The 72089-nt window shown below is 37.4% G+C and overlaps 1 long non-coding RNA gene across 2 annotated transcripts; it reads right to left on the bottom strand.

Moving 5' to 3' along the window:
* Positions 1-22014: 22014 nt before the first annotated feature.
* On the bottom strand, positions 22015-63025 carry LOC132115666 (uncharacterized). 2 transcript variants are annotated; one of them, XR_009425529.1, is made up of 3 exons: positions 62912-63025; positions 41434-41534; positions 22015-22341 (listed from the first exon to the last, which is right to left on the bottom strand). It is a non-coding gene; the product is annotated as an uncharacterized LOC132115666 (long non-coding RNA). The 2 variants fall into 2 exon arrangements; XR_009425530.1 differs by having other exon boundaries at positions 62905-63019.
* Between the last annotated feature and the right edge of the window lie 9064 nt (positions 63026-72089).

The raw sequence follows: 72089 nt of genomic DNA, 5'->3' as shown, positions 1-72089 counted from the left end.
TTGGTTGCTGTCCATGAGGTTGTTCTGTGCAAGAAACCTAGAGAGTTGGTTTAACACACCTTGCTCAAGTGTCTTTGCAATGAACGGAAGAAGGGATACCGTTCTGTAGTTTTCTACAATTGCTGGATATAGTGAGGGTTTCTTAAACAATGGAGTTATCTGAGTGTGCTTGAATGCTGTGGGAAATGTACCAGAGTAAAGAGAGGTGTTGATAACGTAAGTGAGCGCGGGTAAACCTAAAGAATAAATGGCCTGAAGGAGGTGATTGGGGATAGGATCATGTCAACAGGAAGTAGGATGATTGGAAAGGATAAGTTTAGAAACGTCTACCACTGAAGATGGAGAGAAGGAGAAGAGAGAATGAGCATTTATGGTTATTAAGTTTTTTATATTTTTATAAAGTTTATAAAGTTTTATAAAAGTTAAAATAAAAGTTTTGGTTTACCTAATATTTGTGTTTACTGTGTATATTTATTAAGTATATATAAATACAAACACATGCATGCATATATTTAAGAAAAATATATTTATATACTAAATATATTTATGTATAATATAAATGCATATACATGTAAATATTTTCAATATATAGTACGTAATGTGTGTGCATTAATATAATAAATTATATTAATTATAATAAATTAACATAATAAATATACACAGTACATACACATATATTACATGAACAAAAACTTTTATTTTGGATGCGATTGATCACAATTAATCGTTTGACAGCACTACTATACTAACATCACATTTTAATTCAGAGCTATCAAATTTAACATTTATTAGACTTTAAAAATAACAACTTCTTATTTAAGTAAACTTAAAGCAATCTTAACATAAACCCATTATAATAAATGTCATATTTGCCTGTGCCCTTCATCAAGTATGCCATATACAAAAACTGAATAAAGTTTTGGAACACTAAACTCTAAATTAAATTTAGATGAATCCTAAAAGCTACAAAAGTAATTCATTTCCTTTATTTTCTTTTGTTCTTTGGTTAACAGACATTAACAGCAGCTGGTTTATTGGGCAACTATTCCTTTAAGAGCTGCCACTGCTAAACATGCTGTGTATCTGACATGCATGCTTGTAGTTTAATTTGCACTTTAATATAAAAAGAAACAGGCTATATAGTGCACACCACATATGTTTGCGCGCAAATTAAGAGCATGCGATACAAGCACAGTATAACAGCAGACAGGACAGGAAGTTTTTACTGATAAATGGCCTGACAACATCTCATCTGACCGCAGTTCACTGATGTTCTACTGAAGCTCCTCGTCACCTGTACCATTTCTGCGCTCCTTTCACTAGCGCCTGTCACTGAGGCGAAGTGGAGTGTGTTTCTGAAAGGTCTTCTGTTTGATGTGGTTGTAAAGAATTTTGCTATGAAATAAAATAAATTATTGTCAAAAAAAAAAGAGAGAGAGAAGCTGCGGTTGTGAGTGAGTTGGCCAACTCTAGCTCCGCCCCTACATTAGCGTTAAATATTTTTAACACCATTAGACTGGAAAAATTAAATGCCTGCGTTAGTTTGCTAAATTTGACAGCTTTAGATTTTTTATATTGTTTGTCTTTTTAAAATGTTATTAAAATGTAAAAATGTAAACTTGCTCTAAAACAATGTTAGCTTACATGAATGTACAGTATTCACACAAAATTACTTACATACACATAATATTCTCTTCACCATCACACAAAATAATCCGAGCTATATCTGCAGTCATTTTATTGTTCTATACTCTTTCTGTTGTAATTTGTTTTGTATCTATTTTTATATTTCTTAAGACATTTTAGAAAAATGAAGTTTGATAAGATATAAAAGATCAACCTTTGCACAATAGCATTTTCTTCTTAATTATCAAAGGTTAGCTGAGAATTGTGCCATCATCTTTTTTCTCTTCCCTTAGTTCTCTTTCTTTTTCTCTGAATGGCATTCTAGAAAACCTCTGTTTTCATTGGAGAGCTTTACGGCGAAGACGAGCCGCCACGTGTGTGACAGTACAAGAGAGCTCCCATAATGCCCCCTTCAGCTGAAGATCACTGAAAAAGGATTAACTAATTCAATTAACAAACCAAAGTACTTTATAACTGTTAATTATGTGCCTCCCCTAACTGCTGTAAGGCCACCAGTTTTCTTTGTGTGGAGAAAAGCTCATCTGTCCTAATTGACCTCTGGGGAGCTTTCAGGGGGAGCAAACATCTTACACAATCCCACCGCTTGTATAAACAAACTGACAATTCACTTTGGTGTGGAGTGACACCCTGTGTAACTGTGACACAAACTCAAATGACCCTGAATGTGCCCCCAGAGAATAGACCTCCCCATCTCTCTGTCGCTCTTTTAAGATGAAGAGTAGAGTTAAGAGCACAACAGACACTTTGGGTTTGTTGCACTTTTTGCTAATTGGGAATGATGTTCATTCCGAATGCATGAAAATTCACTCTAATTCTAGATGCTTCCTGTTAAACATCAATAGAGAGAGGATTGTTTCACTGTATTTTTTTATTTATTCATTTTATTTGTATTTATTTATTTATTTTGCATCAGCTTGTCTTGTGCATCCATTTGTACTTGAATATGTTGTATTTAAACACATTTGAAACATGCACAGCCTCCCAAAAATATATAGACACAAGGAATATTCTGGGTTCAAAAGTAAAGCTTAGACAACAGCATTAATGTCATAACATGGATTACTGCCACCACCACCAACAACAACAACATAATTATTATTATGATTATTATTATTCGCAGTTAAATTTGTAAATTATTTGTGCTGTAAAGTTGCTCTGGTCATTTTAGGGTTGTAGGGATTACGTTGTAAAGCCAAAAAAAAAGTTACAGAATAAATTTGCTGTAAAAAATAATTTCACTCAGAAATTGCTAGTAAATTTTGCAAAAAAGTAAAAAGAAATGTCACTTAACAGACTAAATTAAATGTGAAATTGAGAAACTAAAATAGTATTTTATTGTAAAACTTATTCCAATAATTGGTGTTTTATATACAACTTCCAAAAAGTCATGTTTACAGTGTAAAAAAACAAAACAAACTTTACACAGAAGATGTTAATAGGGGTTTCCACATTCAAATCATGTTAATGTGAACTGTTTACGTCTTGTAACTATACTATTGAAACAAGAGTATTTTAATGTTTATGTTCACTTCCATTGTTGTGCATCCTAGATGTTACCTAGATTTCTGCTTTGTTTTAAAGAAAAGTACAAGATAAAATACATTTTTGTGGTAATAAAATCGCAAGTGGTCACAATTTGGTGTCAAGTAAGATTGAAACTGCTATTGAACTTGCAATGTTTCTTTTAAACACTTTAAAATAAATGACAATTTGACGTTCAGATAAGCAGACTTTTTAAGCAAAGATTGCATAAAAATAATTAAGTCTTAAATGAACAAACATTAATGTAACATTAGCGTATTGTGTTCATAATTAATGTAGTGAATTAACACCTGTGGTTTCTCAGCTAGGATGCCTACATGAACCAGAGAAGAACTGACTTCATGCATCCACTAAAAATTACAAATCTAAATCAACAAGTCAATGCAAAAATTGCTCAGAAAAGTAAAGTTCTTGAAGCAGATTCCACTTGGTTTGGTATCTAATGAAACGACATTCAGACAGTTTTAAGTGTGACTTAAATGTCTAAAACGCCTCTTTAAGTTTCATGGGTAACTAACTGACTCTTTCAGTCAACGCAGTCTCGAGCATGATAATTGTCGTCTACATAAAAGACTGAGTAAGTAGTGTGTTTTCCGCACACAATAGGGGGAGGGTGTGTCTAATTTGAGGGTTGACCATATCCTGCACCCATCTCCGTCCCGTGACCTGCATCTCAAACCCATTACAAATCGTTCATCTTCTAGAGACGTCTGGGGTCTGGTTGTCCAGCCGTGTCGAAGTCCCTTCTCTCCTTTTCCAAGCCGTCGGTTAACCTGCTTCGTCCCGGATCTCCGCCCGTTATGACCTCCTCCACGGCCCATCCATCAGCTGGCAATTACAACATCTGTCGAGGATGGCTCGGCTGAGGTTTTCCTTCACACAACGCCGCTGCCCGGATCCCCCTCGATTATGTCCGTGACTGAAAAGGGTGGACACACACACATTGGTTTTTGTGAAGCCAAAAGCAGCAGCCCCACAAAACAGACAGGCATGTTGACAGCAAACACAAACATGGCTAAACAAATGGTTCACGCCTACCTCTTTAGATTTCCATTCCAATGCACTTGGCCACTCTGAGAAAGTTCTCGATGTTCAATGAGCAGAGAGGACCCTACCAGCTGCCATCGGCCCTCTTTGCTACAAAGAAGAGCTTTCAGTGAGGAACAATAAGAAGCTCACCCCTTTTATCCTCTTAAGTTCTGCTCCTGGCTTATATTGACTCAAAAGGCAGATCAATCCCTGACAAACATCTTAAAAAGGCCATTGGCCTTATTTGATTAACGACTTGTGCCGAGGTGCTTTGAAACATGCACTTTGCATCTTAATATCTCAACGCACATCATATCCTTAGAGTGGAATATTTCGACGTCACAATTTCAAAAGTGGCCCGGGCTCATCTTTTAGATAATCTGACAAATTTAATATGTTTCTGTGGTTTCAGGTGGTTATATTCGCAGATAATGACTCGCGGTCGTCTTTTCAATCTCGTGGTGGGATGACAGTGTGGGACCGTGCCTCCCTTTCTCTTGGCCCTTTAAGAAGAGCGGCTGATAGATGGCATGACATCACGGGCAAAGCCGGGAACACAATGCAAAGGTCAGGCTGCCCATTGATCTAGGGGCCCCTGATAGAAAACCTGCACATTATGGGCTCTCTCCTCACACACTGCGCCATAGAAACAACCCACAAACCCGGCCTTGTTGTCTCCCTATTCAGTGGCGGCAATCAGCGGATTTACACTTTGATGTGTGGCAGAGAAATAAAACCCTTTGGAGTAGTGACCTTTATCGACGAATGGATTAAAATCCATAGCTGTCTTTCTCTCCTCTTACACTATTACATATCACGGGTACAGTCGGCCCCGCTTTTCCCTTAATAGTGACTGTTTTCCTTTCAGAGCCTTTCTTTCTTTCATACTTTTTCCTTCTGGCTTTTGTGTGGCGCAGCTAAAGTGAAGCATTAGTATTTTTTTCCCCACTTTCTTTAAGAGACTATGACAATGCACTCTACCCAGCAACAGAGCGCCGGCGTCAGTCATTCCCTGAAGTCTGAGAGATTAAACTAAGATGCCAGGAACACAAAGTCACGATCCTCTGTGAAATAACAACGCGATCTTATTAGTATGTGTACATATACCTGGATCTAGCATTGAATATGCAAATAAAAACTGATTATATACACGTGTACAACTTTATGGATCCTTTTAGGTTCAAGGGTATTGACTCATAGATTGTTGTATTTCTTATAAATCAGACTAACTAAACGTAATGTGGTTAGATTTCACAAATTTTCATGCATTTAGATTTCATATTTGATGATAAACTATTAAACTTAAGAAAGAGTTCTAATTAATACATTTTATTAATTTATAAATACATTTACCATTAGACATGTATTTCTGGGACAAACTTACTGTTAAATTCAATAATTGATGTATCTGAAATTTGAACCCGGTCACCTATGCCTTCAGAGAGATTCCGGCAATTTCAGATCTATTCAGTCATCAGAGGATTGTTGTAAAAGGGTATATGCTCTTATTTTGCTTTTCATTTTCAGATTCATTATCTGTCATACATATATATACTTTACATATGAATACATACACATACTAAATATAAATAATAACACTCTGGAAATCAGCAGAAAAGAGCAATGTACAAAAAGAGCATTGGAAGAACAGTTCCCACCATGCTTGAAGACGCTTTAATGAAAAGACGTTTTGGTGTGGTTTAACCGCGTTTATCTCTGTTGAAGAAAACATAAGTACCTAACTTTCCTTATTGTAGCTTTGAAGCCTTGTGGGAGTCTGAGGTAAAAAAAAAAGGCTTGTGGAGAAAATAGCACAAATAAGTCAGTTATCTCTGTGGAGAACCGGCTATGATCGGCGAGTCTTTCTTTATCTTTCTCTTTGCATAGCACTTTGGCTAGATGCCGCGGTTATTAAGACCCTCTCCGGTACTTCCGCTGCTTTCATTGTTCTCACATGTAACTTTGCAGCCTGAATCCAGACCTCTTTGGGTCACTATTTGTGCCCTGTTCTTTCAGTTTATGCTTGTGTTTCTATAATAAATAAAGGTACATATATAAACAAATTAAATAGAAAATTTGTGGAAGCACAAAAGCACACCTCCTTTGAGGTAGTAGCACAGTAAGTCAGACGTAACTGATGGCTCCCAAGCACTTAATTCAGCCAATACCAGGAAAGAGTCGACCTGAGAATACAAGGACTGCCCGCAGAGCTCAGGCCATCCGAATTAAAGAGCATTACTAGTGCAATTTAGCCATTTCCTCTCTGAACACGGAACGAGAGAGAAAACGTCCTCTGAAAATGTACTCCGCAAAAGCATTTGGAACTAATGTCCATTAAAGCAAATGTCTCAAAAGTCCTTGCTATTAAATGCTGCAAGCTCTATGTGTTGATTATATGAAGTGCTTGAAAACAGCCACCTATATATATAGATATATATATATAATTTTTTTTTTTTTTTTTCACTATCCAGCATTCAGAGCAATTTCAACTCTTTTATCATTTGTATTTATGTATTTTTAGATCTTCGGTATGATAAAATGTCCTGTAGAAGAAACATTGTCTGTTATCAAGTTGCAAAACCATGGCAAATATTGGTTACTAAGAACAGCATAATAGCTACTCTTATTATTTATACAGTATATAGTAATACAAGAATATCCATATAATGTAGTAGGCAGATTCTGGTTGTGTAGAATATCACTTTGCAACAAAGCAATGCAGTGCAAGTAGAACTTCCAGTTGACCTCCATATACATGCAACACAAGAAGGTAACAAAAGCATGCATAATGCTTACTTTTATATACTAGTATAATATAATATACTACATAATATTTCATAAATAAGCTAGTATCCCATTTCCAAACATAGCTATAGTTTCCTCTGTGACATTAGCTTTAAAACAATGGGAACAACATTGTGTCCCCAAGCTTCCAGGAGTTTGCGATGTGAAGTAAGGAGACATGTTTCGTCTGATGAGCATAAGAGCTACACGCTCTATTCAGACAAATGGAAAGGCAAAAACATGATGTTACGCTCAGGAAAAAGCCAGGGAAGAAAACACAGCCACATGAAATATTAATCAGATATTTACTCACAGACATGTCATCTCAAAACAGTCTTAGGGGCACTGGGAGAATGCCTACATGTGATTGACGTATGCCTGGAAATGTACGTGTGTGTGTGTGTGTGTGTGTGTGTGTGTGTGTGTGTGTGTCCGTATAGTTTATGCATGTGATTGTACGGGACGGAGGGTGGGGGGAGGGATATGTTTGGAGGCATGGGGTAAAATTAGGACCAGGCCAAGACCTGCTTTCTGGCTAAATATTCCAGCTGGCAGAAAGGTGAGCATGTCTTCCCTGGAGAAACAGCTTTTCTCTGGGGGACACTACATGGCTAGGCCCTTTGTTTGGCAAACGCTGACATGCTTTAGATTTGAGACTATGGGCAAGTGAGTTTTTTGGTTTCTTGTTATGTTTCTGTCAATAACTAAATAATTGATTTGATCCTTTAGTGCTTGTTATTTTCACTTACACTTTGGCTTTGTTCACACTGCACATAAATCCGATTTGTTTTTCGATTGAGATCTTTAGGACTGAATGTTCTCACTGTAATTTTTTAAGAGATTAAATCAGATCCATTTCTTCATTTAACACTGGATCTATCTAAGTAATGATCTAAACATCAACACAATTCCAACATTTACGAAAAAGAAAATAATTCCACGTCATTATGTTTTAATAATTTTTGTTTTGCATCTTGCATTTGAATAATGCTTTGAAGAAGTTCCCTTATTTGATGAATTGACTAACATCATAAAGCATACTTGATTAGCATACAAGTTTGTCGGTATACGCAACAGTACACTTTAAACATATTTAAAAGACTATAGAAGTAATTATTAAATTGCATGTAAAGATGTACTTTTAGAGTCAATAAAGCACTAAAAGCTAATTGCATTTAATAAAAAATGTAAACTATAATACATTCTCATGCAATTAACATGCAATTAAATGTCTGAAAACATTTCATTCAGTTTGCACTTGAGTATATTATTTGAAAGTATATTATATGATACAATTATTGAGGAGAAGTTTTTCCATACAACTGATACTAGTGGTCAATGTGGAATGGGAGGAAGGAAAATTTCGGAATTTCTTTGTCTTTTCATGCCTATCTTGAAAGCACAAGAGAGAACATTTTACATATTAATGCATATACTGGGTCCAAAAATGCTTACTTGTACACACATAGTTCACTATTTGAGACTTTGCACACATTTTATGGCCCATGTTTGATTGGGTTTGTATTGTTGTATGGCTTTTGCTTTTCAGACCAGAACAATGAAAAATAGATTTGAGTTGTATATGCCAAAAAAAACTGATCCAAACAAAACCATAGACATGGACAGAAGCAGAGCAGCCAAATGAATGAATTGATAATATATCTTTCTTCTGTCCCATTTATATTCCCTTTCCGTGCAACCACGCACTTATGTCTGTAGAACTTTTCTTTCTTTCGCTGTATCCTTCTTCTGCTCTAAATTTCAGCCTCTCTTACCTAATTCTGCAGCATATTTCTTTGCCACAGGAGGTGGTTATGACAAATTAGAAGTCTACAAATGTTCTGATAGTGTAAAGACTCCAGCTGTCACCGGGGAGATGGTGATCAGGTTTCCAAGCCGCATGGTCTCCTGGCGCCACGAAGAGTTCCATATGGTCATCCAAATGCTGTGCCTAAATACACACGTACACAGACATACACACACACACGCACGCACGCATGCACATTCACATAAACACACACAGACACATGCGCTTCCCTCCTCGCTGCAGAAAATTTACTAAATCAATTCATTTCGCTTCTCACTAATACCTCTTTATGTAAACTCAGTTTTATGAGTGAGGAAATTAGCTTTGATCTTTCAGGATGTAATAAATCAAGAAGAGGTTAATGAGCTAATTTAGGCTGTTTGTTAATATGATTTTATCACAGGTAGAATAGTGTGGCCTTATTGCTTTAATGAAACTATTGTAATATCACTAAAAAGAAAAACTTTTTTTAACATAGTTCATAATAACTCTATAATAGTATAGAATGCTGAGCTCGGCCAATCAGAATCAGTATCGTTATATAACATTATAGTGTTTACGAATATATATATAGTGGGTGTTCTGGTGCAATATGGCTGCCATCGTGTCATGGTGGTTAAAGAGATTAACCCCCTTTTGAGTACCCTGAAAAGTGATATGTAAATGTAACAAATTATATATTTAATAATAATAATTTGTATAATAATAATATAATAATTTGTATTCTTATATTTTCTGTTTTCTTTGTAATTGTAAAGTCTTTACATTTGAACTTTTTTGCCTTTTTTTTCAATTTAACCATTTAAATTATATATTGCTTTACTAGCAATTTCTGAATGAAAAATGGTTTCTACTCCATTTTTTTTTTCTTCAGTGTACTATGTATTCGCTACACATCTTGAAGCTGTACATAGGCATGGCAGCAGTCCAGCCTTGCCGTTAGTCTGTCTCATCCGCTGTCATTGTGTCCCTCATTTTGGCTGTTTTGCATGTAAAAAGGCACAGCTACTGTAATTGCTTGCATCGCTGCAATAATGGAAGGTCGTGTGTAATTACGGCTCCGTTGTAGCCCTGAGCCACGTCTGGCCCATGCCGGCCTGTTAGAAGGGATTAGCAGACATCAGCGTACAGACAGACACACAGTCACACGACCCCCTGTGCATCCGGACAACAACCTCCCGCTTTTCCAGAGAGAAAATGCTGAAACTAAATGGAGATGGGGAGGAAAGAGGGTACAGGCTGTAGATTTAATAGCCAACACTGAAGGGGGCCATATTCAGTCTGTCAAGGAAATTAAAAATTTTTTCGAGTCAAAGGTATTAAGAACAGTTTTTAAAGAATATTGGATTTCAGCACACCATGCAAATGGCTTGTTTGAGTGCAGTTTGCTTTCCTGTGTTGGAGCTGTTGCTTATTAAAACATATCGAAAGGTCATCCTTTATTTGGTAACACTTTAGTATAAGGACCAATTCTCACTATTTACTAGTTGCTTGCATGCCTACGATTAACATATTATTTGTTTATTAGTACTTAGCACGAGCACTTAATCTGCATGACCATATTCTTTACCCTCAATCCTACACAATATCTAAAATTAACAACTGTATTTAATAAGCAGCAAATTAGGAGTTTCTTGAGACAAAATTCATAGTTAATGGCTTGTTAGCAGCAAAAGTGTGACCCTTTATTTTAATAAGTCAACAAAGCCATTAACTGAGATTTCTGACTTCCGATTTATAGCTAGGTTGAACATCAAAAATCTTGGTTCATTTCCTGGAAAAGACTTTACATTTTATGTATATCAACTAAATGTTAATTAATGCTGCCATCACATGCTTTTGGAATTGCAGGAGGAAAAACATATTTATTATATTTATTTTATTTTCTGATCCCCCCAAATACAGCCAATTTGTTAGTGCTTGTTGTTTTGCTTTTAACATTTTCAGATATGGTAGTATAGCAGCAATATACTGATATTTTAGCACATGCTTTTGCAGTTATTTAGCAGTCATAGTACTTTTTTCCCACTCATTTAAATTCATATTCAGTTTCTAGTTATCTCTGTTCAGGTGTTTTTGCATTCACAACCAGTACTTTGTACAATGTTTGAGTTGAAAAATATACACAGTTGATCGATTGAATAACGATTGAATAATTATCCGATGTCCTGCTATATAAACCATAAAAGTATTAATTATTTAGTAATTTGCATTACTTGTATAGTGGTTTTGCTGATTTCTCAAACTACACTGATTAATTTGGTAGTTAGTACACTGTAAAAAAAAAAAAAAAAAAAAAAAAACTAAAACTTTTGACTAAAATTTGACTAAAACTGACAACTTTCACTCAGAAATTGCTAGTAAAAATGAAGCCTATGCCATTTCAGCCCACTGTAGAGTTGCCATTGAAATACATACTGTAAATTCTGAAATTCTGAAGTTGAGTTGTCATCTAGTAATTACTGCAGTTATGACAAAGCATTTGAAAAGTGTATCTTTGCTATTGTTTAAATATTGTATGTATTTAATTAAATAATATATTTATTTGTAAAGCTGAAGAAAAAATGATTTAAAGGGAAATGCAGAAAGCAAGGATCTGGACATGCTAGCATTTTAGCATGCTAAATCATAGTTCATATAGCTGCACTTTGCGATGTCGGGGTGTTATAGGGTTGAGCTCTAGAGGTCTATAATTAAACAGCACTCGCTGCTGATGTCATTACCCCAGCGTGGAGGTGGAGAGTGGCCATGCCAAGGCACCTGTTGTTGTGAAGAGAGGCATCTGATATCATTACCCACCCTGCCGGATTGCCACATTCTCCCGCTGCGGTGAGAACTGTACCAAACCCAAATCCCAAAGCATGAGCTCCAACACTTCCCTGCCAGGGGAACACATGGTAATACGGGTGGCTTTTATTTTGGAAAACGCTAGCATTAATATATTTATTTACATTGAGAACATTCTGCAGGATGAGCTCACTTTTGGCACAGGAAGTAAGCTCGACTGGACCATAACGGTTCATGGTAGGACGTAAAGTAGCCAAAGATTAGCCTATTTACAAGGACAGTCATAGTGTTGTGCTAATCTGTCCTGTGGTGTTAAGAAGCAGTTAACTAAAGTAGCACTGCCTTCACTACATTTATGAGTAGTGTGACAGTAGTTCAGCTCAAACACTTTTTTTATTATTGATTGATTAGTTAATTCATTAATTAATTTTACTTTGATCTCGTATTGTTTATTGCAGAGTTGAACCCTAAATACATAGTTTGAAGTCCCATTTATGTTTCTTTCATTTAATACCACAAAAAAGTGATCTTAATAGTATTAAATATGCACTTCAAGAGTACTTAAAAATCTTACAAGTATATTTTTTAAAAACTGTAACATAATAATATTAATAAAATAATGAAATAAAAGGCCACTTAAAGATACTTTCATTATTGTTTCTTAAGACTCAAATACACTTTAAAGCACACTTTGTAACATCAAATTAAATGTTTACTACAAAGTACATTTTAAACCATAATGCTTTTGTTTCATATATATATATATATATATATATATATATATATATATATATATAATGTGTGTGTCTGTGTCTGTGTTTGTGTGTGTGTGTGTTAGTGTTGTCAAATGATGATTCACGGGTAATCGCATCCAAAATATCAGTTTTTGTTTCCATAATATTTTTGTGTATAATGTGTATATCAAGTATATACAAATGCAAACTCATATATTTAAGATTAAATATGTTATGTATATATATATATTAAATATATTTATATAAAATATAATGATATAGGAATATAAATATCAAAAAGCATATACCTGTAAATTTTTCCAATATATACTGTATGTGTGTGTATTTATATATATATATATATATATATATATATATATATATACATACTAAATATACGCAGTACACACACATATTATATAAACAGAAACTTTTATTTTGGATGCGATTAATTGTGATTAAACATTTGAAAGCTCTAATTATACTGTATATATATATATATATTACAAGTACTTGATTATAATTTTAACCGTAGTATGTTATTTGATGAAAAAAAGTTAATAAGTGTATATTTGCATTTTTACAAATGTGTAATTACTGGGGGTTGCGAACCTACTGATTTCTGCTAGTCAGTTTTCTTATAAAAAAAAAAAAATACTAGAGTTACTTGAATACTCCTGGTTCATGGTACTGTAAATGAGTAGACATAAAATAGTTTTATCAATAAATGTTTATTAATTAATTCAATTCAATTCAAGTTTATTTGTATAGCGCTTTTTACAATACAAATCATTACAAAGCAACTTTACAGAAAATTACATTTCTACAATATTTAGTAGTAGCTTAGAAGTGGTGACTGTCAGTTTGTGTGCATATGACAGGATTTTTCAGAAAAAATAATACAAGACGTAGTCAGCCAGACGATGAACATTATTAACAGCAATTATTAATCACATTATGCAATCACACTTGTTGTAATATTTGTTAGTTCTGTTTGTTGTTCAATTCATTAAAAGCCTAATGCAACAATTAGCCTACATAACATACGTTAACTGTCAAAACTTTATGATTATGACATATTAAAATTTTCATGTAACAGCCAGTATTTGTATCTGTAACAGTCAGAAAATTATTAGTATCTGTTTTCAGAAAAAACCAGGTGGAACTTCGTACAGTTCCTCGATAAGACAGTTATGAATACACCCCCCCCACCCCCGTAGTTACAAGATGCACGTTTTCACTACGCAGAATTCTCTTATCAAGTTTTTTTGAACTTACTAAACAAATGTGCATGTAACAAGCAAAGTAGGCCTAGTAGAAAATGTATCTGCAACTAAGTTGATTATTAGCCTACTCTTAAAGGTCCCATGACATGAAAATTTCACTTTATGAGGTTTTTTTAATATTAATATGAGTTTCCCAAGCCTGTCTATGGTCCCCCAGTGGCTAGAAATTTCGATAGGTGTAAGCCAAGCCCTGTGTGTCCTGCTCTGCCTTTGAGAAAATAAGAGCTCAGATGGGCTGATCTGGAATCTTCCCCTTATGTCATCATATGGGGAAAGGTTACCTCCCCTTTCTCTGCTTTGCATCCCCAAACATTTACATTTAGTTCAGTCGCAATGTCAGCCCAAGCATTACAAACAGACTTTTACGATATGGATTCGACAGCACCGCCACAAACAGTGAGTAACAGTATTCATTAATGCCTGATCTGTGATCAGTGATTTCTGATGTGTAGCTAATCATTCAAGTTCACACAGACTTTCTTTCTAAATCGTTTAATACTGTTTATGCATCAGTGAATCAAGCCAGTGACTAAACGATCAACTTCACATTGTTTCTCTTAGTAGCATAGCATGAAACAAATCTGTTATTTAAATTGTGATTAAACTACAGAGAGCGATTAAAGAAGCTTCCTTTATTTTGTTCGGACCTGTCAATCACACATCGTGCGTATATCTGCACACTTGCCCAAACTGCCGTTATAATGAATGATGTTGTTATGCTGCACAACGAAGCTCTTACTGTATACATGTCAATATTGTGTTTGGTGTTAGTTGTGGTGAAAGCATTTTCTGAGAGAAAACACATTGCAATGACGAGATCACTGCATTCACACGATAAACAGACTTTGTCTACTCAGTGATCATCACTGCAGCCTTTTGTCTACTCGATCATCACTGCAGCCTTTCATGTGATGGGAAAAGATCTAAAAAATAATTATATAATCAACACTTCCACGATTCGTTAATCTCGACAGCTGTAATAGTAAAAAAAAATAAAAAAATTAAAAAACATAAAAAAACTTGTAAAAGTATTTGATAAGGGTTACAGATACAGGTAATATGCATTTCAAATTCAAAGATGTCAGCCAATCATAACAGTTGGCGTTTACTCTGAGTCTCACAGCAGACACGCCCCTTCAAACAGAGCATTCAAGCCAGGGGGCTAAAATCAGGATATAAAAATGCCTTTTATTTCTAAATTTTAAATGTAAAAATCATACTAACAATATAAGTACACCTCAGGAAACATTAAAAAAGCATTAAAAAAAGAAAATAATCCATGTCATGGGACCTTTAAGAGAGAGAGCTGCTTTGGTTTTTTGAGAGACTGAGGCGCAGAGCCTGTCCTCCAACAAAAAACGACCATATAGGTCGTTTGTGCAAGCACCTTATTACAACCTAGATTTACGTTTTAAAGTTAAGCGCCCTCTAGCGGGCGTAAAAATAATGACAGTATCGCGTTGCGTCTGTCGTCATGAAATGACATATCACGTCATTACCAATCAAAACGCACGTTTATTTAAATGAAATGCGTGGGCTTTTTACACCGATCTCACAGTATTTCCTACATAGTTTCCTAGGTGGCTTATTCGTTCGAATGACCACACCTAACCCCACCCCTAAACCTAACCCTCACAGAAATCATGCTAAATTATGATTTATTGAGCATATATATTTTCGTGCATGTCCGTTCCCTGGGATCGAACCCATGATAGCATGATTACATATCAAGGTATAACGCAATAATCTACCAACTGAGCTACACGAAACACAAACCAAAGGGCAAATAAAAGAGTACAAAACATTAATATGAAAATGACCTTTTGCCGCAAATGTAGTATACGCTCTGATGGGTCGTATTTCAGGGATTTGAACAAACGACCTATACGAGCGTATTGGTTGGAGGACAGGTTGTTAAATCATTGCCTTTTAAATATATATAATAGACTGTGTATTATGTACTATTATATGTGATATTACTCTTGCCAAGCTCTGATTTATGAGAGATGCACGGAGAAGCAACAGCATTGTTTGATTTGCCCTCTTTTTGTTCATAAAGTTTACATTCATTCGCTTCACACACTCATTATTGTGTGACTTTAGAGGTATGTGTATAATATTGTGCCGATCGCTTGGCTCAACTGTTATTGTGTATTTGAGTGTGCCAACCTCAGCCAAATATTCAGGCAGAATTATTCCTTACCCGTTATTCGTTTTTGAAACCATTATCCGTGCCATTCCAAATAAGGTATTCGACTTTGGGCACACCCCTAATTGATAAATTACATATTTTAATTTTACATGTAACACACAGAAAGTGACGGAAAGTAACAGCTACATGCAATATTGTAATCCTACAATTTGCGTTGTTCTCGCAAACATTATGGTTAATGCACGCTGGAGTAGTCGATAGTTTTCGACAGCGCTGACTAGTGGTTAAAGTAGGTGATCACTCGACTACTTGATTAGTCTACGTAACCCCTGGTAATTAAACATATATTTAAATGCATGACAGTCAAGTTTCAACATAAATTACATTAAATAATATTATGTATATATATATTTTTTTTTTTGCCATATTTCAAAGACAATGAAAGTCATGCCTATGTTCTATATAAGTTGGTCAAAAAAGCACTATGAAGTTTAAATAATGTAATACATTTTTATTTAATAGTAAATAATATGCATCTAACTCTTTGAAAACATTATATTCGATTTGCACTTAGCTATTTTTTTATATAGTATATTGCAAATATATTCAAAAATGTAGCTGATTATTTTTGAAATAACATACTGTATTGCCATTATGTCACTACCCTACCTATGATATGTTTTAACAGAGCAAAGCAATATGGGAGTTCATCTCAATATTGATAGTTCAATAAGAGTAAAAGTGCTTCCCTCCTGTTTTATAACATCCTCTTTCCAACTTTATTGTAGTCAATGTCAGCAATTACACGCATTGATTGCGGCGAATCAAGTCAGAATTGTTTCAGAGTTTGCTTCAGTCTCATGACCATGCATGATAAACTCACTCCTACCACATCATAAAACAATCCAAAGATGACAGCTTGTCTATTTCCTCCTCATTTAATCAGCAATATGCAAATATGAGGCTAAGAATGGGGCTAATATGATTTTTAAGATGCAATATTCTCCCAGGGTACACCCCTCTGATAAGACAATCTTTTTGATAGTATTAATTCTATAAAATTCATTTCCAAACATCTGTGAGGAAAAAACATCTCACTGTGCCGTTCATTTGATACCTGTTTCTTTTTTCATGACTGTCTGGAAAATCATTAAATAAGTGTCATAGCTTAAAGTTGGTTCCAATTACTGAAGTTGCTATTGTGTCTCTCTTGCTCTAATCGGTCTCGAGGGATGGCTCTCTAATGAGTATGTTGTCTTCTTAGCGGCTAAATCACTTCGACTATTATATCTGTCAGAAAGAACAGCTCTATCTCTCATGGAGACCCCCCACCCCCACCCGAACTCGACTCTTACTGGGTCAATCTGCCAACCCCATCCCACGCGAAGTATTAAAGATTAATATTTCTCCCTCAGCATAAACAAAACTGCTCCACCTCATTTAGTAGGGAAATGCTCGCACTAATATCACAATAATTGCACAAAATAAACTTGGGAGCTTTTAAACTCACATAAGATAAATACACTTTGCATTTCAATAAACCGATTTGGAGTCAACGTTTGTTGCTATAGTGATATAAAAACTTCCTACCTCTGGTAGGATTTGAAGGGCAACACTTTATTCCTGTAATTAATTTACAACTATATTACAACTTAAGGGGACACACACTGAACTATCTATCAGTCTTTAGAGTATTGTTAGACTGTCTGCTTAATATCTAACAGCACAGCATTTTTATGGTTAAAAAACAGACTGTCTTAAACTTTGGAAGAACGTCAACTTGAGTGAGTCACAAACTGGACAAAGAGTGAAGCGCTGTACCAAGCCTTTAAAATGGGGACATATTGTTTTCTGTGAGTGAGTGAACCCTAAACATACCAGTTATGACTCAGGAGACTGTTCAAAATTGCTACAGAGCACCACGTATGCCCATATTTTTTAATTACATTACATTATATTTGTCACAGATTTTATTTTATTTTTTTCAAACAACTAACTTTAAACTTATCTACGCCAATTTGTTTGGTCTTGAACTGAACTTTTGCCAGATTATATATTAAATTCACTATTTTGGACTGCCATCTTGAACTGAATGCAGTGGTGCAGTTGTCCTAGACATGATGTGGCACATTAATGCACTTCTCATCCAGTTTTGGCTGCTTATTTTCAATTAACATTAAAGTGGAAGTAAAGCAGTTGGCCACAGAAGCAATATAAGCATTTCTTTTTTAATTAATTTTACTTTTGGAGCACATGCTTGCTTTGTAATGGAGGAAGACAAACTTTACTTAGAACAGTTGAGCACACAATAAGTATTATTGCTTATACATTTGACCCAATACAGTAGCTAATACCGTTATGGGTGGAAGAAGTCATAAACCCGTTGGTTTGGGGTGAAGAGCGAGTCAGAAACAATACGGAATTATATGGATACTCATCAAAAGAGCCATTCTGACATCATTTTGTGTGCATCTGCCCAAGAGGACATGAAAGAGAACTCAATTTGATGATTGTGTGCTGTCAGAGTTCGCTTTTTTGTGTGCGTATGTGCACAAAAATATTTTACTGAGAGCGAGTACCATCTTCTTCTTCAATGGCTTAAAACACTTTAAACTGTTTAAACTGACAAAACTTAAAACACTTGAGAATGATAAACTTTCTTGACGAAGCAGCACTGCCAAATCATTCAGATATGTGATTAGACTCAGCATTCTGTTAATATGTTACGTACCACTACTGGTGAACAAACCATTGTAATCCAAATATTTCTGAAAGATCTGACATAACAATATGATGCAACATGAATAATATTGTTTGAAGCGTTGTTTGTTTACATCACATTGTGCCTTGCATTATGAAAACAATGTTTGGGATACCAGGATCAAAACTAAGGCTACGTTTAAATGTTAAAGATTTAGTCAAAAACGGAAAAGATTTTCCCTTGCATTTTAAAATAATTCACATATACACAACAACATTTTGTAAATGTTTCACATTTACAAAAATGCCGTATTACAAATGCCAGGCCAGTAGTGTGCGTGGTCACGTTGTTAGTAAACAGTACCTGTAGGGAAGTGACAATTATATGATGTATATGGTCTCCACTGTTGGTTGCAATATTTGTAAAGTAAATTCACACTTTGCTGAAGAAGAATTAGCAAATGCGCAACAGCAGTACCATGTACTTCACCATTGTTTTGTATGTTTGTTCGCACCTACCTTCAAAAGTACTTTCGCATGTCTACATACCTAACACATACTATCACGCATGCGCATGATGTCACCGTTTTCAAAGATTCCTGTATTGGGTATTTACACAAAAACGATAATGGTGGCGTTTTCAAAAACTTACATTTTGAAATCTGTTGTCAAAAATATGCGTTTTTCAGTCCTCAAAACGCTGTTGTCATGTAAATGAACAGGCAAAACGCATAAAAAGTTTTCAGTTTTTCGCTGAAACTTTGTGGTGTAATTGGATCCTTAATGATGTAGACAGTTTAATGTTGGATATTCATCCTAATTATTATCCATAAATATTTTTTTTCTTTAAAATTGTTAGATTAATTGTCATATATATTACTACATCCACTTTAAATCGAACCTAACAGTCTGGCAATACTCTAAAAAGAGTTGACAGATTTGGAGTTATTGTTTTTATTTTTTTGCGTTAGACTCTGATCCATCCAGTCGGATAATCTAAAAAATTTTGATGTTTTAAACCCGTTTTTTGGAACGCATTTCTATTTCATTTGTCACACAGGTCCTAGCAACAAGGCACACATTTCTGTGTGAGTTTGTTGTGATTGGAATGACTGTAAAGGTAATCGTTTTCTGGTAATTAATGATCATCTGACCTTCAGTGGCCAGATTTTCTCTGTGAATATTTACAAAGACGTAAAGTTTATGATGTTTTTCCATCCATTTTAGATATTAAAAAGTGTGTAGTGTATTCCAGCCTTTAGTTGTTCATTGGCATTAATGTCTCCAAATAGAACCTTTAACGTTGACCTGTAGTGACAAAGTAACTTATAGTTAGTAGAATGTCTAAAGCAGACTATCAAAATAAAGTGTAACCATTTGAAGTCTTGTTCTGAGATGTTTCTTTATGCCGAGTGGTCAGTCCAGGCCTCCACTGGGGAAGTTTTGGCCACAACATGTTACTGCCTGACAGACTTGAAAAATTGGCGTAAGTGCTGTAGCTGTAATGGAACCAGTGCATTCTCCTGAGACCTCAAGGACAGAGGGGAAATAATATCATAATCTGCTTTCAACCACTCCCCTGACCCAGAGGTAGAGGATTGCTCCCATGACTCTACTGTACACACTTCTACATCTGGACAACATTTTGAGGTCCGCTGGCCTCCAGTGGTGGTGCATCAGCGTTCGAGCACGGGTGAAAACCAGGGCGGCATGCACCATAGTGGGAGCGCTCCATCACTCTGGCCCCTGGCTTTGACAGGCCTCATCCTGGAACACAGGCTGAGGCATGCTGGGAAGGTATTCTGTATCAGCTTAATGGAATACTCACCCACATCACCTGTCTGACTGCATTCTCCTGACAGACAAATACACACTCATTCACACAAACACACATTTGCACATTCACTCACAGCCAGGTCAAGGAGCCCAACGCACAGTAGGTGTGACAAGCATCAACAGAAACCCTCTTCACACACCTCACAAAAACACACTCACTCAAAAAAGAGAGAAATATATTACTTTCAGACTAAAGGTGATATATGTCTTTTTTTTTCAGTTTCAATATGATAAGCTCATTCAACAGCATTTGTAGCATGTTGATTAGCACAACAAATTATTTGTTTACTTGAAAAAAAAGTACAATTAACAGAAATAGAGGATACATTGGGAATATATATATATATAATTTGAATATTTAAAAGAAGAACAGAAAAGCTTGGAATTGTTTAAAAGAACTTATATTATTATTATTTATTATTTTTATTTTATTTTTTCTGTTCAAACAATTGAGCTGTAAAATTGTTCTAATCGTTTTATGGTCATTTTGGTTGCGGCATTAAATTGTTGTGGCTGTATGTAAGTTATAACATTGATATAACTTTACATAGAAAAGATTTGTAAGCTATTTTTTTCCACATTAAAGTCATGTTAATGTGCATATTGTTTGTCTTGTTGCTATACGATTGAAACAGTAAGTGTTTAATGTTTACAGATTGGCCCCATTCAGTTTCAATTTAAGTGCCTCAATGCAATCCAAATTATCCATATTATTATTATTATTATTATTGCTGTTATAATCCTGGGTTATTCATTTAAAATACATTCCTATATTCCTGTTTGTAAGCATGACAATCACTATCTCATCCATATAATAAGTAATCCAATACAGTTTATTCTGCCAAACAGTGTAATTTCAGTATTATTTATATGATCAAATTATATTTTAAATAAGCTATGTTAATTTTATTTTAATTTTAGTTTGTTTTAGCAAATTTGTTATGTGATTCTTTCATATTTATTTATTTATTTATTTATTTTTTAATAATTTTAGTATGTCTACTGTAACTTAGTTTATTTCAGTTAGTTGCCAATGTGACTTTTCATATTAATTCATTTTTTCATTCTTATTCATTCATTCATCTTTATCTCAATTAACAAAATAAATTTTTATTAATTATAAAAGTGACTCAACTAATGGCATGAGTTGGGGTGGGACTGTCTATTTCACCAACCTATGACAGACTGGGGGGGGGGTTCAAGAAACTTGTTTAAAAACAGTCATTGGCTACATCCAAAATCACATACTTCCCTGCTTTACGTAGTAGACGAAAAACAGTATGTGAAAATATGACATAATCCACAAACGCATAAAACAGTAAAGGTGAAAAGTACCTGGTTGATTTACTACTTTTGGTGAGATTTTAAAGTGTGCATCTGAGGCTATAGGTCACATGACAATGCCAACAGATTGCATATGTTTTTAATGATCGCAAAGTAGTTTTCATTCAAAAGATGTAACTACTCAGTTACTGTGCGATTTCGATGGCAATAATTATTTTTGTAATACTGCTCAATAATACTAATAGCACATAGCTATTATCATAGCATTGGTCGCCCACTTTATATTGAGTACTGCTCTGCATTTTGAATATACTAACTCTGAAATGTGTCAAATTACAGAAGTAACACAGTTTGCAAATTTGAGCTTATGTAAGCCAATATCATTATTCCATTTCAAAAATATCCTCAGAAGTTGCAACTCAAGACATTCATCGTGCAGCAGACCGAACGCATTCACAACGTCGTCAGTCTCTGCCGCACACCCAAAGGTTGCGTCTTTTTCCTCATCATTTACCCCTAATGCAGCCGGAGCGGTGGAAGGGTTCGGTGTCATGTGGTCAGGATCGGTGGGCAGGGAAGCGTGTGGCCGGTAATCAGCATCATGCATTAGTGTCATCTCTAATAACCCATTTACTCGATGCGGCAGAAAGACCTGCCCAGGAGATTTTACTACATCCCAAAGGTCTCCTCTAATGGGCACCTGGGAGCCGGAATCCAGGAAAAGGTATTGTTTTTGTTCGCTGACAACTCAACCTGCAAAAAGCAAAAAAAAAAAAAAATGTTGGTTCTTAGCACACGCACGCAGCAGTCATCCGAACATGGGTTTCTCTGGTATTGCGTCAGATCGGTCACTGTGAAAAATAGACATAGGTCAAGTATTGATTTAATTTGGAGTGCTTCCCTGAGGGAACGGCTTGCTTTATTATTGCTATGTAATAAAGTCATTTTGTACATGGGTTTGACAGGCATACTGCAACACTGATGGGTATCATGCTAAGTCGATGAGGGCTTCATAATGGATTATCAACATGTCATTGATCAGATGTGAAAACCGTCACCCTGCTCTAACTAGAAGTGCAAGTGTATGCATGAAATCCATGTGTAGTATTTTGCCGCTCGCTCACATAGACAAAGCTGCATTAGTGGAAAGTTATATTGAAGTAACCTTTACATGAGCATTGATATTTCATGTGCGCTGCATTACCTCCACATGTAACCTGCTTGTTAACGCAGTCCAACCAAAACCTCTTCCATCAGGCAATGTCTATTAACCTGAGCACAGTATCAGTCAAACACACTCTAAAAAGGACAAAAAGAAGTATCCATCTAAACATAACCTTTCTAGCATTGATATTTATGATAGAAGTCATTAGATCTGGGCTGAGGATTTGTTGAGCAAGGGCTGTAAGTTCAATGCTGAAGATGAGTTGTTTCTCAGAGCTTTTGTCCTTCTGCTACAAGGAACATGAGCAGATCACATAAGCAGTGGCATGTCTTTGTGAAGTTCTTTTTTTTTGAATTGTGGGATATTCATGAAGGGTTTCAAATGTTGAAGTTGGAGACAAAAATAACAACATGCAATAATAATGCGTACTTCATACTAAGTCAATGGGCATTGTTTAAAAATATATAAATGGTGTTTTGTTTGTTTCACTAGTTTTATGACAGTGATCTTGGACATTATCAGTGCGACTGGATCATCATACAAAAGTAAATGTTTTTGGTTACTGATGCCATTGTAGAAATAATATTAACTGCTATATTTTTCATCACTTGTCAATTTAATCAGCAACCAGACTTGTATGATCATATACAGTGTTGGGGAAAGTTACTTTTAAAAGTAATGCCTTACAATATTGCGTTACTCCCTAAAAAAGTAACTAAATACGTTACTTAGTTACTTTTTATGGAAAGTAATGTGTTACATTACTTTTGCGTTACTTTCACATTACTTTTTAAATATGAGCAGGGCTTGATTGTTTTTAATATAATAAGTTCTATTTATAGCAAATGTAAAAGCCCTTTCACACCAAAAAGTGTAATGAATAAACCTCAGGCTGAAGGAAAAGTAAATTCACGTCTGTACAGTAGAACACAGGAGAAGAAGGTTCAACACTCTTCAGCAATAAAAAAAAAAAACAATGAAGCACAATTGTTAGTTTATCTAAAGTCATTTTTTTAATTATTAGTATGGTTGAACTGGATCATTAAAGGTCAGCAGCAAAGACACTGTTAATAAAATGGGAATAGATAAATTTGTGTTATTTAATATATTTAGTTATAGCAGGTTTGCCTCATATTCTGAGTTTGCATTTCACTGTTTTGATTAATTTTGATGAATACTAAATCTGTTTTGTTTTTTTGTGAGTGGGATGAATTAATGCACATTCACATTTAGTCTAGAACTACAGTAACATCATGTTCACACAGCGCACACAACGCCTCCATACTTCCGATTTCTCCCAATATGGGAACAGGAGGCTTGTCAGTCAAAAAATGGGAATACAAAGTAACTGGCGTTACTTTTTTGAAAAAGTAACTCAGATATTTTCTTGTAAATTAAAAAGTAATGCGCTACTTTACTAGTTACTTGAAAAAAGTAATCTGATTATGTAACACGCGTTACTTGTAATGCATTACCCCCAACACTGATCATATAGGTAAAAGTTACAGAAAAGTACATGTGGTTGGTCAATTCATCCGAACCTGTTAATCCACACACTCAAGTATATTTGGTGTAGAAACTGTTTTCACACAGAAATTGCAAGCAAACATTATGTAACATTTCATTAAACATAAGTAAAAAGTAACATTTAATTAATCATGAAATTTTAAGGTGAATGAGGCGAACTCTTCTGTGTAACACCTTTTATTTTAATAAGACTGGAGTCTTCAATTTTTTTTTTATATTTTTTTAAATATATATTTACTGCATGCATAGTAGGCATTACACATTTAATGAAGAAACAAAATTATGATTGCAATTTCAAATATATATATATTGCAAGGGTCAGAAGGGTCACTCAGATCCTCAGGACCTTGCAGAAAAAATTCCTCACTAAAATCCTGAAACCAAGCATTAAGCAAACTAAAATGACCAATAAAGAAAGAAAGAAAGAAAGAAAGAAAGAAAGAAAGAAAGAAATGTTAAATGAAGATACAGTTTTCAACAGGTTAAATAATGATTCATAATGTCCCTTGAAATAACTGCCTATGCATGTGCATGATAAGAATATTCTTTTCCTTCTGAGTTTTTCTCTCTGCTGTCTAAAGGTCCAGAGGTCTCCATGAGGTCTTGCTCCTGTCAGTGGTAGGTGTGGAGTGCAGAGATTACTCCAGTACAGTGGACTGTAGTGGTCGTCTGCACTGCTGTGCTCTTACCTTCAGGACATTCTATAAGTAACTTCACATAAGTGGAGGTTAAGAGGACTCTCAGAGCATGTGTCATCCCCCATCCCATTTATAACAAGCCATTTGAAGACCAATTGAACAAAGTGTATAGCACAGAGGCAGTGCCGGCCCGAAGGGTTGTGGGGCCCTAGGCGAGATAAAAAAAATTGAGCCCACTGGTGTAAAAACAGTGAGAAGAGAGCACATAAAATACAATTTCAATATTTAAGTGTATACATTTTTATTACCTGTAAAAAAACTCAACATGTAATACATGTGTAAAAATAATTAATCAGATTTAAATTTGGAAAGAGGAGGAGACCTTTTTTTTAGCATGAATTAGTGGGATGGATAATTAATTGATTATTAAATGAAACATGCTGAATGTGGCCTAATTTTCTCTTTTCTTTTCTCTCTCATGGGCATCATCACATTTATTAAATCAAGTATTAATACTACACTAACAAATAATGTATTATGTTTAGCGAAACATACCTTTACTTTGAGCCTGCTTTTCTTCATCTGCTTTTCTCTTGTTTCTTTTTTCGGCTCCGGCAAGATATTGTTTGGATGCCATTTAATTTCAAATTAAAATAGCATCAATGTGCATTGCATGAATTAGAAATACGTCGATCAAAAATAGCAACCAGACTTATCGTTATATAACTTTAGACTTATTTAAGACACTTTCTCGAGTATATATCGAAAAGGAACTTACAGAGATATGTGGCTAGTGGAATATGTGGAATCTGTAGGAATACGTTACGACATTCTAGTTCACCCAATAGCCAATAGCGGGAGGTGGTATGCTAAATAGAGTGTTGTGCTGCTGTGTATGTTTCTAATCTTTTTTCCGCTTTATTTAGACAGTTTATTATTATTATTATTATTATTATTATTATTATTATTATTATTATTATCGTTTTCAGCTAGTTGTCATGTATGAATTATTCAGAGATATTCTTTTAATAAATTATGTTTTGTATTTTGCTCACCGTCATTGTGAATTGTATCGTGTTTAATGGGGTCTGTGCATTACACAGACTTAAACCTTGATACATGACCATTCAAATTTAATGTGGACATTTGAAAAATAAAGCAATTAAAAATGCGTGACAAATTTGGTGGGGCCCTCAAATCAAAGAGGGGCCCCAGGCCACCGCCTGTTGGCACTGCACCGAGGACATCAAGCATTTTATGGTATAAACAGTATTTTGATAGTCCACTTTAGACATGCTAATTTGCAAGTACTTGTCAGCTTATTCTACCAACCCTAACCTAACAGTCTACTAATACTAAAGTTAATTGACATTTAACAGCAATTTAGTGAGAGTTCCCTTTCAGTTGGTCACGCCGACCGACGAATTGGGATCTCACCTGAGAGCCCTATCATCTTTGAGCATAAACTAAACGAGCCAATGCATATTGGCATATGAAAAATCCATCCAGCTGCTGCTCGTCATGACACAAGCATAAGTAGGCAGCATGTACAATGCATATTCAGCTTTGTGCTTCGGAGCCAAGCATTTCTATTGTTCTGCTCTGCCTATCGTCCGAAGAGTATTCTGGACATGTCTACGAGTGCTCTGGGAAGAGTCTTCTTCAACTCATGTTGGTGTGACGGCGCTGGAGCTGTGATTAGCCAGTGGGCTTCAGCACCAAAAGAGCTAATTTCACTGAGGTAGCATACATGGGTGCGTCTTTGTAAAGACGACGTTGCATTTTTCTAAAGATGCTATTTCACCCTTGCATTTCTGGATATAGTCATTACCTGGCACCGGATGACAATCACAATCATTGCCTCACATGTTTGGGCATTAAGCACACTGAAGCTGGTTTTGTTGGTGAATCATGCTCTCACTGCAGGATTTTGACCATCTTGGCATTGTGGACGAGACTCCATTACCTCAGGAGAGGTTGAGTCCCTTTATCTATACTCCGATCTAGCTCTTCTTATGTTCTGCAGATTAAATCTTGGTGTGTCCCCATTCTTATAAAACGCCACAAACTGTGGAGCTTCCGGGTGAATGTGCCGGTCCTTCTCATGGGGGACTGGCTGTTTCATTTGGTGCTCCTCCGGATGAACAGATGTTAATTTCGGAGGGTGAGGTGGACTCTGGGCATGATGACTAGGCATGAAGGTGACTAGGTCATAGACAGCACCTTTTTCTGCCTGAAACCGATCTGGTGCCTCCTCCTCCCTCACTACCCTAAATGGCGGGGTTGCCAGGTGGAGCACACGGATGCGATACAATTGTGTCCAAGAAGCACTTCCACCTGGAGGTGTAACCCCGCTTCATCCAAGGCCTGTAAGTTCTCATCCATTCTTATGGCCAAGGCTTACAGAACCATTGGACAGGCTGTCTCCACCCTGCACACCATGGCACTCTTGCAGGTATACCTGGCCAAGGCACAAGCAAAAGAGTTGCACAAGGGTAGTTCTGACCGATGGATGATGCAGGAGCCATGCACAGCACACTCCATTGGTCAGACAATGCCCATCTCATGACAGACAAATATAGTTTTCTTGACTCCTCTATCTCCCAGGCCAGCCTATTCAGCGATGCAGTCGAGAGCTTTGCCCAACAGTTCTCTGCTGCCCAGAAGCAGATGGAGCCTATCAATCACATCCTGCCCTGGCAGCCCGTTGCTGCTTTCACCTCGCCTCTGGCTGCAGCTGCTCCACCTGCTGGTCACCTAGGGTGCCCCCCACTGCTTTCTTCATCCCTGTTCTGCCTCAGCAGTAGCGACCGACGAGTCCACAGTGGGGAGCTAGTAGCAAGGGTGCGGTGCTGCCCATTGAGGTCACAGAGATAGAATCGACCACCACTCCCTCCCCCGGAGGAAGGCTGGGTGAGAATCTTTTTTTTTTCTGCTCTGCAGCTGGCCTTTATATGAGGCCGCTTCAGCATTGGCTTCACGGGTGAGTCAAGAGATGGGCGTGGCAATGTGGCACTCACCGAGTTACTCTGGTCTGGTCTGTTCATGCCTCCACTATGGGCTAGGGTGCCATGTACAATGGGCATGCTGTTTCGGGGTTGTGGACAGGCACCCATTTGTATTGGACAACACTGCAACCATTACATACATCAACCACCAGGGTGGTCTACGCTCCCATCATATGTTGCAACTTGCTCGCCATCTTCTCCTATGGAGTCAGAAGCATCTGAGGTTGCTTCACGCCATTTACATTCCAGGCATGCTCAATTGTGTAGCCAATGAGCTTTCATGACAGCAAGTGCTTCCGGGAGAATGGAGACTCAATCCACGGGCGATCCAGCTAATATGGAGACATTTCAGAGCCACACAGATAGACCTGTTTGCATCTCCAGACACATCCCATTGCCAGCTGTTCTATTCCCTGACCGGGTGAATGCTCTGCATGGATGCACTGGCGCACAGCTGGGCTGGGGTCTACGCAAGTATGTGTTTCCCCCAGTGAGCCTACACAGACGTTGTGCAAAGTCAGGGAGGACAAGGAACAGGTCCCACTAGTTGCATCTTACTGGCCCAACCGGACCTGGTTCCCGGAACTGATGCTCCTTGCGACAGCCCCTCCCTGGCGCAGTCCTCTGAGGAAAGATCTACTTTTTCAGTGAAAGGGCACCCTCTGGCACCCACAACCAAATCTGTGGTACCTCCACATGTGGTCCCTAGAATGGACATGGAGGTCCTAAGTGATCTACCCCAGTTGGTAGTAGACACCATCATTTCGGCAACAGCACCCTCTATGAGGCGTGCCTATACCATGAAGTGGAACCTGTTTGTTGAATGGTGCTTTTCTCACCGGGAAGACCCCCGGAAATGCCTGATCAGAGCTGTGCTCTCCTTTCTCCCGGAGGGGTTGGAGCGAATGCTGTCTCCCTCCACCCTAAAAGTATATGTTACAGCAATTGCCTCACATCATGATCCTGTAGACAGTGACTCTTTTGGGAAAGCATGACCTGATTATAAGGTTCCTTACAGCATTGCAGAGGGCACCTTTTGAGCTGTTGCAGTCTGCACAGCTGAGAACTGTTTATAAAGACAGTGCTCTTAACTGCACTGACTTCCATCAAAAGGTTAAGGGAACTGCACACATTTTAGGTAAACACATTATACCATTATATGTGCCCAATGTTCCTATTATGCCTGTCAGGGATCAGGTGGTGAACCTGCAAGCAATGCCATTGGGGGAGGCAGACTCAGCCCTAGCTTTGGTCAATCCCAATCACACTTCAGACATATATGTGGACCGTACACAGAGATTTAGGACTGCAGAGCAGCACTTCATCTGTTACAGAGGCCTGCAGAAGGGAAAGGCTGTCTCCAAGCAGAGGTTGACCCACTGGATAGTGGATGCCATCATCTTGCCATATCAAAACCAAGATGCTCCTTACCCCCTCAGGTTGAGAGCACACTCAACAAGGAGTGTTTCTTCTTCCTGGGCGTTGGTGCAAAGTGCCTCGCTGACAGATATATGTATAGTTGAGGGCTGGGTGATACCAAACATGTTTGCTAGGTTTGTGCTGAGCCAATGTCCTCTCATGTCAAGTCAAGTCAAGTCACCTTTATTTATATAGCGCTTTAAACAAAATACATTGCGGCAAAGCACCTGAACAACATTCATTAGGAAAACAGTGTGTCAATAATGCAAAATGATAGTTAAAGGCAGTTCATCATTGAATTCAGTGATGTCATCTCTGTTCAGTTAAATAGAGTCTGTGCATTTATTTGCAATCAAGTCAACGATATCTCTGTAGATGAAGTGACCCCAACTAAGCAAGCCAGAGGCGACAGCGGCAAGGAACCGAAACTCCATCAGTGACAGAATGGAGAAAAAAACCTTGGGAGAAACCAGGCTCAGTTGGGGGGCCAGTTCTCCTCTGACCAGACGAAACCAGTAGTTCAATTCCAGGCTGCAGCAAAGTCAGATTGTGCAGAAGAATCATCTGTTTCCTGTGGTCTTGTCCTGGTGGTCCTCTGAGACAAGGTCTTTACAGGGGATCTGTATCTGGGGCTCTAGTTGTCCTGGTCTCTGCTCATGTACTGTACCATCCCTGCTGGTGTTGCCTCACTCCTAACTGGGCCCAGAGAAATTCCATATGTTGTATTGCCCTTAATGCCCAGTCTATATGTGTAATCTCCACATGATACCTCCCTGCGGGCAGGATTCTGCAGCAAACCTTGAAAGCGGACATTTTCCCAGTGTTATACAATAAGTCTTACTGTATGGGTCCAGTTGAACAACAGTAATAGACTCTCTCCATATAAGCCCTGTCCTATCTAAAGTGCAGATTGTCTAGTTATTGTTCTATAGTTAGTATAATGTTTTAAGTGGACTATCAAAATAAAGTAGGAATATCTACATAGTAATAAGCAAAATGTTGTGCAGGACAAGTTAAACAATTACATTTAGAAGTATATTAAATATAATATTAAATGAAAGGTAATGACTTGCATTGTTATTTACACTACATGTAAATTCTTTTTTTTCTGTTTCATTTGGGGAAATGACATGAGGCAAATAAACATTGATCGATATAGAGGTACATTTTGAATTTTATGAGCCATTTATATAGTGATGACATCATTTCAGAAATCTGGTAATTTAGATTTAAGTACATTAAAGTGGCATCATTTGAATAATGTCACATTTTCATTTATGTTTCACACAGCAGCACGGAACTTGACACAATATTTATGATTTAGTTCCATCATCAGGCTGATGTGATCAAAATGAATGCTGTAAATGCATATTGAGTATGATTGCGTTTTCAATAGTATAACACATTATAGTTGTTTGAATTATTTATGACACTAGAAAGTGTTTCTTTAAAAAGTTATTTTCTCCAGAATTAGCTCACCGAGTGAAATAAAGCTATATATCACATTGCCAATGCAGACATGATGAACCATATCAATAGCGTGCAGTTTTGCCTATGAATATATGATTCTGGAGCGTGACACTTGCTTTGTCCCTTCATTTTTTGGGAAATGAATCCAAGCCGTCATTCTTTATGGCATCTCAGAGAATCTCGTCATAGAGATCTGTGCACCGACTGATTTTTGGGAAATGTATGTATGTCTAATTTATCATCCTCTGCCACAGGCGTTCCATTCCCAGACCGGGAGAATTTCAAAAGCCGTTGAACAAAAAGAGGACTACGAGAACTTTGTCCACTCAGTCAATCAGAAGGAAACCCCACTGTGTCTAAATGCAGGGATGTTGTTTTCTCTGAAGCTTTCAAACAAGTGTCTTTCCCTTTACCCATGTAAATAAACTCTCACTGTTTGCTTGTGTCATTACTGGAGTTGAAATTTTGCCTGTGGCCTTGATCAGTGTGGGACACAAAGTGAACTTCAAAGCGAGGGGGCAAAACAGAGATAGAGTGTGCAGCTGCTCAGTGTGTGTGTGTGTGTGTGTGTGTGTGTGTGATGTGGGGGTGTGGAGGTCTGTTTGAGGAACAGACAGCGCTCAGCTGCCCAGCTTAATAAAGCTACAGGCTACAGGGGGGGGGGGGATCGGGGGGGGGGGGGTGTTAAAACCAAGAGACATACGCAGACACACTATATCAAAGCCATAGACACTCGCTAATAAAAAGCAATGTTACCCATCCTGCTCATATTTATCTCGTTCTCTGCAGCCTCCGTGTAATTCTAACACTCATCATGTATCACATCACTTTCACCTAACTTTAGCCCCACGAGTGCACCGCAAACTCATAAAAACAAGTATCTCTGGGGTATCCTTGACCAACCCCTTATTGGGGTTATGGGATAGCATTTCAAGAAAAAAAAGGACTTTCTGTAATACCACCTTTAACCTCTAGAGTGCGTTTGAGAGCACTGTATTGATACGAGTGTCTAAAGTTACTTCACACATATTCCCATATATCCCAAATAAGTCTTTATGATTTTCTTATGGTTTAAGTCTTTATGTTTTTAAGAATTAAAATAAATATTTATGTGTGTGTGTGTGTGTGCATGTGTGTTTGTGTATATATATATATATATATATATATATATATATATATATATATATATATATATATATATATATGTATGTATATATATATATATATATATATATATGTATGTATATATATATATATATATATATATATATATATATATATATGTATATATATATATATATATATATATATATATATATATATATATGTATATATATATATATATATATATATATATATATATATATATATATATATATATATATATATATATGATTTATATAAATTAATCCATAATATAAATCTTAACACATAGTATGTTTTATATTATATTATATTATATTATATTATATTATATTATATTATATTATATTATATTATATTATATTATATTATATTATATTATATTATATTAATAAAAAGAATTTCCATTTATTCATTTCCATTCATTAATTCATTCAAATAATAATTAAATGAAAATCTACTGAACAAAAAAAATACAGAAACCCAAAAACAGAAAGGACTTGATTGATTGGCTTGTTCATTCATGTGTTCATTTCAGTTTTCTTTACACCATACAACAATTATAAAAGTAACAGCCCACCTCTCCTCAGTATGTTTCACAATTAGAACAAACTGTGTGTCTTCCATGACCAAGGAAGATAAAAATAAATAAATAAAAAAACTAATCTCAAGCATCTTCATTTCTCCTAACCTGAATTTCTATATCATAATAGCTCTTTTAACAAGGTACACAAAACAAATTAATAGCATGTTCTGTGGAAAAACTGAATCATTTCTCAATGTAGCGTTCCAGCGCACAGAGCACAGTGGAAATCAGCGATGTGGGAGAGGAAGATGTATTGCAGGATAATGCTCTGAGTTAGATTGATCTGGCAAAGGGCATTACGTGTCTGTTCTAATCACATTAGCCGGCCATTACTCATGTGTCCATTAATTCATTACTTCATTTGTCTCCATGAATACTTAACAATGTCTTGACATCTTTATGGACTGCTTGTTCTGCTGGGCGATTAAAAAGAGTACTGTCCCTCAATAGCCACATGCTCGATATCAAGCGATAATTCGCCTCTTGAATTTATGGATGGGTAGAGTAATGTGGGGCTGACAGCTGATTTTTTTATTTATATATATATATTTTTAATTCAGCAATTGAACCCAAAAATGTGTTTCGCCAATTTCCCCACTGGTTAAAACAGCACTAAAAGGAATAATCTCACATTATCTTTGTACTGGTGACAGGATGGGAAGGTGAGGATGCAGCAGTGTCTTTGTCTTACACATTTGATTGGTTTCAACACCATCTACTTAGCAAAAATAATCTGATTGCTGCTTCAACTATCACCTGCTCTTGTCTCAAGGATATAGATGAAGCTTGGTATGTAAAAGAACAACAAAGCCATTAACACTCACCAGAACCTGTAAGATCCAACAACACTGAAGCCACCTGAGGTTATTGTTCTTTCTCGCTTGATTTCATCTTCAGATACATTATGGGCTACCATTAGCATGGCTAGATGTTCTTAGAGGTCTTAGAAGTCTTCCTTTGGTCAACCAGAAAGACCATGCTAGTGAACAGCAAGTCTATGGTGGTGGACAGCACTAAACCAACATAAATGCATGCCAGTCTAAACTGGCTTTTTTTTTTTTTTTTTGCGAAGACTGCTTCACAATTTTCCTAAAATGAGCCGCCGTCGCAGCTGAATGACCTTGGAACTCTAAAAGAACTCAAAATCAGCTACGTTCAGAAGTCAGAAATCTCCAGAGGAGCAATTTTGGCCAATTGAGCCTACGGAGCTCCTCTGGAGCGCAAAAACGGGACTTTAAATGACAACCTGGAGCTGGCCTGGTGAGTTTTCCAGGATTGGTTTAGAAAGGCCGGCTCTAATGACCAGTGCTTTGCTCACAAACCGGTGTCCTTCACAATGCCAAGGCCTTTCAGGACCAGAGCTGGTAGTCAGGGTGACCTACGTACCTGCTGTGTTTTTTGAAACCCAGATATTTTTCATCGGGGACTACGCCCCCTCTCCCCTGTTTCAAATAGCCCCCCGAAGATTATCTTGAGTTCGTATCACCAATTCAAATTGCTGGATAATCAGCATCAGATCAAATAGCATTCACTCCCTTTACTCGTTTCCTCACTGCATCATCTCAAATGGGTTCCTTGTCGATCACAATGAAATGGCCTTTTATTGTGTCTTTATTCTTCACAGTCATTATCTCTCTTCATATTCCTTTTTCCGAGAAAATATGCAATTTGCTAACATAAAGAACATGCATGTATGAGCGTGTGCGTCCTCTTTTCCTCTTTTGCTGTATTGATGAAACGCACTATCACAGTCAGGACGCCCGAGTCTTTTTCTCTTTGTCTGACTGCTTTGATGAGAACATTTGTACAAGGCCTTTGATATCGGCGCACTTTTAAATGGATTTTGTGCTCCTTAGAAGACACACATAATCTGGTTGAATTAGAATGGAATTCAACTATGTTGTGTTCATAGGAATTTCCTTCATCATAGCAGTACACCAAACACTGTAATAGATTGTACATCTTAAAAGCATGCCATTTTATATGCACATTTACATCTAGTAAAGTTTTGTAGTGTCCAAAGCAATGTCTAAATTTCACTGATTTCCCAAAGAATTGCATGCACTGGAAATTGACTGAAAACGCATTTTTGTCAAACATTTGTTCAATGCTTCATCACCTGAATGACTGACAACAAAATAGAAAGCAATACGATTGCTAAACGACAGTGAGCACAACTGGAGCTACATGTGCAAAACTCTAACTACAGTCTGCACTAGCAACAGTCACCTGAGCTAAACAGTTCACATCACCTGCAAAACTCATTCCAAGCAACACAACTCTTAACACATGGCTCAAAACAGGCTCAGTGCAGCCAAACACTACACACAACCCTCAGTGAGATAACACACACTGTCACTCAGAACACACTGAGAGGAAAAACACTAGCATCAAACACCAATGCAGAAAATACTCACTTTTCATCTTTACAGTTTGAACTATTTCAGTGACTTCATAAAATTCATATTTTCTTCAAAGAAAAGAGTGACGTTCTTTCACATGATTTATTTACGTAAATTTTTAGAACATAACAATTCTTTAAGGTAAATGAAAATTAGCAGTTTGCTTCAATAGTCTGTAGTAATTTACGGAATTACAGTAATGAGAAAAAAAGGTAGAAACTAAAAGTGCATACGGTAATTCGAACAAATAATTTTCAGGGCTAATCCTGAAATTGCAATCAGCAGTGTTTGAAATCTATTCTGTTTTGAATGTGTGCTTCACAGTTTTGACAGCAGTGTGTTAGCATTTCAATAAAGTTCTGTAAATCCACAGTGTTGTGCAGGTTGTGGTTAAAGTCGTGGGATAAGTGTGTAGAGTTTTGAAAACCGTGTTCAAGCAATGAAAAACAAACTAGAGTTTGGTCCACATGAACTGCTGCTGTGCAGACTGTAGTTAGAGTTTTGCACATGTGACTCCAGTCACTGTCGTTTAGCAATCGTTTCATTTTATTTTTAAATATAGAAATCATGATTAATAATGATTAGTGTCAACCATATTTGTTCATCTGACATTCATCTAATAGTGATCAACATTAGTTATGTTGACAATTAATCAGTATAGTCAGATTTAAATAAAAAATCTACATTATGGCAGTTACTATTGTAATTCAATTAAAAAATGGACATTAAACATGAAAACAAAGAGCTGCCTTTAATTTTTACATTAAACAGGACATGCCCAAAGTCGAGGGATAGATCATCAAAAAATAAATAAATAAATACAATTTTATTATCTTTTATTCATCGTCATGTCATTGCAAAACTATGTGACTTTCTTTCTCTTGTGGACATTTTTTTCTTCATACAGTGGAAGCCAACAGCCAGAAAAATGGCTAAGCTACAAACATTTAGCAATCTTGTTTTGTGTTCATGCATACAGGTTTGGATAGGCATGAGGGTGAGCAAATGATCACAGAATTTTCCATTTTTGGTGAACTATCTCTTAACCCCATTTGGCCATTTCTAAACTGCTTACTCTATTTAAGCTCACATTTCCACTTGATTCCTCAGTATAAGATCCAGCAGATCCAGCGATGAGTTAGTGAGCAGTCAAGGCTGTTCTGTCTGCTCTGGTCTGCTCAGCACATTTGATAAATGTTTTACATTCCACTGGCCCTTTTGAAATCGAGCCAATGAGATGGAAAGACTTGTTCCTGAACATGTTTCAGGCATTGAACAGCCACCCCACTCAGGATGTTTTCATTCTGATGACTCTGTCAGAGAAGAAGGGTCAACCTTGGGTCGCGAATCAGAGACCCACAAAGGGGTCTAAGATCAAAGACACTTGTTCACTCTCATTATCTCACACCTTTGACGTCACAAACTTCACTTTCACACACTGTCCTGGTCTACATATTTTCCGACACATTCGGTTGCAGCTCAAGCATTTCTCTTTCAAAGGCAGGAACCAATGAAGCCAGGCATTTGTGTTTGTGTGTGTGTGTGTGTGTGTCTTTGTGTGTGTGTGTGTGTGTGTGAGAGTCTTTGTGTGTGTGTGTGTGTGTGTGTTTTGGGGGGTGGTGATGCTGGACGTTATGCTATTATTTTAACGTAGGGAGCTGCAATTGTGTGGAACAAGCCCATTTTTTTCCAGAGGGTCAAACTGGGGACAGCCCCCACAACAGCCATCTAATTCCTGGCCGGCCTCCTGGTTTGAAACCTGAACTCTTATGGAACAAACTATTTGGGAATATACTGTAAAATATATGAAGATATATTATATTATATAATGTATATATAATAATATATACATTTCCATGTATTGTAAACTATTGCATATATTTTTCAATATACAGCAATATATGCATTGACAATTTATAGCTATATAATGATGCATACAGATATATTTAGAAATTAAGACAAAAATAAATGTTCATTGTTTGATCCTTTATTGAGTATGTATTTCAAATAGAAGTCCTAATAAAAATGTGAATGTATGTACATATATATATATACACACATTCACACAATGAGTTAATGCAGATTTCTAGTTCCCAGCATTGCTTCTGATTATTAAAGGATAGTAATGTGTGTTTGCTCAATATTAATATAGAGGGATATCTGTTAGTTTAATGTTGTATTATTCTGAAATGTAAAAGGGTTTCTGTAATGTCTGTGGTCAGGATGACGATTGGCCAAAAAGTTAAAATGTGTTACTTTATTTTAAAAAAGTAGTTGTAGTGCACCTTTTAGCACACTGATAGCTTTATTATGAGCAGGTGTAGGCTATTGTAAGCTATTTATATTTTTAAATATGAAAAATGTATATCATACATGATTGTTAAATAGAAGAAATAGATATTTCTATGTGTACCTAAACATAAGAGCCTAATGAAAATGTTCATTTTAAAAGAAAATTTCAGATGGCGCTTAGAGGCTTTTGCATCTGAACTTTTCAAACATATTTTCTTTGCGTAAGGGAAGTTCCACCTGCTGAGAGAACTTTACTCGAGAAACATTGCTGGATTCCTCCCTCAAGGCCGGCCGATTCAGGAGCCAGGGGCCGCTGTGTGTTAAAGTCAACAACACAGAATCAGGGAAGTCTTTGTGCCTGGGAGCTTTTTCTAAATGTGTTTTTGAAGCTGACCTTTGGCAGGTCAACACTTCTTCTCATTCAGGACAGTGACTCTAGTGAGAGGAACTGCAGAACTAGTTTTGTACTTTTTTTTATTTTACCGTTTGAGTGCCCTGCTTTGGCTACCAGTGAACATTTATAAACCGATAACTTATTTCACAGCTTAAAATGTCAACCCTCTTACCTTAAGAATTCATAATTGAAAAGCAGTTTCATAACCTTAAAGCAAAACAATATAACTTGAAGAACATTGTGCTTTGACTCTGCATGGATGAATGTGGTTAGGAAATGTAAAAAATATGTGATTGGGGCGGGTAAGACTTATGCTGTTGATTTGAGTAATTGGAATCATTGAGGCTTTTAAATGAATGACGTACAAAAGTTTACAAGTTGTTGGCTCTAAACCTCAGACCTGAAAGGCTACCAAAACACAGGCTTAAGAGAGAATCAGTTTAGATGAAAAGGATCGCAAGTTAACTAATTAGACAGCCAAAGATGTTGTTCTTCTATGCCAAATATCATTAGGATATTAAGGAAAGATCATGTTTCTTGAAGATATTTTGTAAATTCCCTACCATAAATATATCAAAACTTAGTTTTTGATTAGTAATATGCATTGCTAAGGACTTAATTTGGACAACTTCAAAGGCAATTTTCTCAGTATTTAGATTTTTTTTCCACCCTCAGATTCCAGATTTTCAAATAGTTGTATCTCAGCCTAATATTGTCCTATTCCAACAAGTCATACATCAATGGACACCTTATTTATAAAAAATCATATCAAAAGTCATATGAATCTGAATCGGTAATGTGGAACAAGCCGTAGCTCTCAGAACATTCTGAGCTTACAGTTAGTAATGACGAGTCAAGTTCTGGAGCATGCGAGTGCTTTGGTGTTTATAGTCTTGCCATAGAAAAGCATAATTCAGAGTACAAATAGAAAGTCACATGTTGACATCTTAGAATTATGGTAATTATGACATGGCATGAATGCAGCTATGACTATGACAAACTTTAAAATAAAAGACATGATAACGTAAACTTAAACAAAACCTAAAACAGATGTGACAGAAAAAAAAAAACAGAAGTCAACATGTATTTTCCAAGTATATTTTATGCAGTAAGCATGCTAAAAAAAAAAATAATTTTTGCTTGGAATTACATCGGCCAACTTTTTAGTTTACAAAAAATTTACTTTTATAAAAATGTAACCTGAGTACCCTTCCAATCATTTTGTTTTTCTTTTGTATTCCAACTATACGGTGAACTATACTGCAAATGAACTTAAAGATATGCTGTGAATTTACCAACTATACACTTCTATTCAACAACTTAGTTTATGAATATAAACTTTGACATATACTCTCATTAAACAACTAGATTAATAGTTGTATATTATAGATATAGGCTTTTTTTAAGTAAACTCTACATATTAATAATTGACAATTTTAATATTATTTGTGCACTTCAATAATACTATTATGTTTTATACTTGAACTTTACTGTAACTTTAACTACTCTAATAGACTTAACGTTAACCCCATGTACACATACATTACATTTTTGCCACTGGTTTATTTATTACACAAAGCGACTTCATTGTTTTGTGATGAGATTTAAAATGATATATTCTTGTAATGGCTTATAATAAAAGCCAGCAGCCTATGAAACACGTCTGTTACAATACTGTTACACCAGCCAAATTTGTTTTCGTGTAGTTAAACTGCAATGCATGCATAAACACATGCATGTGTTTTTCAAAAATTATTGAACGATACATAATCAGTTATGTGGAATATATACAGTTAAACACATGATATCATCCTCATATTCCATCATGCAACACTAGCCCAGCCACCCCCTGCCCAGACGCCATGTATGCTATGAACATATGGTGAAACGCTGCAAACGCTGCATCCTGCATATGGTCACCCATGAGATTCATGCACTCTTTGCCTCTCTCTGCAAGACTGGTGCAAAGTAAAGCCAGCAAAAAAATAAACAGTCAAAAGAGAGAGATGTAAAAAAAAAAAAATATCAACCTTCCATACAATAACAAGCCATGTCAGCCATTTTGAGTGACATATCAGCATGGTGCATGGCACAGGTTTCCCGAACGCTAGAGGAAGGATCTGACAGCCGTTTGAAAACGTCCTCAGAGAACGGCTTCCTCTCTCGTCCCCCACTCGCAGGGGCGCTAGGCCGCCATGGCCCCTCACAAAGGGAGAAGACATTATGTTCTGTTCCAGTCCTCTGTCAGAGCGCAAAGTGCTGATTTAGACATAACGAAAAGAGACACAGATGCTGGAGTCAAGCTCTTCTTGTGTATGACAGAAGGAGGAGCAGAACGCCAAGCAGCCAGGCCGGAGCTGACGCTGGGCGAAACTCAGACGATCTGCGCGCACTGGCATGAGTATAAGCACACAACACGCATCGTATATTTTTGAAAAAATTCAAACATACAATAAATAAATAAATAAGGGTATTAGGCCATATGACACATAAATCCATAAATGTCTACATATTCAAATACCACTTAGAAAGAAGCTTGGTGATGCTAGATAGTAATACACATACACTACTAATAAAACATTTTAACACAGAGAAGTATGTTCCATGTCACGTTAACCGATTCATGCAGCTCAGAAACATTGTTAAAACATTTACAAACCCATGATGACTCAATCTTGAGACTGGTTACTCATTGCTGCTATAGCTGGTATCAAAAGCGACTGAGAAACGCTGTGACTAGTACCTCAGAAATAACTGTAACAAGCATCCGCCAGAGGACTCATTCTTATTTAACAACTAAATTGACCCAAATGTCATCTGGCGTCTCAGAGGGAATTGCTCTCCATTTCCGAATGCCGCACACATGCTTGCAGCTGCTTTGCTCTTCACAACATCTGCGGCTGATGCAGCGGAGCAAGTTTAGCTCCACCACCCAGTGAGAGGCACATAGAGCCCATCAGTAAATCTAACGGCACCACCATCAGAAAGACAAGTTACTTAAAGTCAGGCCAACTGTGTGCACAGCGACCGTGTGTCTGCGTGAGAATGTTACAGCCGAAGAATGTACGACTCAAATCTTGACACAATCCAAAAAGTAATTGAGATGTCACATCAACACAAAAATTATGATGATCATAAAACATCTGTGAGATGGAAATGTGTCATATACTGTATAAGTCTGTTTTTCAGTTCACTGTGCTAAAAGAATTTGTGATCAGGGAATAATAAATGTAAAAAATAAAATAGATTTTTAAAAAAGTTTCCGTTAATATCTGTTAAACACAGCAATAAATAAATAAATAAATAAACATATATTTGCCAAGTAAATCTTTGAATCCCACTGCTTACAAAGTTGAAATTAGCAAAGGATACATTTTAACAGTGCAAGACAACTTTTAATCTAATTCTAATAATCTAATAAATTTAGCTAATACGTTATGTTTACAGAATATAACATTTTGACCTGTTTCAAATTTTTCTCCATTTTGCCAAGTAAAGCTAGTGGTATGAAAATAAACTTTTTTCACCTAATTTTTACAAATGACAGAAAGGCAAACTTGTCAGTTACACACTGAGATGCCTTTATGAGATGCCTAACTTCGTTAGTCTGCTGACTTAAGCTGCTCAAATAAAGTTGACACTAAAATGATACTTTTGGTAAGTGCAGGAATATTGGAATTTTTCTAATGCATGAATATAGGGATTTTCTCATCAGCATGCAGTTTTTAAAGTTATTTGCATGCTAAAGAAAGAAAGAAAGAAAGAAAGAAAGAAAGAAAGAAAGAAAGAAAGGCGACGAACCATAATTCTGCTACCTTCAAGAGCATCCAGAAGCTCAGAGTGCATCCAGAAGTCACGTGAACGTGTCATGCATTCAGGTTTGATCCATAACACTGAAGAAGCTAGAACAAAACAACAAACATGTATATTGAGCAATGAAACCAAATAACTAGTGAATCTATCTTTCCAAATAACTATCTGAATTCAAAATGAAAATTATTAATTGTGTCATTAATTTACAGTATATGTAGACTATCATAATAAAAATATAATTTGCTATTTAGTACATGCATTATTTTAAATACACACTGGTGTTCAAATGTTTGAAATAATTAAGACATTATGGTCATTTATTTTTTGAAAGGCTGCATTTATTTAATCAAAAATACAGTAAAATATGAATTTATGAAATATTACACTTAAAATAGTGGGTTCTTATTAAATATATATTTAAAATGTAATTTTTTTATGTGATTAAAGATTAATTTTAGCATCATTACATCAATATTCAGTTTCAAATGATCCTTCAGTAATCATTATACTATATGCTAGTTAATTATTATCAATTTGTGATCAATTATAACTAATGGTTTGGAGCAAGTTTAGCTCCGAACCATTAAGTATATTATATATATATATATATATATATATATATATATATATATATATATATATATATATATATATATAATTTAATAATAAAAATTATTATAATTTTTTGGAAACTGTGATACTTTAACTTTTTTCAAGGTGTGTTTGATCAAAGGACCAATTGAAAGGCACTATAAAAATAAAATAAAAATAAAATACTAAAATAAATAGCAGTCCACATTTGCACTGCATTCTAAGTCTTCTATAGAAGAGCATTGTGTCATATAACAGACAATTAATGTCTCATCTAAAATCTGAGTTTCTGTGTGAATATATAAGTGTGGCCACTCGTGAGCTTGGAACTCATAATTACAATATTTCCATTTAAACTTGACAGGTAGACAGTAGTGACAGTTTTTTATCCAATCAAAAATTAATCTATCATAACCAATGTAGATAAAAGGAAATGCTAATGGATAGCTTACTCCAGGTATTACAAAAATCCTGAGGTAAAACGAGCTGGGATATTGTGCTACTAGTAAATAACGTTATCTACATTAAGAATCTGCAATCAGATTAAACAAATTTTGCATTGATGAAAATCTTTGAATGTAAACATTGTTAGAGAGAACAGGAAAGCAGGATAAAAGGGTTATGGAGGGTAAAATCAAGCCGTAGCAAATGAGCAATAGAGAGAGAGAGAGAGAAATGAGAGAATGTAGGGAAAAGAGAGACATTAGTGGCTTCAACCAGCTGCCAAATGATGGTCGTGATTGCCGGAGTTGGAGTGTAGAAGCAGAAGGTGTGAGGGGTGATTATCCAGCCTCCATCCCTGATGAACAGATGTTAATAACAAAGCAGCACATTCATTGTGTTTAATAGCCAAATGCAGGAGGCTAGGCTGGGCCTATCTCTCCTCCTCTCCCAGAGAGATGGGCTTGGTGCTCTCGCGTTGGCAGCTAGCTAGTCATAATGAGCCAGATATTTGCAAGAAAAGGTAATGATAATCAGTCACAGAGCTGAACGCAAACACAGATGATGGAATCATGGAACTCAAAGACGGAGATGCAGACGTCGTGCCCTTTCGTGCTTTTTTTTATTGTCTTTAGCCACATCCTAAATTATAAGTTATAAAAACCGTGCGAGGTAGTTGCTAATTGTAGCATTCATATGGAGTTGCTCACAGTGTGGCCTCGTGTCAAGAATGACGTCAACACAAGGGATCTTTGGAGACCTACAGAGGATGTGAAAGCAAATGGGTTTGAACCGCTTTCTTTGTGAAATGACCAGGCGACTGATGCAGGCAGGCACAACGAAGGGTTAACAGGCTGTGCAAAAACGCATTACGGCAGCATCCGTGTTTAGCTTGTTTATGAAAGATAAAGTGAACACCCAACAGCTGCAAATGAAATGCCATTCCATGTTCCATAAGAGTACACAATTTACTTATAAAACATTAAAATGCCACCAAACACCATGAATTATTGAAATGGTGCAGATGTGGCAAATTGAATAACTTTGCTGTGTTTCTCTGAGCAGGAAGGCCCCATTCATCATGCATCTATTGTGTCTTTGTCTTGTAAATCAGCATTTTATTTTCTGTACTAGCATAGCGGAAAGTTTCTGTAGCTCAATCAGTAGATCAGATTCGAATGCTTCCAAAATGTATAGCTTGAACACTATGAAAGACGTTTTGGATGCATCTACCAAATACCTTCATCCAAATATGTCCAACAAAGCGAAAGGGGGTTGGTAGTGACGTCTCCTGACCCTCCAAGGTAAAGGACATTCACAAGGTGGAAAGGCAGTATTTAATGCCTGACGATCCCACACTTATGCTCTTGAAATGATGCCTTGTGTCCAATAAGAAGAGGCCATGGTAATGGCTGCACTTGAGAGATAAGGAGGCAGGGCAGGCATTCTGACTGGTAGGCTTTTGTATAGGGCTAAATGTCCTTTATTGTGCCAGTCAGATTACAGAGTATGAGGACCACAGAGAGACAGATGATTAGATGAAGGACTCATGCCTGTCTAAGTGTTTCTTCCCCGTGACATACAAAAGGTGCTCTAGAAAATGCTAAATGTTTTACATAATGATTTTCAATTATGCATAAACATTCAGAATGTGAGAGGGGGTCAGCCAGCAGATTTGTTCTGTTTGAAGGTGTTAAATGAACATGTGGCTTTTGTGTGTGTGTGTGTGTGTGTGTGTGTGTGTCACAGCCAATGAGAGATGCTTTTTTTTTTTTTTTATCTGCACATGTACATGTATCTCTGATTGCATTGAAGATGAAGGAGCTGGTACGCACTCTCAGATTCAGGCCATAATGGTCAGAATATATATATATATATATATATATATATATATATATATATATATATATATATATATATATATATATATATATATATATATATATATATATATTCTGACCATTATGGCCATATATATATATATATATATATATATATATATATATATATATATATATATATATATCCTCAAGAATGTAATTTACAAACTTGCTGTGTAAAACTAGTTAACTTTTAAACTAGTAAACTTTTTCTCAAAAATTAAATAATGTGAAATCTAGGCATTGATAGAAAAGGGAAAGAATTTCAATTTAATTTCAAAGAATCATAACACCTAAACACATGTAACAGTTATAGCTAAAGCTGTGCACATTGAACTCAACTTATAATTATATATGTGCATGGAAAGTTCACAAATGGACATTACTGAAAAAATAAATAAATAAAATCAGAGCATAATTTCTTCTTTTAGGAAAATAACTGAATTCATCTCAGAGCATTTTGTCCCCCTATTAGGATTTTTTTATAGCTTTTTGAAGCGTTATGCATTCTAGAGTTAAATATATAACTAATATTTTGCATTTTTTCCTCAGGCAAACAATATTAAAAATGAGGTGTCTGATGTGCAGCACAATCACATTAGGGATCAGTTTGTCAGTTGTTCCATATCAAACACGTATAGCCAGTATAGCCAGATTTAAAAAATGGGACAGAATGTTTTTTTTTTTTTTTTTTTTTTTAATGAATTCTTGTTATTCTCAGTTAAGGAGGAATCAGAGTAACTTTATATCCAACTTTTTGATAGTAGCTGATAGTAGAGTACTGAAATCATTTCACATATAATATTAACCCCAGCTGTGGATAAACAGAAAGGAAATTAGAAGCAAAGTATGCCAGAATCTTAACTTTCACTTCATCCATCCATGTTGAAAAACAAAAAAATGGCAGCACCAGACAAAAAGAAAGAAAGAAAGAAAGAAAGAAAGAAAGAAAGAAAGAAAGAAAATGGCATCCTTCAATTGTAAGCTGCATCACATCGCAAAGGACGCTTGCAGTGTAGAGAGCTTCGTTGATTTTAATGCGTGCAATCTTGTTTTGTTGTGTTGCGCTGTTAGCATTCGTAGTCTTAATGATTTCACAACTGTTTTTTTCTTCCACAGTGGCGAAGAACATTGAACGCATCACAACACTGTAACAGGGGTCATGAAACATGAATAACCCAAAGCAGCACGGAGCCATTTCTATTTCATGATGACAACGAGGTTTCTCTCAATATTCACACCAATACAATTGAACAAAGTGAAAGAGATGAGGGCAAGGGGAGAAAAAAAGCACCCTGATGAAAGTGGAGGCCGTTATTTGAAATTGAAAGAATATGAGGATAGTTAGTGGCTGTATTCCCAGCGGATGCCTGGCTGTCACGGGTGTGAAACTCCACTGTTTAATGTACACTCATGCTCCATCACCCTTCCCGTTCCATTATTCCAATCTCCAAACTGCCGTTTCATGCACACTTGGGCCGACCCCATGCTGCTCCCGCTATTTATTGAATACATTTTTTACTCCAAAAACATTTTTCCACCTGAGCTGCGACTTACAACTTCCATGGCCATGAAAGCATGCAAGAGGGAGAGCAAGAGAGGAATAGATGAAGAGGGAGGCAGATAAAGAGAAAAAGAAGGAGAGATGAGGGAGCAAGACGGATCCCTCTGCTCAGTGATTGCGTCCATTTGTTTGACTTGCATCTTGAGTTGACGCGGGTGAGCTAACACGGAATAAACTAACAGAGAAGTCATTTATTTCCTTTTTCTTTTTTATGTATTGTAGGAGGCCATCAACGCCCTCTCTCTCTCTTGTCCTCATGAAAATTAAAAGTGGGGAATAGGTTATCCCCAGCTGTGAGGAGATGTTCAGAAATCATAGAGAGGGTAAGTACACACAGTCTAGGCCATTATTCAATACCAATGCACTAGATCAATTTTAAAGAGTGCTGATAAAAAACACACTGATTGTGGATTAAGCTAGAAACATATGTTTAGTGAAAATGCAAATGCAAATACTTGGTACGATGCACAAACTCATTGAACATAACGTTTGTTATGGGCTGTGACCGTGACAAACCCCAGGACTCAAGGGGGCGACAGACTTTCCTTCAAAGGTCAATGCCATCAAACCACATGTTATTATACAGGTTGCTGTTTATAGACATTTCAATAGCTGCTCAGCAAAACATTCCTTCAAACTTGTCTTCTGAAAGAGAAAACTTACCATAGAGGAAGACAACTGTTATTAATGTGGCTAGCTATAAACAAGTTAACAATCTGAAATCCAACAGTTCATACTAAGTATTCAAGTAGTTAGCTGTTAACCTGTTGATAGTTTAAATCAACCCTAACCATAACTATAAGTTGGCTAAACTATCAACAGATTATTTAAACTCAACAAGCAAACTTTTGTATCTCCACCAGTTGTACAAAAAGAGAAAACTGACCTTAAATAAAGAAAATTTCTCAGTCACGTATGTGAGGAGGGAACGGAGACGTCATGTCGTTGATGACCGACGAATTGGAATCTCGCCAGAAAGACCAATCCACTTCAAATGTAAACTAAACGACCCAATGCACATTGCCAATGCTGTCAATGATCACCTCGTGAATATAAGAGGCAGCAGGTGCACCACATTCATTCATGTTTTCGCTGAGGAGCTGAGCCTGTGACCTGGCAGCTCAGCGATGGTACTGCAACCGAGTCGACTGCAACTATGATGTCTCCGTCCCCGCCTTCAAAGAATGAGGGTTACATATGTAACAAATTGGGATCCCTACCAACATGTTGCCCCCTCCAGTGCCCTGTGTAGGCCTCCTGATCCTTCCTATAAGGCAGATGATAGGACTTGGATAACACTGGGAAATCATGCCCTTTCATTTGGAAGAGGACACACTGCGGAGTCACCTCCTCCTAGAAGGGGTTAATTGACATTTACTCACGTGGAGTAACCCCGAGGGGCCCTACTGCACACAGAAGTCTCTGCGATGACTCATGGCTGCATCATTTAGAGAACCTTGGTAACTGTACCGTGGAAATACACATATGGGATCCAAACTGTGTCACTCAACTTGGCATTAGCCTCATGCCAGATTTCAGGAATTCATTGTCTGAAAGGCCTGGCACCGGACGCTCCGCCACGTCTGGCCGCCATAGTGCTAGAGGACTTCACAAGGTGTGCCTGGTCAGGGGACTATCTGGAGAAATAGGCATCCAGGATGCCTATAACTCTGAACCGGGCCTCTCAGTGCCACTACCAAACTGAGATGATAACCTAGGATATAACCGGTATGACACGCAGGCTATAGAACCTGGCGAACGTGGTAGGAGTCACCCAGCCCACAGCTCTACAAATGTTTGCTAGTGAGGCACCACAAGCCAGTGCCCAGGATGACGTGCCACTCCTAGTGGAGTTAGCACGAAGGGATCTCATATGCGTCTGACTCCACAAGAGGAGATGGCAGGTGAGTTGTGACATGCGATGGGAGCATTAACCACCTTGCTGGTTGATATGCACAACCTTCGCAGTGTTGTCCGTGTAGACCAGAATGTCCCTGCCCTGAAGGCGCCGTCTGAGGAGGCTCAGGGAAAGGCATACTGCTAGCAACTGTACCTGGTGAGTACCCTGTTGCCACGCCCACTTCAGGACTCATGGAGCCACGGAGCCAGTGCTAAAGCAGTCTCATATGGAGCATATTGAGCAGAAATACCACCGCAGCTGCAGCCATATGCCCCAGAAGACTCTGAAAGAATTTCAGTTAGACCACCGTCCTGCCTGATAAAGTCTTGAGGCAGTTCAGCACCAACTGACCAAATCTAACTCAACGAAGAGAAAAGAGATCCTCTGCATTGGCACAAGTGTGCCCTTTTTCCAGTTGACCTGAAGACCCAACTGGATGAGGTGCCCAAAATGCAGGACCTTGCACTGACATGCATGAATCTCGAACGCAACCACAGGAATGGCCTGTACCCTGGGAGGATCAAGACATGAAGGTATGTCTGCTTCAGGTCGATCTCTGCAAACCAATCTTGGGGAATGAGGCACCCAAAAATGTATTTCTGCATCAACATCTTGAATGGCAGCATGTGCAGCGCACAGTTCAAAACTCGCAGATCCAAGATCGGTCATAAACTCACAACTTTTTTAGGCACAATGTAGTAAGGGCTGTAAAACCCCTATCTCATATCGGCTAAAGGGACCAGCTCTATCATATCTTTTAACAGCAAGATTTCTGCATGCAAGACCGGGGCATCGACAGCCTTGAGTGAAGTCAACTGGATGCCCCTGAACTTGGGGGGATGCCGGGCAAACTGAATCGCATAGCCGAGTCTGATGGTGTGCTGGAGCCACTGGGACAGACTGGGGAGCACTAATCAGGCTCCAAGAGACCATGCCAGAGGATCCAATGGAGCCACCAATGTACCCATGGTGGGGCAGCATGGTGGAACACATGGACTTGGCCTGAGGCTTGTGATGGCCTGGCCTGTCATGGTCCTGGTGTAAAGTGTAACACTCACCTGATGCCTCTGTGTAAGGAAGAAAACACTGGGTCCCTGCTTTTTAGGCTTCTGACAGCCCAGCGTGTGACGGCAAGAAGCGGGGACTCGAATGCTACAGCCTTTACCTGTTCCACGAATGGGCAGGAGGGGTGCTCTTGGGCAACCCACTGCTGCCTGCTGATGAGAGAGAAGGAGGGAAGTGACCCTGTGATGCACAGTTCACAGTTCTCTTTTTCTTGAGACCCAGAGACTGAGGAAACAACTCCTTTATTGTTTTAGTTTTGGGTACCACTGGCAGGCCCCAGTGACAGAACAAAAGCAGGTGACAAGCAGACTGAGCGGCTGGGTGGAAGCAACAGGTTTTCTCTGTTGCATGATGTGTTTGATTGCCTCAGTCTGCTTCTGTGCCACCAAGAACTGCTGGTCAAAGCTCTCAACAGCTTCGCCGAAGAGGCCGGTCTATGACATGGGAGCATTCAGGAACTGTACTTTATCATGCTCATCCATGTCAGTCAGACACAGCCAGATATGGCACTCCTGCTCAACTAATGTGGACATCGCATGACCCAGAGACTGAGTGGTCACCTTCGTCGCTCGAAGCATTAGGTTCATTGCAGCACGCAGTTCATGTAGAATCGCCAGGTCGTGAACACCCTCGTGACAAACTCCCTCTGGGTAAGCCATCACCAGGATCCTCAAATCACCTCTGACTCCACCAGAAGCAGCGCCACCCTAATTGCCGGGATGAACACTGGATCGTAGCAGAGGCAGAGGGACTCGCCATGTTTGACATAGAGTCTTTTATGCAACTCTGATATGGTCATCTCCCCACAAAAAGAACATGCACCATCAACGAACGCTTTCTCAACGCTCCATGAATGCTTAACACTTGCTCAATGCCCAGACACCTGAAACAGTGATCATGACCATCCCAAAGTGCCAGAAAGAAACTGCAGCCAGAAACACATGGGTGATAAAACATCTTAGAAATACTTGATCCCCCATGTTGCTCTTTTAGACATTGCTCTAATAGTGCTGAAGCATACCGGGGAACTGGCCACCGCACACTCCAAGTGTGGCTGTTTGCACAAAAGATTATCTTTTTTCTTTTCTCAGTGTGATCGCGAACACCGCTGCAATGCCCTCGCTCTTGCAATCACTCGAAGAGGAGAGCAGTAGTGATGCACCACCACTCGGTTCTGAAGCAAAAAGATGAATGAATGCGGTGCACCTGCTGCCTCTTATACTCATGCGGTGATCACCGGCAGCTGGATGCAATAATCACATGCCATGTGCTTTGGCTCGTTTAGTTTACACTCTGAGTGGATCGGTCTCTCTGGCGAGATCCCAATTCGTCAGTCATCACCGACATGATGCCGAGAGTGACCGACTGAAAGTGAACTGGTATGTACAGTAGCTAAGCATTTAGACAGTTTGCGTAATTTAGCTTTATCTAACTTCACAAGATTCTGTTCGCAAGAGCTGTTTCTCTAGCATGACATTTTATACTAATGCCAATTCAGTGATGAACATGTTTATAGTTAATTAACCTAATGTCAATAAGAAGTTAATTTTGGATGCTTTAAAAAAATACTATTAAATAATATACTTAAAATAATATTTACATAAGTGTGAACCAAATGTAATTTTTTCGGATAATTAATTTTATGTCAATTTCATTTAAATAAATATATGGTTCATAGCTGACATTCAGAGTCCTTTTTAAGGTATAGTCCAAAAATGTTTTGTTCTTTAATCATTTACTCACCCTTAAGTTGTTCCAAACCGGTATGAATTTCTCTCTTCTGTTGAACAGTCAAGTCATTTTAACGAGTGCTGGTAACCAACAGTTGGTGGTAACCATTTAACTTTTCATCCATACTGTGGAAGTCAATGTCTACCAATTAGTCCTTTGAGTACATTTTTACATGTTATTGCATAATTATTTGTATTGTCTTTGAAATATGGTTAAAGTGTACTGCCAGATGTACTGACAAGCATTTGTGATAAACTAAAATATACATCAGTTCTGTTGAATGTTGTGTATTTAAATGTATTTGTAATAACACATTTGTGAGGATAAACTTACAATTTAGCACTTTTTTAAATGATATTAACTTAAAATGTAATATCAAATAACACAGTGGTTCCCAACCCTGGTCCTGGAGGCACCACAACACTGCATGTTTTGCATGTCTCCTTAATCAAACACACCTCATCCAGGTAATCAGCTCATTAGTAGACTCCAAGACCTGAAATTGGTGCGTCAGAGAAAGGATGTCCCTGTCCCAAATGGCGCAATTCATATGGACTTTCGTTCTCGTGGACTTAAATTGCTTATGCTCGCAGAGTCTACGAGTCCGTAGGCCATCCCATTCAGCATTTTAATGCTCTAAAGTGTGCTCAGCAGCGCCCACTTTGTACCCTTGAAGCGGTCTTCCGCGAAGCCCGGATAGATGCAGGCTCTGCACACTTTAACTACCCAGGAATCCTTACACGCTACCCAGAAAACTCACGCACATGCTTATTATGTGTTAAAATTGTAATCTTAGTTCAAATGGAACATTATGTATTATTACAACTGTATACATTATTTAAATAAGCATGTATATATTCTCTAATGCCCAGGTGGCAAAAGCAACAGACCAGACCTTTATTGATGATCGAGTCTGTCCCAAAAATACCTCTCAATGCGCCCTCGTGGACTCGCGCCAAGGGCCCTATATGTCTGCACTACATGACGTCACCTAAGTGTGGACTCTGAGGAAGTGGCCGATATATGCAAAATAAGCAGTGTTGGGGTGCCCTCCAGGACCAGGGTTGGGAACCACTGAAGTAATACACACACACTACAGTTAAAATTATAATCAAGTACTTGCTATGTGCTTCTTTAAAGCATTGAAAAAATGTACATTTAATAAATGTTACATTTAAAATATACGATTAAAAAAAGAAACATTTAATTTGACATTTACATTATTTGACATTCTTACATTATTGCTCTTTTATATAAACAGTATATACTTAAGAAAATGTACTTCGTCATGAAGCATACTCTCTTTAAGGACACTTAAGTGGCCTTTCATTTCATTTATATTACCTGCAAGTAATGCCCCATTTCAAGTAGCTAGCAATTTTATGTTGACAATTTAATTAATTAGCAAAGTTTCAACTAACTTAGCATTTAACGCTAACATTCACTATTTCACCCCTTACGGCTATGCTGAGAATGCACCTAGCATTGAATTACAAATTGTGCTTTGACACATTTCAGAATGCAGTGAAATCAGGCTTGCATAACTTGTCAGTTTCATTCACGTACTGGTGTAAAGTATGTTTCAGGCCAGTCAACAAGAATTTTGGAAGGTTTATTTTGTTAAAGTATAGATGTTATGGGTGTAATTGGTGTGTGTGCTTTGGCAGGTGGAGAAAACGCAGCTTTTCAGATGCAGTCTAACCCTATCACGCACAGGTCAAAAGCAGAAGGGGAATGATGTGACACTTATTCCACCAGCGCTCAGCCCTGCTTTGTAATGGCTCTGAAAGCAACGCTTTCCAACAGAATTACACCGGCTTTGTGTAAATAATCAAGGGCTGACCTGTGGGGTTAAACCCTGTAATTGAAGTGATACTTCAAAGCGACGACCACCACCTTCACTAGATACTGTGTGTGTGTGAGTGTGGAAAAAGAGGGGACCATTTGAGAGGGACAGCATCCAGTGTGTGTGTGCTTCTGAGTATGTGTGTCCATTTGATTAGACAGGGACGGCTCTGTGGGAAGGTCTCATCTCCCCTACAGCTGCTCTCTCCATATCCATCCCATCATTTTTCCCGCTCTGTCCCTCTTTCTCATCTCCTCTCACTCATTAAATGAGTGACACAAATGCAACATTAAGCTGCGTCGAGGCCACAAATGGATAAATAAAATCAAATGATCTGATGTAATATATTCTTTTCCACCATTGCACAAATGTGTATTGAGAGTCATTTTCCTGGTTGTGGAATGACTGTCTTCAATGACATTTCCCACATGCATAAGGATAACAACACTTTTCAATGCATGTTAAAACAAAAGTTTTAACTTGTAAATAATGCAGGCAGTATTTAAATGGGCCTGGCCACACTAAAAATGCTTTTGTTATCATCTCAAAGAGAGCAAATTGCAACGCCACAACAAAATGTGTTGACAAAGAAACGTCTGTGGTTGAAACGTAGACCTCACACCTTTTCATTAATATTCATTAATGTCACTGGGGGGAATTTATCATCATTTATCAACATTTAAGACTAATTATTATAACTGACATGATGGGTAAATGAGGTCAATACAAAGTGTCAAAAACATTACAGCCACTGATTTACAGAGGATTTTAGCATATAGAGAGCTTTTTAACATGTCGTTTCACACAGAGGCCCTGTCAAACACAAAAGCGCAAATCAATAAATGGCGTTGATCACCAACTGCAATGAGATACAAGAGGCCAAGTGTTCCAGTGATTTTACTAAAGTTAAAGTGCATTGTTAGATGGCAACACTAAGCTGTTATAAAACACTATAAAGACATGTATCTAATCAGTTGTAAATTTCAATCTTAATTGTAAATAATATTGCACATTTGTAGACATACCACATTAATGTAGAAGTAAACTTATGTCTGGTCACAGGTGTGCATGTATCTGTTATATTACAACTTTCATACAGTCACATTTCAGAGACTGAACTATTTGTTTCTATCAAATAAAAGTCTATTTTATCTACTTAAAATCAGTGGTTCCAATAATGTCACGTACAACAGGAAAACAAATCAAAGAGCCAATTAAATAAATTCAACTGTTTATGTTCCAAACTCTTCCGTAACTTGGTAAAAGGTAGTCTTATTAGGTAGATGCCAACCTATACAGTTTGTGACTTGTCCTTTCCTTTGAAAAAAAAATATATATAAATGGCAATAATGGTTGTCTTGATTACAATGTACGAATTATTCACTACTAAGAGCAAGAAACCACTGGATATTTTTAGACAACAAACCAATTAGCATCTATGGTAAACAATGTTGATACTGTGTTGGGTCACCCCATGATTCCCACTTTGAAATCTGGATCCCGAAGCAAAGCTAGTTGAAAATTGCCATTTTATTTTGGAAAAATTTTCTGTCAGCAATAGCCGGGAGTGCAAAAAAGAGAATTAAGTGGCCCTAAATGCTAGCTTAATGTCACATTGCGCCAATCCAGTGTTCAGCCCTAAAGACCAACCCTGCAAACTCCAGATGTTGGATTATTTACGAGACAGTCTCCATTTTCTATTTCAGTAATTGTATCTACATGCATTCAAATGCAAGAAAGAAACAACATTCTTCTGAGTGAAGAAGTCCAGTTATCCACTGAGCAAAACAACAGACGTGTAGACAGACACACATCGAGAAGCACACGCACAGATAGATTGATCCCGGGTCCTGCTCTAGCTACAGGCCTCCTTCCCTCATTAATTTTACAGAGTCTTCCAGATGGGAAACAAAATATTAATTTTATTCAGCCTAAGGCTTGGAGCTGTGCGAAGGTGCTCCGTAAATCAGAGGGCTCCAGCGAAGGCGCAATATCACAGGACAACCGCGGAGGCCTACGGGTGGGCAGAGGCTTCAGTTTGTCATAAATGTAATTAATTGAATGGCGGGGAATGATGAATCGATCAGAATACGTGGAGCAGACGTGACTTCCTTAGAGTCATGGCAACCGCACACCAAATTATGCAAATTAATTGGCTCTACCAATGTGGCATAAAATGCTAGTGCTACTACACTGCATGGTACATTAGTCGGATTCTTTACAAGTGAATCCTTGAGTCACAGTGCTCAGGGAAACTATTCATTTGCAGCACAGATGTGAGAGTCTGGCAGCATTTTGCAGCCCGTTTCTGGCGGAAAGCGGCATGGGGCGAGTCGCATGTGTGAGCGGGGATGGGCAAAGGAAGAAAGAGACAAAAAGAGATAGAAATAGTGAGAAAAAGTGAGTGGGAAAAGGTTAGAACAGATGAGACACTCTCTTGACCGTGACCACAATGACATCTGGTATGGAAGCTGTACATAGTGTGTTGCTCATTGAAATTCTACAGTTGCCTCAAACTGATCATCTCAAAGCCCTGTGTCCAACTATAATGTCTCTTTTTTTGATCCACTCAAGCGAGGACTTGAGGGAGTCTATTGGTCACATCTCCGAGATGGAGTATCACTGATTTTGTCCACAATGTTGCTTTACCACCTGCTGCGTCAGTGCTGAAATTGCTATTGTCAACACACGCACACATACGCGCACACGCTATCTTGCTCTAATTAAAGAGACAGTCTAATGAATGTCACCCATGCTTTTTATATTACTGCGTCTGACTTTCCTCGATCCTGATAGACCTGGTCACATGGGTGGATTATGCTAATTATCATATACATCTAGGGTCTTATATCAACGTGATTTACTCAAATCCTTTGCTATGGACCTCTGAATTTATGTGTGTTATGATCAAAGGCAGGACAGATCATTCTCTGAAGAAGGATATTACATATGGATATCAGGTTTAGTTTGTCTAGAGATGTAAAATGTATTTTAATGAGTAGCCCAATTTAGCTATGTTGAAACGCATAAATTAATTTTTGGTAAAAAAAAAAAAATATTGGTTTTGTAAATATTTCATCAATGACATGATGTGACTCATTATTTTGTTTTATTAAACTATCAATTGAATAAATAAATAATTTCAGTCACTTTAAAGGTTAGTTCACCCAAAAATGAAAATTAGCCTGTGTCTTACTCACCCTCGGGGCATCCTAGGTATATATTAGTTTCTTCTATTAGACTAATCCGAGTTATATTGAAAATTGTCCTGGCTATTCCAAGTTATATCATTGCAGTGGGTGGGTGTTTCTTTTGAAAAGTTCAAAAGATGCCAGTCTTAAATTGTGCACATCCATAATAAAACGTGCCTCACACAGCCTCCTGTAGTGCCGGCCATGAATTAGGCTGCATTTACACTGCAGGTCAAGATGCCCAAATCTGATTTTCTGACTATATCCGATTTTTTTGACGACCCGCTTACATCATCTTTTAAAAGTGACCAGTATCCGATTTTTGTATTTACACTACACACTGCTGAAACTACCAAACTTAGACGTTCTGACCCGGAAAAGGAAGTAAAATAGCACAAAATACAATGGATGCAGATGTAAATAAAATTATACAGTGTTTTGCTTTCCACAATATTTTGAAAAGTAAACAAAAAAAAAAATCAGCAAAACATTGGTCTCGTATGGTGGAGAAAAAAAGGAGAGCCCTTTATTTCTGTAACAACCCTGCTTTTTTGCATGCACTGTCTCTTCGCCCCAAAGACTTAAAAGACATGAAATCTCCGCATTGCTCCACTGGGTGTATCCTTCGTCCTCCATCACGCCTATAATAAGTCATGTGATCTCAGTTGGTGGTGTCCACCTGAGTTGACGTCACTTTTTAAATGACGCACGACTCGCATTTACTGGGGAATATCCGATTTGTCTGCTTACATGGCACACGCAAATGCACGTATCCAATTCATATCCGATTTATTACCACATATGAATGAGGCCTCAATCCGATCTGAGAACAACAGAATCCATGCGTTTTTTTCCTGCTTACACGTTCACCGGTCATATCCGATCTTTGCCACATGGGTGGAAAAAAATCGGAATTGGGTCACTTGAACCATGCAGTGTAAATGGGGCCTTAGAAGTAAAAACCGAGGATCTGTAAAGTAAAATTTTAGAGGATTTCGATGTAAGCCAAGAGGCTTACTTCCTTTGTTCCTGTAAACAAACTTGCGAGACTAGCATATCTCACAGGCACGTGCGCTACGCATACATCCTATGTCATCCGCCTGGAATGGCTTCAAGAGTTCTTTATTCATGCCCAGAACTGTGTGAGGCACATTTTATTATGGATGCACACACTTTATTTGATGTCTTTTGGACTGTTGAACAGAAACACCCGCCCACTGCAATGATAACACTTGGAATAGTGGGACAAATTTTATTATAACTCTGATTGGATTCATCTAAAAGTAGAAGGGCATATACACCTAGGATGCCTCGTGGGTGAGTAAAACACAGGCTTATTTTCATTTTCGTGTGAATTAACCTTTTAAATGCACTATAACAAGCATGTTTTAATTTCTCAATTAAACTCATGTTGGTATTTTGAGAGGTAAAAGTTAAAAACGTACAACTGTCCTCATATTGTATTTATCTTGGTTTTAGTACACATGAAACCAAAAAACATGTTTGTTGATGTAGTTAAACCATGGTAACCACAATTAACCATGGTTTTGCTACACCAACCATAATTTAACTATGGTATTTGTAATATAACTTTGGTTATACAAATAGTAATGAATAAATGGCTACTATACTTTTACTATATAAACCATGGTTAATTTTCATAAAGGTACTTTAAAAAGAAATGTTTAATCATATATGATGATGTGACGTATCAGCGTGACCTGCGTGTTTCACCAAACGCTGTAGAGAATCTTTGCACTCATTGGTTGGCCATCTCTGCACTAGTAGATGCACTATGACAAAAAAATAAAAAAAAATATGTATAGTGATTTACCAGCGGAGTCAACAAGAGAGTCGGTGCATGTATGAACGAAGAAGCAGAAAAGGCCTGAAGTGAGAAGATTCAAACATTGGAATTTGATGATGGAGAACATCCTGGGTGATGATGTGAGTTGGAAAGGTAAGGAAATTGTTGTGAAAACCAAACCGTCTTTAAAACACACTAGTATCAGTATGGTTTGAAACTCAGATATTATATGCTCTACCACGTTAATAGATGGAATTGAAGCATCTAGCACCATTGTGGTATCCATAGTTAATCTACATTGGGAACAGATGCTAATGCTAACTAGTTACTGAATGCACCTTCTGACAAAACACGTTTTCCCACTTCAGTTAATAAAAGTAATGTGGTATGACCAACATGCTGAAAAAAAAAAGAATTTCCTGTGTCACAGTCAATGAATCTCTTAAACATTACATCATTTGACCTTATCTGGGTTTTTTTTCAAATAGTTTGTAACACGTCAAGTGGTACAACTCCCCAAAAACATTTTAAAAATCAAACTTTTACCTTGAAAATTTTTTAAAAACTTGTTTAAAATGACTTTCAAATTTTAAACCTTTCTTGAAACATTTTTACATGAATAAAAAGAGTTCTAAGAATTTGGCATTTTAAACAATTTCCCCCTGACTCCTTTATTTAAGTTAAGAATTTATAATAAGAATGTCTTGAGCTCTTTACAAGTAGTATGACATCACCAATTATCCTTTAACTATTGTGAGCTAATAATTTGAGGGCCCATAGTTTTCTATTGTGAGTGCAAGTCTGTACAGTATTGTACAGATGAAACTATTCAGCAGAGGTTAAGTAGCATTTAACCAGGAATATTTCATAAGATTTTTTCTTAACAACATTTAATCTGTTATCGACAGAATAAAATGCCTTAGCCTGAACTAAGATCAAATTTAATTGAACAAATATTATTTTTTAAATGTGTTTACAAACACTGAAGTGCACACAGCAGACAGAAGAAATGGCTTCAGACATCATGTGTCACACATCCGTGCCCACACGCTTGTCTTGTGGCATTCTCCTACAAAATGGCAGCACAAGACAGAAAGAAAGACTGCACAGATCACGAAGAAAGACTAGAGTGAGTGACATCTTTCTTCTAATAATAGAGAAGGTCTCTTCCAACAGCACTATCCTTCCATGGCTCTCTCTTTTTGAAATACACGTGTCAATGCAGAGTGACAAATAGCACATATTAATTAGGTACTAGACTGGGCGAGATTGCTGTTATTAACAGAGAAGGGGAAGGTCGGATTTAATTGCCTGTGACATCAAAGTCAAGTGACTGGTATTTCAAGCATCATTTAAAATGTTTGATATGGAAGCCATTGTTCTCACATAAAGGAGCGTCTAAAAATACAAAAGGAGAATGATGGGGAGCAGAGACAGTGCTCATGCGGTTATCTGCAGCCTGACTGCTAATATCACCAGGGCTGCTCGCGAAATGACTGGCTTCTAATGGAAGAATCTGTTCCTTTTAGTTCAAAGCTGTTTTCTTGCATCCTTGTAGGGTTTATGTGGTTTATGTTTGATTTTAAAAACATATTTTTGTATTAAACTGCTAATTTACTCAGCACTGTTAAACTGAATTCTGAAATTTTTTTTCTACAGCTCCATGATCGATCATTTTATTATGGTCATTCATCTTATTGTGGTAAATCTGGATTTTCCTCCAAAAAGCAAAAAAAAAAAAAAAAAAAAACTTCTCCCAATTGAAGGTGTGCTGATGAGCTGAAATTATGCGGCTGGAAAGGATATTAATAGTATTGTACATTTACCTTGAACTTTTAATTACTAGGAAAACGTGGCGAGCTCGGCAATTAGACATAAATAAATGCATCACTTTTATTGTACAATTAGGTTGATGGCACTCGTGATGGGGATTACAGAGATACGGTATGAACCAGCGGCGGTCTGGCTAATGATCGGGAGGGGCCAACAGTGCAGAGAGCACTGCGCGGTTAGTCGTCCGTCGCCATGGTAACAGCACGCTCACACTCTGTGGTCCCCAACCCTAAAATTATTGCTGAGGTGCGTGGCTCCAAAACGCATTCTAGGCTTGCCTCAACAGACATCCATTTGGCAAGCCGTACCAAAACCACCCAAAAAAGAGATCTCCTCCATCATGACTGTATACCAACATGAGCAGCGGCGGTGATAAACAGAAGGAAAGCTCTCTAGTCTGACTCATAAACAGTCACGTTTATGTGCTTTAGGGGCCCTTCACTCTCGTTGCTGTTTCGAACCCATCCACCATCTGCTAGCCACAACCATTTGGCTTTATCACCAGTCCCAGGCTGAGGGTTACAGGCCCCTCGAGGAGGAACTACAGTAGTCCATTCAAAAGCATCACATCATGAATGTATCCATATTAAAGCACAGTCTGCCCACGGCCGACGGTACATTGAAGCCATCTTGGTCCTGTACCATCCTCGATCTGTTTCCACGCTGATTTTATTCCGCTCTAAATGGAATGTTAATGCAAACACTGTCAGCGGCAGGTCTTTAGATGTTCTGTCTCATGCATATAACATAGCTTAGCGCTGCTTCCAGAGTCTGCCGTTCTATAAGACTCACCAGGTGCACAGCTCGGCAAATTATCAGATCAACAGGGAGGCGACTACAACATCCTGATGATCGCAGGACTGAGCACCACATCATTTAGAAAATAGCCTATTCGTTTTCTTGCTTTTCTGCCAGCATTAAAGATAATTTACTGACTTTCAACTCCTGATTTGTACCCAGAAACACTTAAGGAGTAAACCGCCAGCTGAGGTGCACGTTAGCAAGTTCGAGTACTGCTGTAATGCTGAAGTTGATAAAAGGAGAAACTTCACCTGACTGCAAAGAGCCTGTAATCTTACTTTTAAAGCTTTTTTTATTTATTTTATTTTTATATCCTAAAATGAGTGATCAATCACTGAGACTGACTAAAAATTCCTAGCAATTGCAAATTCAAGGGTATTATAAGGGTTTATAAACTTCTAAAATAGATCAATCAAGAGTTTGTTGTCATGGCTAATGTCTCTTATTTGATAACGGTGACTGACAGGATAAATTATGTTGTTTTAGAGTTGGCTGAAAACTCTTGCTTCATCAAAACCTGTTTGACTCATTCAGAAGTAATAATTCATAACTGACTGTCTTTGGCTCAGCATGAGAAGTTATCAATCAGTATTAGCAAAAATGATACAAGTGTCAGTACTTTCAGATGATAAATATGGCAATAAGTGATGGTGCTCATCTCATTTTAAAGCAAAAATAAAAATGCCAAACTGTCATTGTGTCGGCTTTCAATCAAATATAAGAAAATGCATTTATGCAACGAGTTAAATTATATCAAATGTGGTTGGTTGCAGTGTAAGACTAATATTGTGACATTACTGATCAGTGTGCCTTATTGGCTGATTAACAGAAGTGGGCAGTCTAGAAAAATAACCAATAACCTTGTGAGTAGAAAACATCGTTTTTGTTTTACCATTATTGTTTTGGATTTTGAGTAAATATTGTGAAATAAGTCCGTTTAAAAAATTTTTTTTTAATAAAAACATTTTCAAATATGATAAAGATAATATAATATAAATGTATTATGATTATGTATATATATATATATATATATATATATATATATATATATATATATATGTATGTATATATAGTTATATTAAACATTAGTGTTGTCAAACAATGAACCGCAGACACACACAGACAGTGTATATTTTGAAAATATTTACCTGTATATATTTATATTTAGATAATATATACAGTATTCTATATAAATATATTTAATATAGAAACATTATATATTTTGCTATATATATATATAGCCATGTTGTATATAATATTTGCCAGGTGGATAGAAAAAAACAACTGCTTATTGTGTAGCGTTAGGTTGCATTAACCCAAAAATTCAGCACAAAACTGTAAAGACAGAAATAACAGAATGGAGATTTAAATGAAATGACAAACATGGTTCACACCACTACCAAGAGAATGACCCTAATTTTAAACTCTGCATCTTGTGTCATCCTTCTGATGGCCATGGGTTGGAGCTGTAATTGCAAAAACAGCAAAACACACACACGTTCCCACCTTGGCCTTGTAAGGAGGGGTACAGAGAGAAAATACATATTGATAAGGTGCTGTGGTGGTCCCCAACAGAAGCAGTCCCTCGATGAGTCACAGATTGGAATTCTAATGAGTGGGATTACCACAGCACTCCCCTATCCCCAATACACACACACACACACATCACCCCTGAGTGAGTGCACCACGACACCAGGCTCTCTCCCGTGCGGACGACAGGAAGCCGAGCGCCGGTGAGGGACACACTGATGTTAATTAACAACATCTGACACAGATGCTACTCTTGTACCCACACAAGAGGTGGTCCAGCACATTATTAAATTTGGGGTTATTTCCTTTCATTTGGCACCCCCATATCCACTCTTTCCTCGACTCTTCATTTTTAATCTTCTTGACACGCTGTCCTCTCGTTCCTTCAGGGATGCAGGAAGCGAACAGGCTTTCGAAGCAATTAGGCTTTTGCTTAATTTTCAATAAACTGCTCTTTTGTAACGTCCTCGCCGCGTTATTTGCACTCTCACCTTCATTCGCTCCAATCTGTTTAAATCTGCGATCTTCAAAATATTGTGACATAAAACCTAACTGTCAGGCCACATATGGTGAGCTTTCAACCTCGGGGCTCCATATGAGATGTACAGCTAGTCTAAAGATAATTGACCTCTGGAGATGGAACAGATATTGTACAGTAATACTAAAAACGGAGCTGGAACAAGGACAACCTTTCCTGTCGATCCATCAGAAGGTGCTGAAACAAAAGGACCACGGTTGAACTCGTTATTACACCATACCACCGTAATTAACCCCGACCTTCTACTGTTGTTACACCATGTCAGGGTGAGGAGAGCGATAACATATGTTTAATATCTTCTGAAACTAATCAAGGGACCAAAAACTGAAATAGACGTGTGATCCGACGCATTGTCTGTAAACGTGTTGATAAGCAGCACATATGTCAAATAAGGATTTGCAGGGATCCAGAAATCTTGAGTGTGTGTGTGTGTGTGTGTGTGTGTGTGTGTGTGTGTGTGTGTGTGTGTGTGTGTGTGTGTGTGTGTGTGTGTGTGTGTGTGTATATGTGTGTGTGTGAGAGAGAGAGAGAGAGAGAGAGAGAGAGAGATGTGTAGTACAACTATCACTCAAATCAGTGCAGTCAGGGAAACAAAAACGTGTCCACGTGTCTGATCGGCAAAAGGAGGAGAACCCAATGTCATCGATTTTTATGCCTTTATTCTAAATTGCACAGTGACCTAAGTTCTCTCTTGCCCTGTCTTGTTAATTACACTCATACATCACGTCTTAAATGCCACACCGTTTACCTGCTGCGGGTTGGTCATACTGTGCACACCCGACCCGCAGAGAGCTGGACCGACTGATGGAGATGAGATGCATCCTGGGCACAGCATCAGGACCAGCGTCACTACGGGAAAGTCGTCGCAGAGGTCAGAAAACAACGACTGCTGAAGAGCTCCTCTGTGCATTTAAACCTTCTAAATGTCTGGGGGTACATGAAGATGGCATATTACAGTTTTATTTGTTATCTATCTATCTATCTATCTATCTATCTATCTATCTATCTATCTATCTATATATATATATATATATATATAAGAAGACCTGAATTTTCTGTTTGACCCAAATGGTGAATTTATGTTGCAGTACAGCATCAGCTTTTGTTTGTGTAAGTGCACAGGATCCATGGCTACTTTTAATTTTTTCTACAGCGATGTTAAACAATGAAATGTGAATAATTTGGCTAGGTAAATATGATAAATCATTTGAAAATGCCATGAGCTTTCAGAGGTCTGGAAGGCAGAAGGGGTGGGGCAGCTGGGACGTTATGCTGCCGCCACCTGCTGGTAATCTCTTTTGATTTCTCCCTCTGTGTGGCCACTTAAAAAACACCCTCAGCAGTCTCTCTCTCTCTCTCTCTCTCTCTCTCTCTCTCTCTCTCTCTCTCTCTCTCTCTCTCTCTCTCTCTCTCTCTCTCTGAATTTACCATCAACAGCTACAGAATCCGTTGAGAAAGGAAATGTAAGCTATAGGTTTTAATTCTCGTTCACTTTCCAATTCGGCTGCAAATTAACTAATTCAAATAAGAGACTTTTTTTACTTTTTACAATGAATGATTTTTACTTTAAACATTCATTGAAATAATTAATATAAATATTGGTTAGTCGCTTGTTGTAGCATTGCATACACTACATATATGCGCTATTGCATTTATTTATTTTACAGTGTTTGTTGAATTAGACATCAATGCGAAATATATAACATTTTGTTATTTGCTATCTATTTACCATATAAGAAATTCAGAATTAAGTTTATACATTTTTAACTCACGTTGGGAAACCGTCCACCTTTCGAAATCTGACAGCAGTGAACTCTTGCAATATTTGCATAGTGAATTTCGATTGGTCTTCCTTCTGGATTTCTTTGCGTTCCGACGTGATAGAATTTCTTGCCACTGTAAAATATGAACAAAACAAAAAAATAAAATAAATGTGATTTTAGTTTAGGCAGCCTGTTTTTAAGGTACAATTTAAATGTAATTTTGTCCAAATCTGATGGCGTCAAAAACATGTAGAGATGACTTCAGTTTGGCCATTTTAATGATTTGAATTAATTTTAATTGCTAGCTGACTAAAATGACAAGTGTAAACCAAAAACTCTGACAAAAAAAAATGAGTATAAATTACTGTTAAAGTTAAATATTTGGAAAGGTTGTTTTTATGATGTGTGTATACAAGTTATGTTGACCTTGCTGACACAATTTGAATCATTTTCGTCTCCTGCAGGGAATTCAAATGTAAAATAAATGATTACTTATATCAATTGCATTTGTTAAAATCATTTCATAATTCGTTAAAAATCATATTTTAGAACATATTTTAATTAACGGCTTATCAAAACACAATTTTTGGACATGTGCTTCTTTTAAATAATTTTTGCAAGCCGTCGCTCTCAATATTTCCCACCATAATAATAAGATTTTTAAAAGCGAGATTAGGCTTGATGTTTTTAAAGGGCTACAGCTGCCTGGACTCCATGCTGGTGAGCGGTGGTCTCAGACTGGTGGAGGTGGCATTAGTGCCCTCAGTGGTGCAAAGGGGGGCTCAAACCAGACAATGGTTCGCCGAAAACTGTGTCTGTATACCTCTTGTTCAAATTGACTGTGGGGTCTGGAGATTTCCTGCATGTGAGACACAACTCGGATCAGTCATACGGTTTCCATATAAAAATGTATATTGAAATTAATTATTCACTGCAGATTGACTGCAGCCCTAATTGATAAAAGAATGTGTTTATTTAAACTGACGTCTTTTCATGTGTAAGACTGCTTGTCCATTGTTCTTCAGAGGGCCCGTCAAGGTGAGATGAGACAGGGGCCACTCATTCTTTATGAACAAAAGGAACAAATGAATACGCACACACTCCCTAATGGTTTTCCCGTATACTTGGGTCCACGGGAGATAAGTGTAACACAATTAGTATGCAAAAGAGCCACTCTCTTGAGGCCTATAATTTTCTTTGCAAATGATTTCCGTTTTGAGGATGAAACAAACACGAAGATGCCGTTCTAAGCGCTGGTTCAGGATGTGTGCGTGCCTTCAAGCTCCTAAACGAAGAGGGATTTGAAGAAGTTAACCCTCATCAGCAGGTGGTTGTGGAAAGGAGAGAAAGAGAAACAGAGAAACAGAGAAACAGAGAAAACGAGGTCAAAAACTAAGATTCAGCTCGAGTCCAATCATATTTAGTTGATTACATTTGGCATAATGCCCCGGTGAAAAGGGCCCACGGAATCGCTTTGAGAGAGGCTTGCATGAGTTCTGCAGCAGCATGCTGTGCCATCTTTTTCATCAGTTAACTTAATTAAACATATATCCACCCGAGACTGTTCTCATATTCTTAACCGGTTTGGCTTTGGTTAACTGTCTTCAAACAGTCCCTCAAGTGTAAAACAATGTTATTTACATCAACTTTTTTTGTTAGAAAAACCCTGGTCTTCTACTGTACTGTGTTTTATTCTTGAAGTATTGCTAACATATCCTCATTAGCTGCTAACTACTATTGCAATAATAATATCAATAATAATAATAATAATAATAATATGTTCATATTGCAAGTATTGGTTATGTTATTACAGAAATCATAATAATAAAGTATGTTTTAAATAATAAAGTATTCATATTTTTTTCCCCGTTATTTAATAAGCCATTATATTTATTTAGGAACGTTATGCAAATATGATTTTATCGTATGTAGAAGGACACTCACTAATTGTAATTTATGAATGATTTATTTCTGTGTGGAGTCGAATCTCTAAACGCCTCCAGTTTGCTGAACCACATTTTAATGTACTATGTGTGTGTGGGGGGGGGGGGGGGGGTCGCAAATTCGCAGTCTTCGTGTCTATTATTTGATATAAACATGAACGTTATGTCCGTGTAAGTGTACAGCGTGCACGTGTGCGTTTATTAGACCAACAGTCTTTGAATGTTAATTGCGCCGTTTCCCTATCATAAATGCGCGTATAAATCACAGCAATGCATAACAATACTCTGCCTGTATTTTACGTTCCTAACGCGGTCTGCAGTAACTCTCCTTCCCAATAAATCATGTACTTACTTCCCGGGAGCTTCCTGCTCTGTGGTGAAGATAGGACCCCGTGCCTTACTGAAAGCCAGGAGCAGTTTGAAATTATCAAGCGTTTAAAGACATCACAGTTCAAGTTATTTTATGCACTTCTAGCGATGTGTATTTAACTTTACTTTGTGCCAGAAATCTCTTGCTTTTATTAAATTTTTATCATATTGCTGAAATAGTAACTTTTTTGTGTGTGCATAATAATTACAACATTGATATTACAGTTTTTCACAATGTGGTATTGTTCTATATTACTTTATTATATGAAACTGTAACAACAAATACAATTAACAACAACAACAACAATAATAATAATAATAATAATAATAATAATAATAATAATATATAATATTATTATATATCTGGTAATTATATATCTAATAATTAATTTAGTTACATGTGATCTCTTTCCATCTGATGGGCCATCATATATAAACAATTATATTTGTCCCATGTGCTTCAAAAACCTGAACATTAAAAAACTGTCTGGACATTGATGCTTATTAATATTAACAAGAATGACAATCAAAGACCAACATCCAGCAAAGTTATACTTAAATGCTTAAGGGAATTTTCACAAAACAAATAGTTTGTAATGTTCAAATAATAAATAATTGATTTGTTGTGTAATTATTTTATGAACTTAAATCTGTTCCCCTTGTCTTAATTACATTTGTTCATATACTGCTTAGTTTTTTTTTCATTTGTTTAATAAATATTAAAACCATTCTTTTATAATAATAATACTATAATAATAATAATAGTATTAATAATAATAATAATAAAATGCATACTATCTATCTATCTATCTATCTATCTATCTATGGCCAATAGGCCTTTGATTAAAATGTATAACATTTAAAGGGGTTTTTGGTAAATATTTAAGGTTTAATTATTTTAACAGCTAAAATAAATGTGTAAAAGATTTAAGAGCTCAATTAGTCAATAACTAACAGTAACTCAATGCACCGGTGTTGAGTTGATTGAGAATTCACTTAGATTTACTGGTACAGATGAATGAGAGCATAATTTGCAGGACATGTTTGAATAGATTCCCCATTAACCTTGGCTTGGAAATGTAGCCTACATTGTTCCACACCATCTTGTGCTACATTAGTTTTAGTGGCAGTCTGTGAAGTGCTGCTCTCCCCTAGTTATGGAGGGGGAAGTAATGCATGGGGACTCATTTCTGCATGTGTCTATGTCATAGCCCAGGCCAGGGTGTCATATTCCTCTCCTCCCTCATCTGGCCCAGCATGGGAGCCCTAATACACACATCTCTCCGTGCAGCGCCTCTCCAACTAAATGGACAGATTTGCACATTTCCTGAACCGCTCAAACCCAATTCCCTCACTCTGTTAATGCCGGTTAATTTTTTACAAATAATGCCTGGGCAAATCAGTCTTTCAAAGTGTTATATAATTTATTGCGAGGACTTGTGAACTTCTTTTTGAAAAATTAATGCCTTTAATTTTGGTTGATGGCAACATCAGCACAGCTCCGTAAATTGCAGTTTAATGAGATTTTGCTACAGGGGATAATCTGCTACTGACAGAAAAACATCTTGAAAACATCTGCAGACCTATGAATTCACTATGACGATTAAACCCCCACCCCCCGCGTCTCAGAGCACTGAGCAAGAAAAATGGTCAGTTTAAAAAGTTACACTCCGCCATCTGACCTGATGGAAACGACTTGGAGGAAACTTGACGCTGTTTTACCTCTTATTTGTCTGTGAAATGAACGTCTCGGCGTTGTTCAAGAGTTAACATCCAGCAATCTTTGCTTTCTGTGGGAGTCTAGCGGCTAACATAATGAGCAATGCTTTATACGAGTCCTAAATGAGCAATCTGCTTCACTAACCCAAGCCTGTGATGTACATGCAATGTAAGGTTCATTACCCTCAAGTGGACAGCAACCTAATGTATCCTGCCCCACGACTAATATCATCATGAGTCAGAGCATGTACAATGACATCCTTTCGAGGATTGTTTGTTAGCAGAGGTCAACGTGTGCTTGGCCAGATACCCTAGGCATATTGTGAGTCGACTAATTTGGAAAGTGTTGATGGTAAGAATTGGTCAAGATCCTGCCAAGAGGTCAGCCTTCTTCACACCTGTCATTGTGCTTTGCTTCGACTGTCGAAGTTAGTACCACTTCCTTTTTAGAATAATGCTGTTAACACATTTTATTGCAAGGTTTTATAAAGTTGACATTGAAACAATGACTTTGAAACCAGCACGATCCTGTTGCCTATTAATTAAAACATCAGCATTTCAATTTCAGTTTCCATAAACGTGTTGGCTGCGCTGTGACATTTGAGTAAGCACAGTCAAGAAGGAATGTACACCCACGTCCCTCTCCTCTAAAGCTCATGCGCTCCCAGGACTCTGCAATGTAGATTACTTCCTCCAGGGAGTCTGGAGAGAATCCCAATCCCTGCAACGTTTCCAGTGAACAGACAGATTTGGCCCACCTCCAGCAAAAATAGACCATATCATGCAGAGAGTAAGCTACAGCAGAAAGCCCAAAATTATATTAGACACATTGGGTCACATCAACTTATTTTAATGTGTCTCACTCTCTGTCTCTCGCTCTCTGAATCTGTTCATTTAACAAAAAAATTACACAGTCTCCCATTGAGTAAGACCAATTGGAAATTTACAAATGCACTTTAAATACCCACTTGTGATTATTCAAGAGATATTCACTTTTTTTGGATTCATTCCCTAATTGTTTCGTATGGGATCCACTCCTTGTTATAAACCCAGAAACAGTGAGTATAACCGAGAAAATTACAGAGCAACGTATTACCAGAAGCAGAAAATAAATGCTCTATGGTTTGAGTTTTTCTTTGAAGACCACTCTGGAAATTCCTTACATTTATGGTTGCATCTTAATTTAGTGATGGGACTGATTCTGATGAAGTCCAGCTGCAAACCTTTCACCCCAGTGAAGACAAAGACACATAAACAACTGTTCAGTGGAGAAAACTCTTTTGACGCCACTCTGACTCGATATTCATGAAGCAAGAGAAATCAAAAATAGAGCTTTTTACATTTTATTAAGCAACCCATCTCTGCTCTTTCTTTCGAAAACTCAAACCATAGAGCTTTGTTCTCCGAAGTGACTTGCCACGCCATCAGCAGTGATTGGTGCCACAGCCGATGCCAGGAAGAGAGCACTGACTCTGCAGGGTTCTCCATTTTCAATGGCGTGAATGGACACCTCTTGTCTAGCGATGCCACTGCTGCGCTCTTTCAGATGAAGGCACATGTCACACCCAGACTCATCATGCCAGCCACCAGCAGAGAGGCCAGGGCACAGTGCCCATGACTACTCACAAAAAGCGAAGTTCGGCAGCAAGTGTAGTATCAAATTTATAATAAGTTTGATAAAGTTGGGATTCCCAGAACAAGAGAATGAGACACTGATTTTCAGCGTATTTCCACTTTGGGATTAGTCAGGATACCCATTGGTTGGTTTTTCTGGTCAACTGAATTAGGGAACGCTTGGGATTAGTCAGGATACCCATTGTTTTGTTGTTCTGGTCAACTGAATTAGGGAACGCTTGGGATTAGTCAGGATACCCAATGTTTTGTTGTTCTGGTCAACTGAATTAGTGAACGCTTGGGATTAGTCAGGATACCCGATGGTTGGTTGTTCTGGTCAAGTAAATTAGGGAACGCTGTGCCAAAAAGGCCTGCGCAGCCATATTTGTGGCAATCTGCTCCGTTCCTAGCAATCCAGAGTGTTACGTGATCAGCTTATCAACACCAACAAGCCACTTCCTAATCCTTAAAACGCACAAGCCAGACGTGAAAAAACCAAGAACAATATGCTCGCACGCACAATGGTATGTATCGGAGACTGTGTGATTATAAGCACCAGGGAGTTTGCCTTCCTTTATTCATCTACAGTCCCGTTTTGAAGAGACCAGATCCAGGGGTGCCAAATTAAGCGGAGTGCTGATCTGTGCTGGCTGCATAGAGTAATGAGCAGGCCCAGAGGATATTTGCAGGGTCACACAAAGGAGTTGGTGTGGAGTGGCAAAGAAAATCGGGTGTACAGCAGGAAGCCGAGGAACTAAATTCTGCAGGCCATCCTCATCTGCTGTCATCAGTGAAACGAGCTCCCCATACCATCAACAAGAGCTTGGCAAGGGGATGGGTATAGTAGCTGTTTTCCTAGTATTTAACTTATGTCATGGTAGAAAACCCTTTTGGGTTGCTGTGCTTTCAGGGTCTAAAAGAAAGGGAAAAAGAGGGAAAGCAAGAGTAATGAGAGCCTCTGAGGAAACTGTAACAATTTAAAGCCATTAGGATTTAACAGCATTACACTGCTTCTCTGTCTGGAATCTTTGAGGCCTGGTCCGGTTTAGATCCTACTAAGGCATTTATCACAAGGAATCACTGTAAACCATATTTTCAACACTCTCTCTGGCAAGCCCAACAAAGAGCCATTTTACATCGCCACCATGACTATAAAGCGAGTCCTACTGTTTTCCCAATGTGGGGTATAATGGAATTAATAACGTCGACTGCGCATTTGCCGGGAACTCCCATGAGGCCTTCCAGATTTTTATAACTCCGGCAGTTTAATGTTAAGGGTTCGGAGGGGAAGATTTACTGGCTGCGAGAATCTAATGATACCAAACACTGACTTTGCGATTGCTCCAGCCAAGCTAGTTTGCATGACAATCTGGATAACAATGGCCCTTTTCAGATTAAGTGTGTGGGGGCTTATTATGATTGCTCTTTGTTCTAGCTCCTTTATATTCTCAAAATGTTGTCCGATATCGAATGGCTACATTGGAATAAGCGCACCTTGCTTCTCCCAATATTTGACATCTGAGTCGTTTGTGCTAAATTTAATTACTTTAATGTTTATTATACTGTCCATGAAGATGTTTAGATGTTCATTTCTCCTTTGTGTTGTCGCAAGCAATTATAGGTGCAGCCATCTATTTACTTGATGAATACTCTCTTATTCTCCACTTGCTTGATAAATAAGGAAATAAGTCAACGCTCCACTTTATATTCAGTAATTAAAGTGAAAAATATAGACACAATGCAAATCCTTAATTGGACTCCAAGAGAGAGATTGCGAATATCTCTTTAATAATAAGAGATGACTGGGGACACACACAAAAAAAGAAAAAGAAAAGAAAAAGAAAGCATGCTGAAATGTGACTCTGGAAGTTCAATTAATCAAGAACAGAAAGCAACCAATTTAGCAAAGAGCTGTTCATTCAGGGAATCACAGGGCTCAGGTAATGTTCTTTTAATCATCTCTATGTGACACTATACATTTCATGTCACAACAGATGAGTGAAAAAAAAGAAAAAAAGAAAAAAAAACATTGCATTTGAGGAAGATAATATCGCTTATGTTGCAAAAACTGTCTGTGACAGCTAAATTTCTGCCTCTCTGACAGTGCTGAGGTTGCAGTTGTGAACAGGACCATAGAAATAAAGTATGGGGCTTAAATTATTATTGAAAAAAAATATGAATAGTTTATCGTTTTAGATGTGATTTGTTAAATTGAATTATTTAGTTTACTTTTCATTTAATTAATGCGTTTTTAGAATCTTAGATACTAAACTGAATTCTGCACCATCTGTGGAAGGCCTCAGTCACACCTGCTCTGAACGCTTTTCACCATGTCCAGAGAAGCTTTAGTCAGCTGAAAAAACATTCTGAGAGATTTCATCCATCCAATAACCAATTAAAGATTTGAATTGCACTTACAATCTACGGTACAAAATGATATTATACATAGGTGTCAACCTGGCATAAACGTTTTTGGCATTTACCACTTGTTTTAAAGCCAACCTTTAATGTTTTTTCC

This window comes from Carassius carassius, chromosome 35 (assembly GCF_963082965.1).
Source record: "Carassius carassius chromosome 35, fCarCar2.1, whole genome shotgun sequence".
NCBI classification, from domain to species: domain Eukaryota; kingdom Metazoa; phylum Chordata; class Actinopteri; order Cypriniformes; family Cyprinidae; genus Carassius; species Carassius carassius.
Note: the sequence above shows the minus strand (reverse complement) of the source record. Positions and strands in the feature narration are given on the sequence as shown.